Source organism: Apium graveolens, chromosome 4 (assembly GCF_009905375.1).
Source record: "Apium graveolens cultivar Ventura chromosome 4, ASM990537v1, whole genome shotgun sequence".
Taxonomy (NCBI): domain Eukaryota; kingdom Viridiplantae; phylum Streptophyta; class Magnoliopsida; order Apiales; family Apiaceae; genus Apium; species Apium graveolens.
The window spans coordinates 247,804,427-247,876,515 of record NC_133650.1 but is presented as its reverse complement, the minus strand read 5'-3'; the positions used below and the strand labels follow the sequence as shown (position 1 = coordinate 247,876,515).

General features: G+C 35.1%; 2 protein-coding genes and 1 non-coding gene across 3 annotated transcripts; 2 read left to right on the top strand and 1 right to left on the bottom strand.

The window, feature by feature from the left end:
* The first annotated feature begins 19,383 nt into the window (after positions 1 to 19,383).
* LOC141720792 (protein PSK SIMULATOR 3-like) lies at positions 19,384 to 21,506 on the top strand. The gene has a single exon (XM_074523408.1). The coding sequence runs from the start codon at positions 19,708 to 19,710 to the stop codon at positions 21,130 to 21,132; it is 1,425 nt and encodes a 474-aa protein (XP_074379509.1). The 5' UTR covers positions 19,384 to 19,707; the 3' UTR covers positions 21,133 to 21,506.
* Positions 21,507 to 23,119: 1,613 nt separating this feature from the next.
* On the bottom strand, positions 23,120 to 24,027 carry LOC141717093 (zinc finger A20 and AN1 domain-containing stress-associated protein 10-like). Its single transcript, XM_074519204.1, has one exon. It carries the CDS (start codon positions 23,721 to 23,723, stop codon positions 23,304 to 23,306), a length of 420 nt encoding a protein of 139 aa, XP_074375305.1. The 5' UTR covers positions 23,724 to 24,027; the 3' UTR covers positions 23,120 to 23,303.
* A 16,952-nt stretch (positions 24,028 to 40,979) lies between these two features.
* On the top strand, positions 40,980 to 41,086 carry LOC141722608 (small nucleolar RNA R71). The gene has a single exon (XR_012575619.1). It is a non-coding gene; the product is annotated as a small nucleolar RNA R71 (small nucleolar RNA).
* The last annotated feature ends 31,003 nt before the right edge of the window (positions 41,087 to 72,089 follow it).

Below are 72,089 nucleotides of genomic sequence, written 5' to 3'. Positions count from 1 at the left end.
GCCATGTTAGAATCACCCACCATTTACTGTGAGGTTGTTGAAAAAATATGGACGACTGTAACATACAACTCAACTGATAAGACTATCACTTTCACTATTAAAGGTAAGGAATTCTGTGTTAATAGTGATATTGTCAAAGCATGTTTCAAAATTCCTGATAATATTGTAACTTCTCCACACACAGACACTGACATTGTTAATATGCTTAATTCCATGGGCTATGCACTCTCTACTTCTAAATTAAGTGAAATTAGGAGGTTGGGTCTTAGGAAAGAATGGAGTTATCTACGTGATGTAGTTACTAAGGTATTTTCTGGTAAAATTAGCAATTTTGATTCAGTTAATATCTCTATGCTCAACATGCTTTACATGCTAGTAACTGATAAATTTTTCAACTTTAGTGATCTTGTCATATTTGAGTTGGGATTTAAGTTAGGGGAGTTAAATAAGAGGGGTAAAAATGTTTACTATGCTAGACTTTTAATGATGCTTGCTAACCACCTCTCTGAGGATATTGTGCTTGAGAACCCAACCAACAAATTAGATTTTTGGGTTCAAGAAGGAGAATTATTGTAAATCTGAACAGGGAAAACCATCACAAAGAGGTGCCACTCTTCTATTTTCCAGTTATGGAGGCACCTCAGGTAAGTGAGGTAAGTTCAACTGTCTCTACTCTTCCAGCCTCATAAACTTCTTTGCATTCTAGTGTAGCCATGGCAACTGTATCATTGACCCAACAGTTGCCTACCCAAGCTGCCAAACCCAAAATTTCAAAAATAAAGACAAAGAAAGCCCCCTCTGGTGTCTCTCAAAAGACGCCAGTTATAAAATCCATTAAACCAAAAGAGGGGAGTCTGAAGGTAGGTAAGAAAGGTGAGGGACAGGGTGAACATCAAAAAACCCTAAGGATAAGGTTGGAGAGGTGAGTGTTTCCCTGCCTAGCCACACTGCAGTTTCCCAACAAACTGCGATGCTTAATAAGGATATAAGCTCATTACTAGTTGCATCCTCCCAAAAGGATATGACTATTGAACAAAGCTCTCATCCAAGAGCATAGGCCAAAAGGGTAAGGGACACAAGCTCACCCCAAACTTACACTAGAAAGAAGAAATCAAAGACCCTTGGGGATGCACAGGGTTCACACACTATGCAAACTGGTGCTAAAGACACAGTTACTGTACATTCTCAAAGTCAAGTTGATGTGGCTCCAATAAATGTGGAGTCACAGCCAAAATCTTTAATAATAGAAGCACCTGAAATAGCAAATTCTCCCACACACTCCTTGGATGTTGACATGATAAACACATCACTTCCAAATTCTCCATCTTTAACTCTCTTGGAGAAGCCAAAAATCCAAGCAAGTGAGCATCATCTTCTAGATGATTTGTTGGCTCACTTGCCATTTCTTTCTGAAACTGTTGAGACATTTGTGCCAAAATTTTCATCAATCTGCATAAAGTCCACAATAGTTTCCACTCCAAACGCATTCATTTCTACTCACTCGATGGATATTGTTCATCCGTCGAGTAGTGATTGTATCCCGACGGATAAGCTTAACAGCAGTTATCCATCGGATAATCAAACTGCTAGCCCGACGGATATTTTTTATATGTCGAGTGTCTCTGCACAGCTTCAAATTTCTTCAATTATTACAAGTGCAGAAGACTTAGTAGTAGTGCAATCACTCCTAGGATTGAGGGAAGGGAGTGAAATGAATGAGAGTCTGGGTTACTCCCAGGAAAAAGGAGAGGAAAAGAGTGAACAAATGCAATCCATTTCTTTAGGATTGGCAAAAGTGAGTGTGAGGAGTCCCACCTTAGATGGTGAAGGTGAGGGTGTGAGGGTGGGGAGCTAAGGTGAGACCTTGATGCAATAAAAGAGAGATCAAGAGAGAAATGTAGGTACATGAGTGATAAGGATGGAAACCATTACAAGTGAGTCAATGAATGTCAATGATACAGAAAGGAAAAGGCTATTTCAGCAAGAATATCAAGTTGTTATAGATTCCATTTCCCTGAATGCTGAGACATTTACTCACCCTGTGACAGCTTACCAAACTCTAGTTGTACAGGGCAATGAGGAGGCTGAAAGATTGCTAAACTTGGTGCATACTACACAATCTTTACAAAGAGCAAAGGATGCAGTCACTGCTATGCCTTCCAACATTGGCAGTGATTTTAAACTGGATGAAACTTCTTTTGGGGATGCTGATGGGGATGATGAGGAAGACAGCATGGACATAGGGGGAGATGCGGCTGTTCCTGCCTGGATGCTTACAAAAGAATGTTCCTACTCACGTCTCCAATCAACTCTATTTAAGCTAATTCATGACACCCAAGCAACCATTCAGGCATCTTCCAATGCTAGCACAAAGAAGCTACTCACAGCACATCTTGAATCACTCCAGCTCCATAAAATTAAAGCCCTCCAACATAGTCAGAGTGTGGATGCCATAAAGCAGGAAATTTCTGAAGTCAAGCAAGATGTTATAGAAAGGATGGATGTTAGACTCCCTACAACCACCATGACTGAAATTTCTCAAAAGCTAAGGAAGGAGGCTGATCTCAATAGGAAAGTTGAGGCCATGGACTCAAGACTATCTGCTATAGAGAAGCCAATGGCCAAGATACTTAACAATCAAGAAGCTCAGACTACACTACTCCAACAGTTGGTGGCTGCTCAACTCCCTCCCACATAACTTGATGATAACAAAAAGGGGGAGAAAGGATCAAGTGAGGGGGAGAAACAACTCAATATTCAAGTTAGCAAAGTAATTGTTCCTACAATTGCTTTCACCAAGCCACCAACTACAGACAACCTGATCTGATTAATGAAGCAGCAGCCATATTGAGAGTAGCTGAAAAGAAGTAGTTGAGCCCAATCAACTGGGAGAAAATTGATGAGGACATTCAAAAGAGGTTTGGGCTAGCAAAGAAGCCAGAAAAATCAGCCATTCATCACTCTCAAGTCATGAAAATCTATGTGAATGATATGAGCATTTATTATCTAGAAAGAGGACAGCCATCATGCATCAAATCTCCAAAGGCTGAACTAATTCTGAAACCAAAGGTGAACTATCCTAAATCTTCTCTAAAGAATCCTTTGGACACAGTGTATGAGACACCAAAGCCTGATGAGAAGAAACTGATGTCAAGATCTATTATATTCTATAAGGATCCAGCTGATTCAGCATTGAAAAGAAGAATTGCTAAGATTTTCAGGAATGGTAAGGAAATTTGTGTGGTGGCTGGACACCCTCAATTTGCTGAAGCAAAGAGAGAAGAAAAGGCAAGATTGAAGCAAGAAAAGAAACAAGCTGCTCTAGATGCTAAAAAGGTCAAACAAAAGAAGGAGCAAGCTGCTATCTTGGCCAAGCTGCAAGCTGTAAAACCTACACAACAAATTTCTAAACAATCATCTGAAACCACTGAATCTAAGGAACTGAAAATGCAAGAAGAATCACAGCAGAGAAAAAGTTTTAGATACAAACTTCATGCAAAGAGAAAAATGGATTTTGATAAAAAGGAATTGGAAGATCAGTTTCCCAAAAAGTCTACATCTGTAACAACTCAAACATCCATGCCCTCTGTGGCACATGAAGAATTCAAGATAGATCCATCCAAGAATTTTCATGGTGAACCTATCATTCTAAAGGATGAGCCAATACACTGGGATAGTCTACCAATACCTAAACTCAATCTACCTCACTTCATGAAGCCAAAGAATACAAAGACCAGAGCAGTCAAGAAAGTGAAGCCCTCAACTCCCAGATCCAAGTCCTTAACCAAAGCTCAAACCAAAGTCAAAAAGGGAGACATCATGTACATCTGTGACATCAAGGAATTCTCAGATTTAAATCTCTATCTAGATGAACTCGAAGAAGTTCAGGGGTTGATGCTTACAAGAATCTACCTGAAAGGTTAGTATTCAAGTACAAGGGATGAAAAGAGATACAGTGGCCACTTCACAGGATCCTTCAAGAGAGCCAATCTGTGCTGATAAAGGTTTATTCATCCTTCAAGAAGAACTTTGGATTCAATGTGACAGCTAGAAGACTTGTTCTAAAGAAGATTGAAGAACTAAGGAGTATTAGAGTCAAAGATGCACTCCCAAAGACACTAACTATTCCTTACACAGGGAGTAGAGTGCATCTAAAGCCCTACTGGCTGATGGAATTTATGGAAGATAAAGGAGTTAGAAGATTCTTCAAATTAGAAGACCAATTGAGCATCTCTATAAATGAGACTCTTTTGGAAATGCAAGAAATGCTAAATCTCTCAGAATCTGATGAACTGGAATTCCACAGACAACTTCAAAATCAGATAGAAGAAAACAACAGAAAGCTTGGAAAGAGATCCAGATCTTCAAGGAAATAGATTAATCTTTGTAAATTTTGTTAATTGCAACACTTTACAGTTTTATCTACTTCCATTTTAATTTGTATTTTTAGGGTGTTTTGTTATCATCAAGTTTCTCTTAATTTATGGCTACAATTCTAGTAGACATAAATTGGGGGAGTTTGTTGTGAATATGTTGTAAACTTGATGATTTCATTAACAAAACACCTTAGTAGATTTAACTTAGTGAAAAATGTAGCACTCGACAGATAAGCAAATATAGTCCCGACGGATGACTCAATATATTCCCGACGGATGATGATTTGACATCCATCGAGTTAGTAGCTTATGTAACAATAAGTCATGTAGCACATTTCTGCAAACACCTTTGTTTAGATTCTGTAGTAGCATATAAGTCATGTTGACTTTAATTAGATATACAGAATAGGTTAATTAATTATACATAGATGATGTCTTATAATTATGCATAAATGAAATGAATTCAAGTGCCAAATAGCTACCCGACGGATGATTAACAAAGCTACTCGACGGATGATCAACAAGGCAACCCGACGGATGATCATGTACCCGACGGATAATCAATTCAAACATCTGCTGACAGTGACAACACAGTCACATGCGTCGAGTGTATGCAAAAGGAATGTGAAAGCCTATTCAACTGGGTTTTTGAGAACAAAGAAGCATTTCCATTTCCATGCTATTATGAAGATATTCAAAGATGCTGGAATAGAGTAGTGAAGCAGCATAGTATTAGACTTGATAGGTTTTGCTTTATTATCTTGTCTTATTACTGTGTAATCTTGGTGATATATAAATCAAGAGTAGCAAATAGAACAACAAGAAGACTAAGCAAGTAAATTCTCAGAGAAATAATTGTAAGCTATATCCTTAGCATTTCTCTGTAAGTTTAGTTGTTCTTATTTTGTAAGCAGCTGTGAGCTATTTAAGCTTCACAGAGTTCTCTTGATATATATATATATATATATATATATCTGGTGGATACATTCAAATCCACCAGAAAGTTTTAAAGACTTATGTTTTTATTACTTTGTATTTTGATTCATATTTAACTTGTCATTCCGCACTTTCCAAATCAAAACACTGACATATATATTTTAAGTTAGAACATTTTATAATTGAGAAAAAGTTTCAAGAATTCCATTCAACCCCCCTTCTGTAATTCTTGTTGCATTGTTAGGGACTAACACTTCTTTTTGAGGTCCTTTGTTCTTTTGCTCCATAACCTGAATGACTGGAGTTTGTGCATCTTGTTCATCTTCAATTGATTCACTGTCATTGACAACTAAGGCACTGGATCCATCAACTACATGTCCTTGGTTTGACCTTAATGACTTTTTTTTGGAACATTTCAAGTTCATATGTCTTCAAGATTCAATACACCACCTCCAGTGTCATTCTTCTCAAGTCTCTTCCTTCTCTTATGGATGATATCTTTTGTTCAAGGTGATCAGGAAGAGCTAGCAAGAACTTTAGGTTAACCGCCTCAGCTTCATAATATTTATCATGAAGTTGCAAGTCATTTATTAGTTTGTTGAATCTCTCAAAAACTTCAGTGATTCTTTCCTTAGGCTTGGCCATAAAACTCTCATACTGAGACACAAGTATCCTCCTTTGATTTGATCTAACTTTCTATGTTCCCTCACATAAAATCTCTATCTTCTCCCAGATATGTTTGGCTGTGTCATAGTTGACAATATTATTGTACATCACATTGTCAAGTGACTCTATCATAATTAATTACAAGCCACTATCCATAGAGACTTTCTCCTTTTCAGTTTCAGTGTATTTTGAGGGGTCTTTAGGGGCATAATGAGCTGGCATGACCATGTCTCCATCTGTAGATTCCTCAACCCTTTCCATGGGATTGAAAGGGCCATCCTTGAGAATATGGATATACAAAGGATTGGTAATCCTTACAAATAGCATCATCTTCTTTTTCTATAGTGTGTAGTTGGCTCTATCAAAGGCTGGTATCTTGATGCTACTTAACTTTCGTGCACTCATACTTCCAAGATCTTTATTACTTTCAGATTTTGCTCAGATACCACTTGTTATCTATTGAGTGCAATACAAAGGGGGGGTGAATGTGTTTTCTTAATTTTTATCCTTTTAAACAATTTGGATATTGGTGAACAAAGCAGTTTTTAATTTGTAGAGATATTGTGTTAAACAGGAACAAAATAAACTTAATTTGTATTAATTAAGTTTATCTTTCTACAAATTTTGTGTTCATAAAAATATAAGAACTCGGCTTCTTCCTTGAGAGAATACTAGAAAATTTAGATCTTTTTGTTACTTTAAAAACAAAGGACCATTGATTATTTTATAGATTAGTAAATACGGGGTTACACAGCATGCAATAAGATGTACTAAACCCTTTTCTAAGTAATCTCTAATTCTTTCTATTTTTGGCTTAGTAAATCTTTACACAATCTTGTAGGTCTGTGACCTCCTTTGTCAGTTAATCTTGGCTCTTGATCTTGTATTCTTCCATCAACTTTGTATACTTTTCAATCTAGTGAATAGATCATTTATTGATTGATAATCTTGAATATTTAGCTTGTCTGCATTCTGATTTGAGAGGAATGTCGAGATCTCCAGTTTGCTCTATAAAGAACTGACATCTCGATAAGTATAATGACTTATCGAGATCTCTGAGTTCTCTATAGGTATAATTGACTAGTCGAGGTCTCTTGATCTTTGCATGTTAAATGACTTGTCAATATGTCTGAGATCTCTACATGTAGAATTGACTTGTCGATATCTCTGAGATCTCTATAAACATTTTGACTTGTCGATATCTCTGAGATCTCTAATGAGAAATTGACTTGTCGATATCTCCAATGCTTCACATCTTCATTTTAACTTGTCGATATCTCTGAGTTCTCTACATGCAGAAATGACTTGTTGATATCTCCAATCTTCACATCTTCATTTGACTTGTCGATATCTCTAAGACTTCTCTATAAGCCATTTTGGACTTCTCGATAAGTCATTCTGGACTTCTCGATTGACTTCTCAATATGACTTGATCTGTGACTTGTTAATATATTGACTTAGAATATTTTTCATAAAACAATTTTATTCAACTCCAAGCTTCTACAGTTTTCTCTGAGGCATGATCATGGCTTGATCTTCTTCCAGAGTTTATTCCTTAGCTTGAATATAATTACATAAAAATACTCCAGTATAATCTTCTAACATATTTACACACTCAAGTAATACAATATAAAATACAGAATTGATATCAAACAATTAAATCTCAGGGTTGTCAATGTGACTTGGTCTTGTTATGGTATAGGCGTGTCTAGCACAACATAATTTATTTCTAAATCCTAATTTTTGGGGTTTTTAATTTGTTAATTTTGGGGTTTTCAAACCCTAATTATATTTAGAGGTTTTACATGTGTGCCATGTTTATATGTGTTTATGCAATTTTAGGGGTTTTTTTTATATAATTTATCTATTTTTATGTATGTAGTGTTGTAATTTTCCCCTTCTCTTTTCTACATCAGTTGTAGATTGTATGTGTAGGTCAGGTGCTATTGATCTCATTTATGTTGATTCCATCAATGCACTTACTCCTCGAGCTTAGATTGAAGTGTACAAATAGCTTTTTTCTTCATATACTATTTTATTAATAGTAAAGTTCACAAAGGTTGACTAGTTTAGTTTCTTTATTAATGAATAGGAGAGATAGGAATGCAATAAATGGATTTATAGGCGCATCTTATAATCTAGGCACCTCGCAAAATTTCAGGAAATGCTTCCAAAGTTGGATGCACACTTATCTTTTGAATAAAATAAGGCATAAGGTATGCATTTAGATAGATATATAAAGTTCATGTAAGAGGAGTGGATCTTGTGTTTGATTTTCTTGTTTGTATTAGTGTTATGTTATTTAAGTATTATAATTCCGATGTTTTACATTATAAATGTAATAAGTTTCCTATATATGTTAGATCCAATAACAGGATAACTGGGGAATGGGTCCATCGTGTGTTGAGATATGAGGTAATGAGATATAATATGTAGCCATAAATACAACGTAATATCGTTCAGGCTGGTCCTTGGACTAAACATAATTGTTTAGATTTAGGGGTACATGTGTACCTAAGATGTAGCCTTGGACCCTTATATTCATTTAGGAGAATATGAGAAGTCTTCAGCATCAGCATGAGGGTTGAAAGTGGTATCTAACATTTTCTAATCAAGATAAAATACTGTTATTTGATTTTTGTTATACAAGCCATGCCTTTACATAACAAGACCAGGTCACTTTGACAATCACAAGATTTAGTTGACTTGTAATTTTATGTATTCTGTAATGATATTTCTTGAGTCTATAAAAATGTTAAGTAGACTAGACTTGAGTATTTTTCAGTAAACATCCAACAAGCTAGGAATAAATTTCTGAAAGAAGATCAAGCATGATCATGCCTCAAAATGAAGATAAACTACTTGGTGAAGAATAATGTTGTTGATTAAAAAATATTACAAGTCAAATGTTAAGAAGTCACAGATCAAGTTATATCGAGAAGTCAGATAAGCTTGTGGAGAAGTCATTACACTTGTAGAGATGTCACTCTACTTGTAGAGAAGTCATTACACTTGTAGAGATGTCACTCTACTTGTAGAGAAGTCATTATACTTGTAGAGATGTCACTCTACTTGTAGAGAAGTCATTACACTTGTAGAGATGTCACTTTACTTGTAGAGAAGTCATTTTACTTGTAGAGATGTCACTCTACTTGTAAGGAAGTCAAAAGTATATGTAGAGAAGTGGAGATATTGACAAGTCAAAACTGCATGTAGAGAAGTGGAGATATCGACAAGTCAAAATTGCATGTAGAGAATTGAAGATATTGATTAGTCAAAACTGCATGTAGAGAACTGGAAATATCGAAAAGTCAAACTGCATATAGAGAACTGGAAATGTCGATAAGTCAAACTGCATAAAGAGAACTGGAGATGTCGACAAGTCATAACTCTTGTAGATAAGTGGAGCTTTCGAAAAGTCATTCTACATGTCGATATGAGACATCTCTATACAGTAATGGAGATCTCGATAACAGCTCAAATTACAGAATGTAACCCATTTAAAGATTCAAATATTATCAATCAGCAAACTATTTTATCACTAAAATGGGAAGTCTACAAATACAGTTTGAGGAGTGCAATATCAAGGGCCAAGATTAAATGGACAAACGAGGGTCACAGACCTAGAAGATTATATGCAGATTTGTTGCACTTAAAATGGATATAGATAAAAGGACTTAAGAAAATTTCTTAGTCCAATTTAGTGCAAGTTCTGTAAACTGTGCATGTTGATCTATAAAGCATGTCACGGGTCCTTAGTTCAAAAGTAACAAAACAGATCTAGAAATCTTTTATTCTCTCAAGAGAAGCAGATGAGTTCTTAATATTTAAGAACACGGATTTGTAGCATAACTAATTTGATTTTAATATAAATCAAGTGAGTTTTGATAATTGTGTTTCTGTCTTTATAGTTATTTGATTATCACTACAATTATTTAGTCTGTCGAGTTCAAGCAGCCAAACACTTAACTTGATTAAGTTGAAAACATTCAGACATATTTTTTAAATAAGTAAAATCAAGAACACGCAACAGATTAGATCTTGGAAGTATGAATGCATAAAAACTTAGCAGTGTCAAGATCCCTGTCTTTGACAAAGTGAACTACACTCTATGGAAGAAGAAAATGGTGTTATTCATCGGGATGGCTCATCCACTGTATCTTGAAATCGCAAGCATGGACCCTTCATTCATATGGTAAGGGCACCTGAAGCGACTGAAGGTGATATAGTCATTCCTTGTCATTATGCTCCTAAAGATCCATCTACATACACTGAACCAGAAAAGGAGAAAGTTTCACTTGACAATAGCTTGCAACTCATTCTAATTGAATCTCTTGATAATGTCATGTATAACAACATTATCAGTTGTGATTCAGCCAAGCAGATCTGGGAGAAGATAAAGATTATATGTGAAGGTACTGAGGAAGTGAGGTCAAGCCAGAAAATAATTTTGATCTCACAATATGAGGGTTTCATGACTAAACTTAAAGAAGGAATTACTGAGGTTTTTGAAAGGTTTAACAAATTGATAAATGACTTGCAGCTGCATGACAAGTTCTATGAAGCAGAGGAGGTCAACCTAAAATTCTTGCTCACTCTTCCTGACCATTTGGAACAAAAGATCTCTGCAATAAGAGAAAGGAGAGATCTAGGGAGAATAACTTTGGAGGTTTTATATGGCATTCTTAAAACTTATGAGCTGGATATGATGTAGAGAAAATCATTAAAGCTAAGTCAAGGACATATTGTGGATGTGTCAAGTGTCTTGAAAGCTAATGATCAGAATATAACTGAAGATAAAACTGAATCTCAAACTCAAGTTAAATAACCTATTGAGCAGAAGATCAAGGAACCTCAAAATCAAGTCATTCTGGATGTAGAAGAAGAAGAGTTCTACACTCTTGAGGAATTGGATGAAATGGACCAATCCATGGCATACTTGGCAAGAAAGTTTTTAAATATAAGATTCAAGAAGCCAAGATCTTTCAAAGGTAAAGGTAAAACATCCTACAACAAAACTGGAAGGGAAAAACTAAGACAAGTGCAACTGGAAAATGTGGCTATAAATCAGGATCTGTGGACAGATCTAAGATTATGTGCTATAACTGTGATGAGCTTGGCCATTTTACCACAGAATGTAGAAAGACAAAAAGGATGAAGAAAGAATAAGGCATACTTGGAGCTTGAGGCTAAGTATGAAGCAGTTATGAAGAAGCAACAAGAAAAAGCTTATAAGAAACAAAGCAAGATTAGTTGTTAAAGGATACTCATAAGAAGAAGGAATTGACTATGATGAAAATTTTTCTCCAATTGCAAGACTTGAAGCAATAAGAATTTTTCTTGCATTTGCTGCACACTCCAATTTTAAAGTGTACCAAATGGATGTGAGAAGTGCATTCCTCAATGGTGAACCAGAAGAAGAAGTCTATGTGCAACATCCTCCTGGATTTGAAGATCCGGAATTGCCATATTTTATTTACGGACTATTAAAGGCTCTCTATGGTTTGAAGAAAGCACCAAGAGCATGGTATGATACTTTCTCAGAATTCTTAATCAAAAATGGATTCACTAGAGGCACAATTGACAAAACTCTATTCTACAAGCAACATGGTGATGACATTATCCTAGTTCAAATCTACGTAATTGATATCATTTTTGGATCTACTAATGAGAATTTATGTCGAAGATTCTCAAAACTCATGCAAAGTGAATATGAGATGAGCATGATGGGAGAATTAAGTTACTTCCTTGGCCTTCAAGTTAGTCAAAGAAGTGATGGAATTTTTATCAGTCAAACTAAGTATGTCAAAGATCTTTTGAATAAATTTGGAATGATGGATTTCTCACCTGCATCTACTCCTATGTCTGCAGCTACCAAATTGGATGAATATAAGAAAGGAAAGAGTGTAGATATTTCAAGTTATAGGGGAATGATTGGATCTTTACTTTATTTAACTGCAAGTAGACCAGACATCGTGTTTGCTACATATTTGTATGTAAGATTTTAAGCAAATCCTAAAGAATCACATCTAATGGATGTCAAGAGGATTTTTATATATTTGAAGGGAAATCCAAACTTGGGATTCTGGTATCCTAATAGAACTGGTTTTAAAGTTGTTGGATACACATATGCAGATTTTGCTGGATGCCGGGTTGACAGAAAGAGCACAAGTGAAAGTTATCAATTTCTTGGTCAAAGACTTGTATCATGGTATAGTAAGAAATAATATTTTGTGTCAACTTCCACAACTGAGGTTGAATATATAGTTGTTGAAAGTTGTTGTGCTCAAGTGCTTTGGATTAGAAACCAGATAATGGATTATGGACTAGTGTTACAGAAAATTGCTATCATGTGTGATAACATTGCTAATCCTGTCAATCATTCTAGAACAAAGCACATTGTTATAAAGTACCATTTTATTATAGAACATGCTATAAATGGTACAATTGAGCTTATTTATGTTCCAACAGAAAAACAGTTAGTTGATATATTCACTAAACCTTTGGTTGAAGCAACTTTCACAAGACTTTTAAATAAAATTTGTATGCTTAATTCTTCATCCTAAGACAAGAACTCAGCTAGCATGTTGCAGGAGTATAATTCTTAATGAATCAAAATTTAAATGATTCAATTAAGAATTAACTGGAATATGATTTATAAATATTTCAGAATTCTCTGTATATTTATTTTTCAAAAATATATCTAACTTGGAATTTTTCTAATTCTGAGAAAAGTTGTCCAAATGTCAATTCATTTTGTTTATATGTGAAATTGATATAAGGCGGAATCATATTAAGCAAAGATATGTAGAGAACTGAGTTCTCGATAAGTATAAAATGACTCTCGGTAGGTCTTTAAGGACTTCTCTATAGTGTTCTCGATAAGTCGTTTTATGACTTCTCGATAAGTCATGTAGATATCTCGATATACTTATCGATATAGGGTTCTCTATAATACAAATATGGACTTCTCGAGAACTCAGACTGGGATAATTTAATAAATTATTACAATAAAATACTTTTGATATAAATTATGTTCTAATTCTGTGATGTAATTCTCATAATAGAAATTAGAATAATTTAGGCCTAATGTACAAACTGGGTATTTGTACAACATATTGGTATGTCACTATCTAGTTCTCGATAAGAGTCAAGAAAATGATATCTCGATATGAGTTCTCTACACGCTCTATGTGACTTCTCGATATACTTTTTCACTATTTCTAATTCTCTTATCGTGAAGTCACATCTCTATATTCTAAATAACCAGACATCACGACATAATTTCTCTTTACACATTCAAGATCTCTATTGACCTAATTACAGTGATTTTTCACCATTCTCGGTTTTTTAAGCTTTCTCTCTCTAAAAAACACTTACCCACTCAAATTCATAACATTATCTAATGACATCAAACACCAACATTGTCAAAGAAGCAATCCCCAAGGATGGAACCAATTATCTATCTTTTATTGACCCAACACAGGCACCTGATAATTTCAAGTGCTTTACGAAGTTTATGGCTGATTCATAACTTGCAAGAGCCCTAACAGCACACCATGTGTTGTACTTGGTTTTTCTCAACGAATTCTGGAACAGTGCAGTTCTTCACATCAATATAGATGATAATCAAGCAGTTTACATGATAGTCACTTGCACAATCAAAGGTGTGGCTGTAGAGTTCAATGAAAACGATATCAACAAAGCACTAGGCATCTCCACAGAGAACATGGTTGAAGCTTCTAGCTCTCAGAAACTGGCTGAATTCATGGACTTTATCAACTATAGTGAGAAGATTGACTTGGCTAGGTTGAACAAGAAGAACCTGCAAAGTGAGTGGTCCTTTGTGTTTGACACGATTATCAGGGCCTTCACATGCAAGAAGACAGGCTATGACAACATATCAAGCATGGTCCAGAAGCTGGTGTACTCAATGGCCTATGATAAATGCCTTGATGTTGGAAGCCTAATTCTTGGAGAGCTGAGCATAAGGCTAACAATGTTGTTGGTAAGTAGAGGTAAAGAAATCTTCTTTCCTAGATTCATTATGTCTGCTTTAAATTATAAAGTGAATGGCATACATTTAACAGAAGGGATAAATGTTAGTTAAATAGGTATTTATAAGTCAGTGTCCAAAATTTTATTTGGATCACTAAATACAAAGAATCAGGTAAAGTTGAGCCTGAATGTCACTAAGTTAATGTTGGAGAAGTTTAGGATTTACCCTTACCATATTCCTAACATGAGGAGTAGTGTAATTTCTAGTACAGTTATGCCTCTTGGTCCTGTAGCAGTACAAATGCAGGAACACCCGCATGAGCCTACCACAGCTGAAACCACTTCTTCACAACCTCTAGATATAAGCAAACCAACTGCTTCATCCTCTCAAAAGGATGGAGTTAGTAAAAAGAAAAGAAAACATATTAAACTAGATGTGATCAATGAGAGTGAGGAAACACAAAGTGAGAAAGTGTCTCACCTAGTCAAAAATCCAAGGAAAAAAAAATTGACTTGACCACTCATATGAACACCTCTGCATCTTCTCAAAAAGATGCATTGGTAAACAAGGGATCCAAACAGACTCTATTGACATCTTCTCAACAAGATGTCGGTATTGAATCAAGCACTCTCTCTAGTACAATCTGTATAGAGACTGCACCCCTTCTTGAGCATGATCTGTGGATAAATATAAGGCCAGACTAGTCATGTTGGGATGTCATGAATGACCTGGTGAAGACTATTTTGAAACATTCGCTCCTATGGCAAAGCTCACCACAGTTCGAACTTTACTCGCAGTTGCTGCAATGCAGAATTGGCGCACACACCAAATGGTCGTCTCTAACGCATTTCTCCATGATGAATTTTAGAAATTGTACATGTAAAGTTGCCTAAAGGTTATACTAATCTGGTTAGTCAAATAACTATCAATATGGAAGTGTTACCTGCCTCTACTCATATGGTTTTTTATTTAAAAAAAATCTCTTTACGGACTCCGTCAAGCTCCAAGAACATGGTTTTCTAAACAATCTACGACCTTATTCAAAATGGAGTTCAAGCAATCCTCAAGAAGGTGAAAGAATAAATTTGGTTGGCACGCACGATACTGAGAGCATATCTCTTGAAACTCGCTCATCTATTCAGGGGGAGTTTCCAACACTTAACAGTGAGCTCACAAATCTTATATCTCAAATTTCTTCCTCATATAATGAAGAGCTTGAATCTACTTCTCAAGCTCTTCCAACTTTAAGTGACACAGCTCATGAGATTGTGCTCACCACTCAGAAACAATATTTAGATGGCGAGAGGCCAAGTGCTGAGTTACACCTTGATGACACCATAAAAAACACAGGGGTTTTATTAGTTTTTACTGAAGACCCTATGCAAACCAATGCACCTTCACGTGAACAACAGTCTTTATAGGCTTAAAGGTTTGAGGGTACGACTCTTGAGGGGGAGCTACTCAAATCCTCTCCAATCCAATTGGAGGTTCCTCTTGAAGGAACAACTCCCCTCAAAATCGTAGCTGAAATTGCACTCACAATTAAAGCTAGAAGTCCAATTGCCAATAATCCATTCACCGGGGAGGCAAGTACACTAGCACATTCAAGTGCCAGTTCTTTGCAAGAAGAACAAGGGTGTGAGGTCATAGTACATGACGGTAACCTGGTCAAATCCCCTCCAATTCAAATGGAGGATGACTCTCAAGGTGATCAACATACTGTCATAACCATAATTCCCACTATTTGTCAAACTGTGACCACTGTCACAGGTGTACCATCCACCTCAACCGCTATACAACCAAACACAAACCAACCATCTACCTCTACACAAAAACCCTCACACCTCATATCTCAATGGCTTCAGGACACTCAAGCTCAACCTATTACTATGAATGATCTACTTGTAGATCAAATTGAAGGATTTTCCGGCATTACTCAACAACGGGTTACAACAGATATGTCTAACCAAGACTATCAAGTCATTCTATTGTCTTACAAAGAATATGTTAAAGATCAACAGACAAAGATTATAGATGAAGCTGAACAAGATGGCAATGTTGATGCCTGGTTGTCCAAGGACTTCAGCATTGAAATGGAGGAAGCAAAATTGTTAAGTAGAGCTAACAAGTTAAGAATAAATTTCTGGAAGAAGGTCAAGCCTGATCATGCCTCAAAATGAAGATAAACTACTTGGTGAAGAATATTGTCGTGGATTGAAAAATGTTCGAAGTCAAATGTCAAGAAGTCGCAGATCAAGTTATATCGAGAAGTCTATCAAGAAACAATCATATGGTCGTTGGTCATCCTCACACACCACGAACTCTCGTAGTGTTAAATATACTGGCACCTACCCATTTTAGCAGGTTTAATTTTCACGTACTCGCAAACTTTTACGAGGATAACCTCAGTTTTTGATACCATGATAAAATGTTTTGAATGTTATATCTTCTTATTCTTCTCATTAATAATAATTTAGTATATATAGAATATAGATTACAAGACTTAGTCAACAAATTTGATATCTCCTAACAAGAAAAATAAATTATATCATTATAATATTCTAATAATTACCATCACACCATATTTTGTTTATTTCTAATATATTTATTATATCTCTTAACAGATAAAGATAATCAAAACAGAGACTATTCAAGTCATAATTACCAAAACAAAACTATAAAAAAGTCAAAATAAATAGTAAATGTTTCGGAGGAAACATTATTCCGATAAGAAAAATGATGGATGCCCCAAAAACTACTGTTACAAATTTTTTTTCCCAAATACTTTATAGATGATAATTTTTCTCCTAATAACGTGGGATCCTGCATGCTATCATGTCTGTGTCATTTTGTAACAATTTTGGTACAAGTCTTGGTTAACTAGCGTTACTCTTATGATAATTCTTAAACTAAAAATGTCTAAAATTCCATTATCATTTCCCTCCGTTAAATAACAAAAATTAAAATGAAAAAAAAAATGTCATCAGTTCTAAATACCGTCAGTAAGTCACCTTCATAGCATACCCAAGTGGCCCAGTTTGTATACATATTGATCATATAAAACTTCTCATTTCCTCTGACAATATTACTAGAACTAGTATTCTAATGCTACCTGTAAAAAAAGGGGGGTTCATACATTCGAAAAAGTAACTTGGAAACATACTTGCATCCAACACATACAATGCACTATCCTTGCCGATACATTTACCGACATCATGTTTTCAAATCGGTGGCCAAAGGTAATTTATAAATTCAACTGCCACCCCCCTCTTTACACCGTGCGTGCTTCATACCGTTAACTTTGCCTCAACCTTCTACATATACACTCGATACTACATCATGCTTATTAGGATCAAAAACTATAATGAACAAGGATAAAGATTTTGCAGATGTTTATTTCTTTTTTTGCGTGATGGGGTTTGTTAGTATCAATTACAGTATATTTCAAATCTATATTACTCCCACTCTTCATTTTATCTTGAAATATCCATATAAGAGGGTGATATTTGAAATTAAACACTTATTTTGAACAAAAAATATGTACTTTTTTTTGAAAAACTTGTTTTCAAATATGACACATGGACATATATTCATGTTGAACACTAAGATGGAGTTCGAGTAATATAGTATTAAATTGCGTTTATCTTACAAAAATATTATGATAACGAAACTTTGGAATGGAGAATTAAGAAAAGAAGATAAAATTCAGTTAAAAATGTAATATCTGAGATATTTGTGTAATTGTTGTCGTAATGTGCATAAGAAACCGACTGTCATGGATTAGATTAGTCTGTTTGTGTAGACAGAGTAAGCTTTATTTAGTGATGTATGATCCCAAGTGTTGCGGATCTGAGGTTCAAGTGAGTGGCCTTTTGCTTTTGTTATGCTAGCAGCTAGCCCCTTTTTTCTTAAATTCACACCCTCCCTCATATGCATGTCCTCTTTTAACTCCATGGCTTTTCACCAATTCATAATGCATTTCATTTCCAGCTACTTGTTTGGTCCTCACTCTGTGTCCATTTGCATGCTACACAAATCTAGCATTTAGTTTCATTATTAAATTCAAAGGGTGTTTAGTCCCTAACAACAAATATCTTTACAAACATATGTGATTCTTAGTGGTCTGTAACTGTTAGTTTGGTGTTGCATTGTATCGACTAAGACAATTGCGGTTTTGACAATTTTTTTAAAAAAATAATTACACTTTCAACAATTTTTATCAACACAGTTTTATGTCATTTGCCTTTATTTTTATTTTTAATTTCTGATGCGGTTGAACTTATATGGGACTACAAAAGTGCATGAATGACAATAGGCGTATACAAAATAAATGTGTTTACTTATTAGTTTATATTTATAAAATATATTTTATTATATAAACTATTTTATAGTTGCTGTTGCGATTTTTAAAAATTTAAAACCGCAAATAAGCGATTATTAAAATTTTATCCGCATCCAACCCTTATTTAGCGATTATCCGTAAAATGCGATTCGGTTACGAACGGTGCGGGCGTTTAACGCGGTTGAACATATCGTATGTACACCCCTAATAAACAAGAAGGTAATGACAACAGACTCGTATCGATCAGGTTTTGCAATTAAACGAGGTCTCGCGACAATTTATTTCCCATTTATCTCGTGCGTTTATAATTTGAATGTTTTGGAAGTGGTAAATATAATTACAATTTTATAATACAGTTAGAAAGATGGTAGTTGAAACAATGAAAAAACTGCAATTTCGTAAATTTTTCATATGATCTTGATGGTGTTGGATTTTTGTTCATTCCTACACAACGACACATGAAAAGCAGGTAGGAGAAAGTTTGGATGATGGAAAACAAGAAATGAGAATAGCAGAATGACAATGAACATGGTTTTTTTTTTCTATTGTGTATGAAAAAAATAGGAGCAGGTAAAAGGTGCGTTTGTGCTATCATATCCTCACAAATCCGAAAAGAACCTTTACCAACTAAGAAAGTTAAAGTTCAGAAAGTAGTAAAAAAAAAATTAAAAAATGAACCCGTTATTGTTCCCTTACCTTTTCACCTCTTGCACCACACTAGTTTTTAAGCTCCCAACACTAATGATGAAATTGACCCATTTAGCATTCTTGGGCACATTTCCAGTTTTGAAATCTAACTATTCAAATTATTACATTGTTACAAACCCAAGATTTGACCGGACCAGCATCGTCTAGCGAAAACTCTTAAAAACAAACTTTCATGCAACATGTATATCTTCACCGTTTAAACTTTCAAACTTTTGATATCTTGTTAACAAGGACGCGCAGTCGGGACTCCTTGATTAAAATTATTTTACTAATTTATGAAAGTTTCGTGCTAGTGACAAATAATTTAATAAAATATAATATTAAATTTTATGTCATTGAAGAATTGATAACTTAACATGATGTCAGAAATTAAGTAATTTTTCAGATGCCATGGATTTTGCTATAGTATGTAACTAAGCTACGCATAATGTAATGTCACAAACAGCCCACGAGCCTAACATCTGCTACTACCTTCATAACTCCAACTTCATCTATCTTCTGCAATTCTCATTTCAATAATTCTCATCCATTTGTTTCCCCCTTCACTTACTATCAGTACTAGAACCCATCCCTTTCCCAACCCCACTCCAATTCCATTAACTTCAAGATAGTCATTCTTATATACCTATACAACTTCAGTTTTTTTCTTTCTACATTGTGGAATCAACTTATTCAAACTCATGGCGCTCGATACTTGGCTAGTTAAAGTGAAGAAAACTATATCAAACAGTTTCGTACCAGTTCGCGCAACCCCTCCTCATGCAAAGCCTGTCAACAAGAAATCTAGTCTAGGAGTTATGGCATTTGAGATTGCAGGACTCATGTCCAAGTTACTCCACTTATGGCACTCTCTGTCTGACAAGAACATAATGCGTTTACGTAATGAATGCATTTGCCTTGAAGGGGTCCGAAAAATCGTCTCCAATGATGAAGATTTCCTGCTCAGCCTCGCCTGCGCGGAGATAGTGGAAAATTTAAGAATGATATCAAGAGCCTTGTCCAGAATAAGTGACAAATGTGAAGACTCAACTTTACGCAGTTTTGATCAGATTTTCGACCAGTTTTGTAATACCGGGCGTGATCCTCATAATTGGTGCATGAGCTGGAAGGATATGGAAGCAAAAATCAAGAAAATGGATGGTTATGTGACTATTACTGCAACTTTGTATCGCGAAATAGAGGAGCTTACATCACTCGAAAGCAGTTTAAAGAAATCATCACAGAGTAAAGATCACGATGTAACAACAATAAGTAGGCAACAGAAAATCATTGACCAGCAACAAAAAGTACTCTGGCAACGACAAGAAATCAAGTACTTAAAGGAAAGATCATTGTGGTGTAGAAGCTTTGACACGGTTACTATTTTACTTGCAAGATCAGTTTTCACCCTTCTTGCGAGGATTAAGCTTGTTTTCGGTATGGGTCAAGGCTATCCACATTCTTTACATCGTAGTTTATCCGCGACAGTTTACCCTTCCGATCAAAACCATCCTAGTTCCCTTGACTTGGCATTAGGCCCTTGTGCCAAAAGCACTAAACACCAAGAATCAAAGGGTTGTTTGTCTCATGGGTTCTTCGAGTTGAACTCCAAGTTACTGAAACCGCCTGCAAGTACACTTGGAGCAGCTGCTTTATCTCTACATTATTCAAATTTGATCATTGTTCTTGAGAAAATGACTAGGTCACCTCAATTGATTGGTTTTGATGCAAGGGATGATCTTTACGCGATGTTACCGCAAAGTGTTCGATGGTCATTAAGGGCTAGACTAAAAGGTGTGGGATTTTCGGCTAGTGATCCGGTTCTTGCTGGAGAATGGAGAGATGCATTGGGAAAGATTTTGGGGTGGTTGTCGCCACTAGCTCATAACATGATTAAATGGCAAAGTGAGAGGAGCTTTGAGCAACAAAACATGATGCCAAAGACAAATGTTCTGTTGTTACAAACTCTGTACTTTGCAAACCAAGAAAAGACTGAGGCTGCCATAACTGAGCTGTTAGTGGGGTTGAATTACATTTGGAGATTCGAAAGAGAGATGCATGCAAAGGCCTTGTTCGAATCTGCAGATTTTAATTCCGGGTTCATAAATCTGCAGAATTCCAGTTAAGTAAATTAAAGATTGCTGTTTCATTCCCTTATTTCTCTAGATTCTGAACTCGGTCTGTATAATCTAATTCATGATATAGCTTCTTCTCCCTTTTTCATTCATAGATTAATCTGAGTTTCACAACTTTGAAGTGTTGTTTTGCTTCCAACTGTGATCTATCTACTGTAATATAAGTCATGTTTGTGAATGATAACATTTCAAGTTTGGTAACAGTTACTCTTCAGACATGTAAACATATTCTTGTAGTTGGTTGACACACTGTTGTTGCTGATTATCTACATGATGTGATAGCTAGCCATCATATTTGATTGTTCAGTAACATGTTTTTAACTGTCTGATGTATATTCCCCTATGGGCTATGGTACAGTGCTGATGTTTCAATCAAAAGTTCTTGTCCTCTCCAGAGCGAGAGATCAAGAATTCGATTTTGGGTATGTGCGTGTCTAATTAATTAGTACTCCATCCTAAATTAGTTGTCATGATTGACTTTTACCTATAATTTAAGGTATATTGATCGTATATTTTATTTGATTATTTTTTAGATCTTCTTTTCGTGAATAAAAAATTAAATCCTAAACTTTTATTTACAAATATATATATATAAAAACGGAGATATATGGTCAAGAAATCTTAAATAACGTACAAAAGTCAAGCTACACAACTAATTTGGGACAGATGTAAGATGGTGTAAAAAATATGACATGAATTGAATGGCGAGTAAGACTAAAATATCAAAACCAAAGCACCTACCTACCTATATTTGTTAAATTTTCATAAATTCAAAACTTCCGCAAAATTGACACATTTACAAACACAATTTGAAACTCAAAAAATGTCATCCCGGCCCTCCCTTCTGTTGGTATATACATTAATACACATATATCTCTGTGTAGCTAGCTGGGAATAGTAGTTTTGGGGAAGATTCATTGAATGGTGTAGGCCAAACCAGTCTGGGGTTAAGCAGGCTGCCTCATAAACGTATATATGGACATGATGCAATCATTATTTAGTATTACCAGAACATTATGCATATTGAACATTAGAAAGCAGGTTTTTAGATTATAAAGATATGGGAACCACACCTGTGTATCTGTACGATTGTACAATGAGCCTTGTATTCTAGGCATACATCTAAATCTATATACTCCATATATTAAATATATATATATATATATATAAAAAGAATCTAAATATAAAAAATTATGTGATTAGATATCAATACTTTTATGAGTTGGTGAATTATTAGAGGGGCAGAAAAAGAGAGGGGGAGGGTCACTTATCAAGAACAAAGCATTTAAAGATTGGCCCCAAAGTGCTATTGATCAATACCCTCTCCTTTTAATTAGATTCCAAATACTTTTCTTAATCATTCATTTCTTTTGATGTTTAATCTAAAATCCTCTGGGGTCAAGGTCATTGATTCTTTCTTCCTATTGTTTCAATTATAAAAGAGATAATGTTGGATAAAAGAACATTCTGGAATTAATAAAAATGTCAGCTGGTTTAAGCTTGTTGCACTACATGGAAATAAGTAAGTAATTTGATAATGGTTGTGCAGTTGTGCTACATTATATTATAGTTTGAATTAGTTTCAGTAAAATGATAATTGTAAATTGTAATGCTCCTCATAGGTTTAGTTAGTCAGATTTACATCTGAGTTGTTGTGTCCAACTCCAGACCTTATCTTGACAACAAAGCTTACAGAAATCTGCAGGTAGCTGCTCCAGAGATACAGTACTTTAACTAAATATATTTCTTTATCATTCTGGAATCTGGATCATAAGGTTTTGTCCGAGTCCTGTAGCATCATTTTCTATTATAATTGTCGATAAACAGTTTAGATTGGGTCGGATTTCAGATTGCAGCAGATATTTTTTCCCTCAACATATACCAGCAACTGGGGGAGGACCTGTCTTTGGCTCTATTGTGTGGATCAAGTGATGACTAATGAGCACATGCACACAAGATACAAGCCTTGATAATTTAAAGTTAAAATTAACGACCTTGGTAATCATGTAATCATCCTTTAAGCAAAACTAAAATCTCATACAAAAACGAAAAAAATATATACCAATTTCAGAATATTCAAAAGACAATAAAATTATAAACAAAAGATAAACCAACTACAATAAAGGTTCTGTTTCTGATATTACTAACTGAAGGCTGGATCTTTATACTCTCTCGCCTAACCTATCACGAACAACCAAAGGATTATCCCTGGCCAAAGCAACACGTCCAGTGGTTTTATAATCAAAAGGGCATGAATGTTCCTCCGGATATCGATGCATGCTGCAAAACTTGCCTCCACAACGACATGCAAACCCCAACAATCCAATCTTTTTCTTGCAACACAAGCAACGGCTAGATTTGTTTTTCCCCAGGGAACTATCATCAACAACTTTGTCATTCGAGACTTGATCCACAGAGGAAGTAATGGAATCATCAATTACTTTGATATCATGATCAGGTTGGGGCAATGATATATGTTGTTTGACAAAGTGTAGGTAGCACTTTGAGCAGAGATTGCTATTTTCCGGAGATCCATAGAAACCACAATTGTTGGCACATAGACTGCTTTCGGATGAAGACATGTTTAAACTGACGATGTATTAAATATTAATCGCGAGTAAGGAAGAATAAAATTTTCGGTGTAGATGCATGAGAAATTTATCAACAAGTGTTTGTATTTATATAGCTAGTTTAGCCTACTAGCATTGGCAGACTATGATTCGAAAACTAATTTCCATTCATATTCTAAGAAAATCATCTACAAAGACCAGCTAGGATTCTGAAACTGATCAAGTTCGAAACAAAAACAATTTAGGAACCTGCTTATATTTCTCAGATGTTTCTAGAACAGCCCCCCCAAATAATTGGAGCATTTGGTAATCAAAAATATTATTTTATTATTCTCTCTTTCACATTAATTTTGGCTATTTTTTTCACAAAACAATAGGAACTGGCACCCCTAAATGCCAACTTCACAAACTTAACGAAATAAATTTAAAATATATATATTTTAAATGGGCCTCCTTTTTTCTCGAAAATCCGGCTAGGCCCGAAATCTGAAAATCCCGGATAAAAGTCCAGATCTAAAAAGTCCAGATAAAAGTCCGGTTCGGCCCAGATAAAAGCCCGTGCTTTTTGAAAAGCCCGATTAAAAACCGATTTTTTTATATATAAAATTTGAAAATATAAAATACTTTTATAATTTTTAAAATATTTTATTATAATATTAGAAGCAATTAAGGTATATATATATGATTATTTATATATTATATTAAAAATAATTATTTATTTTGGTATCTAAACTACTCTATATAATATATCAAGATATTATATTTTTCGGTATTTAAACAACTCATAATTCGAGTTATAATTTTTTAAATTATTTTTTAATATATAACTAAAAAGCCCAGATAAAGCCTGGTTCGGCCCGGTCCGCGGGCCATAAACGGGCCTTATATTTCATAGGAAAACCGGCTCGGCCCGACCCGACCCGATTTAAAAATACCGACCCAATCCGTTTTCAAAAAAACCGGGTTTTTTAAAATCCGGATAAAATCCGGCCCGATGGATTTTTTATGCATATTTAGCGTTTGCACCCCTCGACACCCATCATTGGAGTTGATCTTAATCTAAATATGATCACTCTTATTATGTTTATACTTTTAGATCAATACTATAGATCAAATATTATACGATCTCTGTGTTTTAATTTTTTAAAATACCATCAAAATTTTAAGTTTTGAATTATCTCAACAATATATTATAAAATGTTAATTTAATTTATACTATATTATTATAATTAAAACATGATTTCATATAGTTGGTTGATAACATCTTCCAAAAAAAATTCTAATACCTTTCAAAATATTAAAAACATAAATATTAAAAAGAATAAAAAAATATGAGACATGCACAAGTACGTAAACCCCACACACATGAATGGCATGACTATTTCCAAATACACACATCTTTATTGAACGAGTCTTTATTCAACGAGTTCAAAAAAACAAAGCAAACTCCATCTTCATGAACATGAATGGCATGACTATTTTCAAATACACACGTCTTTATTGAACGAGTCTTTATTCAACGAGTTCAAAAAAACAAAGCAAACTCCATCTTCATGACCCTTCTCACCCAATTTTAAACTTATATATTACGAAATAATTTTCTAAGAATTGTTATTATATTGTAGTTTAAAACATAATATAAATTCAAACTAACCGAAAAATCAATATTTTGTATTCAATCAATATGTGCAATAGTCGGGGTTTATTATTTAATTTTTATTATATATGTAACAAATATATTTTTTAAAAAGTCAACCCATAAAATAAATACATATAATTTTATGTATGTATACTTAGTGGATAAATACATTTTAATTTTATATTAAAAACGAAATATTAAAAATTTTGTTGATAATTGTTTGATCTTCTGTATTAAGGTTATCATCTAAGTTTATAATTTTAACATAAAACAATCTGATTAATATATTAATATTCACAATATATTTACATAAGTACAAATAAAATTAAATCAGTATAATGGCCTCAGCTTAAAATAAAAAAATATATATTATTCACCTATGCAAAATAATTATATTATTGATCATGTCGAAAACAAAAATAAATTCAAAAGATAATTCGTAAGTAGGTATAATAATCTCGGAACAAATAAAAATTAAAATTATATACACTGTCCATCAGGTTTGAACAAAACTATACTATTGATACAGGTTTAAAAAAACTAAATAAATATTTAGTTGGATTTTCTAAATCGGGATAAAATAAAATAATAAATTTTGCTGATGCGGTTTAAAAATTATAATATTAAACTGGACTAAAAATTAAATAGAACAATGAGTTAATTCTTTGATCGATATACTGATATCTTGGTCGATATAATGACAACGGAAAAAAAACAAAATAATATGCTTTGAAGCTAAAATAAAACAAAATTCAACATGAACTCCAAAAATATTAAAAAACTGAAACAATTACTTGGTCAATATAATGGCATTAAATTTGTATGAAAAGAGGGGGAGTATATGAGCTCAATTTCAGACCCATTTTTTTTTAAAATCTATACTATTTATACTATTATATTAAAAATGAAATATTAAAATTTTGGTTTTTGGTTGTTGATCGTTCTATTACATTTAAAATAGGACACTTAATATTATATTTTAAACAAAACACCTAAAATTACTCGACTATCAATTCTATTATATTTAAAATAGGACACTTAATGTTATATTTAAAACAAGACACCTAAAATTAATCGCCTATCAATTCTATTATATTTAAAATAGGACACTTATATTATATTCCTATATTATATTTAAAACAAGACATCTAAAATTACTCGCCTATCAATTCTATTATATTTAAAATAGGACACTTATATTATATTCTTATATTATATTTAAAATAAAGGCACCTAAAATTAAAATATAACTTTATATTTTGAACAGAAAAACAAACACACACAACTGCATTTGGGGATTCTATCTCGCCTATCAATTGTCTTAGACGCCTTTGATTTAGCTGTAATATCCGGGATATCGCGTGTAATTATTTTTATCAAAAAATAATTATTATTTGATTATTATGTGATTTTTGGTGAATTATCTGATGATTGGCGCTGATATGTGGATTTTTATATGTAATAAGATATGGGTATGTTAATTTTAATATGTCCAGAATAAAATACAGATAATTAAGGTATTTTCTCGGTAATTTTTGGAGTGTTATATGATTTTATATTGATTTATGAATTTATTAATTATTTTCCGAATACTTGCAAAATTATTTTATAAAGCCAGGAATCGTCCGACTTCAACCGTTTTTACGTTTTTACCACCGAAACTCTTCTGAAAACTCCTTCCTGGCCTAATCTGGTAATTCCGGACATTTTCTGTATTTTGACTTTTTCGATCCGGATTACGGTTTGACCCGTGTGCGGCTCGGCGCAAGATTTTCGATCCGATAATCATTTCGGTGAATCATCAAAACCCGTATTCTCGAAAGACGGGATATTATTACATTATTTTCGTATAAAGTATTTTATAAAAAGCCCGGTTTGGATAAATATCCAATACAGGAATTAAATCATATCGTTTTTGCAGTTAATTAGCGGCTAAGTAACTAATTTATCGATCAAATACTCGTTTTGTAGTTACTTAGTGGCGAAGTAACTAATTTAACGATACAACACGAACCAATATTCCATAAATATATATAGCCCTTTTATTATTTCATTTTATTTATATTATCATAATCAGTCAGTAGAAATTCCGTAAAATACAGAGAAAATGTCGAATTCATGTCGCGTTTTTGATAATCAAACTTGCGATCGAGGGTGTTATCGAACTCCGATTCGGGCGTGCCATATATCAAATCGAAGCTCTCAAAAAATACTTTCATAATCAATCATCCGTTTTTATGCAGGAATCAAGGTATTTTCCTTATTTAATTAATTTATTTTGAATTAATTATAGATTAAATTATGAAAATTTGTTCTTGTTGTTGATATGATTTGATGATTCCATCGTGTAGATAATATTTTTCTGGTCAATTTGGTATATTATATCTCAAAAACCGAGTTCAATAACATGTAGAAAAGGTGGTTTGATTCTTGAAAATAAAAATTAGGGTTCTTGATATGAAAGGTTCTTAATTGAAATTTGGGTAATTCTTTCTTTGGGGTTATTAGATGTAATTGATTGTATCAAAAGTAGATCGTGAAAAGACGAATCTACAGATATATATATGAAGAACAAATGATTACTGTAAAGGGATGATCGGAGTTTGGAACGTTTCGCCGGCGACGGATTTTCCCGTTGATATTCCGGCCAAACAATAAGGTTTTTGATAGTTTGGTTTGCAGCATCGTGATTATCTCGTCCTGTAGAAGAAATCTGCACATTTTCTTCGAGTTCAGGGCACGTCGTCTCGCCGGCGGTGGCCGGAGACGGCGACGGCAACGTCACCAAAATGCAATTAGGCCACTAGGTTTTCAGTATATTTTTATTCTAGTCCCTGGGATTTTAAAAACTGAAGGAAATTGGATTTTTGATTAATTTTACATTAAAAATGACATTTTTATTATTTTTAAAAATCAGAATAATATTTATTTAATTATTTTAAATTCATAAAATTGTTTTAATTAATTATTTATTCAAAAATAAATCGAAATTTATCATTAATTAATTTTAATTAGTTATTAATTATTTTAATTAATTGATTAATTTATAGTTAATTGATTAATTAATTTAATTAATTATTAATTAAATTTAATTGATTTAATAATTAGATTTAATTATTTAATAGTTGATTTAAAAAACCTGAAAAATAGTTTCAAACTTTAAAATATTATTTAAAATTATTTTCAAGGCTCGATAATCATTAGAAATTATTTTAAAAACAAATTCAAGTGTTCAAACCCTATTATTTAATTATAAATTGATTCAGATTCCCGTTTTAATTCCGAAAAATGTTCAAAAATTCGTAATAAATACCTGGAAAATTATTTTAACCCCGAATCTTCTTTGAATAATTATTTTAATTGAATATCTTATGTGCTACGTGTTAAATATGATCTGATTGATGCATAATGTGACTGTACGTGCATTGTTTGACTGTTTTTGCTATAACTTTCAATCCGTGCATCGGATTTGGGTAAAACGAATGGTAGATACAAGCTTATGACGTTTACGTGACGATTAGAATGATATGAGATTGAGTATTGATAGATACTTGCGATGCCTAGCAGAGTAAATGAGGCATAGAAAAGAAAGTCAGTGATCAGTAAATAGAACTGAAGCGTAGAAAGAGAAGGCGAGTGATTGATAAATAGAAGCAAGGCATAGAAAGAGAAGGAAAGTGATAGAAAAGTAAAACTGTTAGATGAGTACAAGTAAAGTTGGAAATCATCAGTGATAAGGCAAGTACTTCTAAACTTTCTTCCAGATATATTGCAAATATTTTCAAACTTTCTTATAATATGTTGCTATTATTCAAAATAACTCTTGTTTTATATTGCAAGCGCTTTAAACTATTCAACTTTGAACCCTGATTCTTATTGATCTTGAGTTATAAGCCTTATTCTTCATAAACCATTAATTGTTGAATCCTCAGATACGAGCCAAACACATACGATACTACTCCACAAATACATATCTACCACATTCTGATTTCTGATATTGAGTTTCTCTACATACCAACCCTTATTCCTTGTTTAACAGAAGACCAATCCTTGTAACCCTTGAACCCTTGGTCTTCTACTTTCTGATTCTTTCCTTGATTGAAAGCCAGTCTTTTGAATTCCTAGTTATACCTTCATGATATTATGAATCACCCTATGCTTCAAGATAAATTTTGTTTATAATTCGGCTTATTGAATTACATTGTTTATCATATTGTTATTCCGGAATTGGATTATTTTTAAATATGGACCAGATTCGTGGTCGGACCAGATTCGTGGTCATAATAGGCCAATGTGTACCTTGGATCCAGTATATAGAGCAAAGTTGGGAGCCTTGTTCAGGGTTAGTGCGTGACTGATCAGGAGCCTAACCTTGGTTTTTTTTAAATAAGAAGTAAATATCCAATTCCAATTATTGCTTATTCAGAAACTTGATTCTTCTGAATCATTTCAATTAGTAATTGTTTAACCTCAGTTATTGTTATTATGACTTGCTGAGCTAGTTAGCTCACTCTTGCAAACCTTTTTATGTTTTTAACAGTTGAAAAGGAATTTGTTGGTAACGTGGATTCCCACTCTAGTGTGCGAGCTAGGATTTCAGGTTAAGTTGGATCGAGTTAGCAGGAGCTTTATATTGTAGATGAGTTATGCAACATTGTAAGCATAATATCATTAGCAATTGTAAGTTGAACTAGTTGGGATTTGGTGTTATGTAATAAAAGTTAAGGTGGTGGCTTGTTTTCATACTTAAACCTGTTGCGATCCGTGGTTGTGTAAAGAAGGGTCAATGTATATAAAACTTTATATACAGGTTTATATATTGTGGTGTGTGTGTTGTGAGCCCCAAACTTCTGACCTAGGTTTGGAGGGCGTCACAGGTTGGTATCAGAGCTACAGGTTATAAGTCACTGAAACAAGCCTAGATTATCGGGAATGGATAGAGGGTTAGGATTAGAAATAGGAAATAGAAAGATAGAACATCGAGAGGTTGAGTACGACTGTATAATAGGTTTTGGTATGATTCGTGATGAGATTCGAGATCCTTATCTAGCGACGCGATTTCTAGATGGCGGCGATGGAAGATTCTCTTATCCCTGGATCGTCTGATCATTTAGAGCCTTCAGTCATAGGACCATCATTTGATTCACGTCCTGCTCTTCCATCGGTGTTAGCCATATCACCCCATGTTGCGATGGTTGCACATTTTCAAGCTAGTATCTCGTCCCCTGATGCGAGACTACCTATTCGAGAATTTCCCAGATGCTGCGTCTGATTCTATCGGATATTCAGCTGTGGGCGCATCTTTTCTGTCTATCCTACACCCTGTTCTATAACATCGATTTAAAACTCGTCTTATGAAGTAATCACACCTATGAGGATGGATTCGAGAGCTACAACATATGGTGAGTACACGAGGTATTAAGAAATGTGAGAAAGAACCTAGAGTGAGGATACGTGTGTTCCGGAAGATAGCTGCTACCAGGCTATATGGAGCTACTAATGAGTATGCCACCCACGATTATCTTATGGAGTTAGCTAGATGGACCTTTAAAGAAATTTGGGAGGATTGGAGTTCGAGAGTTTTCTTGGAATTAGATGATAATATTATGACCAAACATGATACGTATAAAAGTAATGTGATATAAATAGACCTTGTGTTATAAAATGGATTTAATGATTACTAGATAGACTTGTTATACTTAGTAATCATAAGAGATGATGATGGGAGTGCTACCAGGATGGAAAACTTGAAGAGAGGCTATAAATAAGATAATATGCAATGGTAACCGGAATTTTTGTCGATTAATAAAAGTAAAATGGACCCAACGAGGGATAGAGGATATACAGAAATGAATGAGCTTTTATCTGATTGTGTTCCCAATTTGATACTTTGTAGTGGTGGAAAAGAACGACAACCAACTCATATAGTAATGACGACCAGGTGCATGATTTTTAATATTTTAAACAGTCTTTAAAAGAGATTTTCTTTACAAACTTTTTCTAAAATTCCTTGGAACAAAACAAGTTTTAAAAACATGGTTGTCAAACTACTACTTGAGTTTCTTGTTTGTTATAAGATTCAGATTATCCAGAAGAATACTTGTTCTAGAAGTTATTTTGGTTCATTTAGAAGGCCAAGTGGACCCGCTATTACGGAGAAGATTTGTTTGTTCCTAACAGAAGAGTGCAAATCTTGTCTGATAAATTTAACGAGAGAACCAATGTACGGAGAAACTGGTCATCCAATTTCTGAGACGATTAGAGTTCGAAGAATAAGTCGATTCACAAGAAACTGAGTACGAGCAAGGAAGATTAAGGAAATCTCCAGACTTTCTAAAGGAAGAACGTTATTAGCAAAAGAGACGATATGTTGAACGATCGGCAACATAAGTGGAATTTGAAGTAATGAGTATAAATCTCATAATACTGCAAATAAAGTCGAATTATAAACATGGAAGCGCAACGCGAAAGATACAAGACTCAGTACATGAGAATTTATTTTAATGATTGATTTAAGAAGGCAATTCAGAAAACTTTCTAAAGTTAATATATGGATCGGAATGGGATCTATTGATCGGACAAGCGTTGAAGCTATAAACAGATGAAATATGGATGACAACCAATGATATCATTCTTATAAATCTCGAGTAAAGTATAAACTTCTTTCATGATCGGCTCTATAAGGTGACAAGAAAATTGTTGAATCCCTTTCAAATAATTCCTTCTTCAAAAATTGTTTTCTGATTGGGACAAGCATTGTTATGGTGTGACGCTTTGCCGAAATGGAAAAGAGTCTGGTGGGACGCCACATAATCACGTGTTGTTCTTAGGGCGAAAACACGTGCTAATAACACACGCAAGTATACGCGTTCGCAAGTAATATAGAATACTTTCTAGTTCGTTCCCACAGAGACTCAGACTAATTATGTTCAATTAAACTCACTCACCAATGTATGTTTACTTCTCAATGTTAAGACAATAACACTTAGAATTGTTAACTATTTTTTAACTACAATTAACTACTAAAATTAACCACTTAACTAACACTTCGAATTAACAATATTAAAACACTCATGAGATCATAACTTCATTACTAATTCCTTCAATAGTCATTGTTATTACTCTTAGCATGTAACAGTGATGATATTAATCGAATAACATGAAACTGATAAAAGCCAACTTTCATTGTACTAATATCATTCTACCAAACATCCACAATTAAGATAGAAGTTGAATAGACATCAATTATGTTGAGTCCCTATATGTCTACAGAAATTGACAACATAATAATTTAAGTACAAGTTATTCCTTTTGATTACACAAGGCGAATAAAACGGTTAGAGTTACCCACTAATCATGCATCATCATACATGAACCTATGCTAGCATGGCAAGTTCTAAATCTCGAGATCCACTATCGCTTCACAAAAGATTAGCACTCTATCTTATATGTTCGCGGCGCACATAAGACGAATACGCACAACCAATACTAGATATCATACAATCATCACACACTAAGGTATTAAACAATTAACTAAAAAATTCCATAGTAAATCCGTTACGACCCCATGATCACGATTAGCCCATGGTAGCACTTATCGTCATCATGGGTTCATATGAAAACATGATAAATAGACACAAGAGAATAATAACTAAACTAATTATATTAAACCAGAGTACGTCACAAGAGTAAATAGGTTCAAAAGCAAGAAAACTAGCATCCAACGTTACAACGAAATAAAGAATCACAAGAAAATATGCTTCCTCTTCGTTGCGGTATGCTAAAACGGTCGTCTTCCTTATCTCCTTCTCTCCTTGCTTAATACAACGATCCAACCTTAGCGAAAACGTCTCTGAATCTACTTATATAGAAGTCCCATAAAACTCAGATTACACAAAAGTTGGAAGCCAAACAGAAATAGAAGTCTAAAATAAATATTCTTTTTTTCCGACCCTGCGCGGCCGCTCAGCATAGCTGAGCGGGCGCTCAGCTTCCTGCGCGGCCGCTCAGCATAGCTAAGCGGGCGCTCCAGGCTGAGCGGGTGCTCAGACCCCTACTGGATTTTTTCTGAGTTTGCTCCGTTTCTTCGCTGTAATCTGCTCCTTCCTTCCCTCTCGCAATGCTAAACACGTGCCAAGGCTTATTCTTGATGATTACTCCCCCGAAATGCAACTATTACCCTGAAATGCATAAACACTAGAAAAACGCATCAAATACACAAAATACTTGATTTCAAGACACCAATTTAAGCTATTTTAAGACGTTCTAAGTGGTATAAAATGCCACTTATCACACCCCAAAACTTAAATCGATGCTTGTCCTCAAGCGTCACAGACTAAAAAACAAATAAAAAAACATGCATGAATTCAATCTATATGAAATGCAGCGATCCCCCTTACTTCGACCAAACCAACCAACTTACAACATCTCAACAAATGCAATTAGGCGACTAAAGAGATCTCAAATCATGCAAACGAACATATAGTCAGAAATGTGGTGTGTGCAGATGCTTAACAGATATGCTTCGGAACTAAATCAATTATTATGACTCAACTATCATTAAGGCAATCACATGATTATACAAAGAATAAAAATTCTAGGCACAAAGTGACTTATAACACTACAAGAATTCTGGAGCTTATCACGGAATCATGCTTTTTATTCATAATAATAATGCTTATTTGACCGTGCAATGAGTGAGGTCCACAAAAGACTTATACAATGGTATCCATGTAGCGAGCGTTAGGTTAGCGGTTCCCAGACTCTAAAAGCCTTAGGTCACTAAGCACAAAGTCCCCTAAGAACTTAATAACTCGAATACCAAAGAGCCCACTCGTGATCAATTATGCATAAACACATACTCTTTTTTTCTTTTTTTTTTCTTTTTTTGCTTTTTTCTTTTCAAAATTTCTGAGCAAGTGCGTTTCGCTCCATCTTGCTCAACCCTAGACTACTCGCATAACATGCGAGCCGGCTACTAGCCATTTGACGCCTAGCCACACTTAGCAACGAATTCCATTTTTTACTCCATTTTTCCTTTTTCACGCCTTTATCACTAAGAACCTATTATAAAATTCTAAGCATAATAAGTAGATTAACCTCGAAAACAATCAGATCATAACAACAATCTAGTCCTTAAGCATTCTCTAAGACTTAGTGAAAATATAAGTGTTTCTAAAATGCATATCAACCTACGTGACTCAACATCACTTTAATGTTATCTCTACACTCGTATCAACATCACAAATCAATCGGTAAATCATCGCAAAAGGAATCATGGCATATGCATGAGCTACATGTCATGATAAACAAATAAACATGTAAAATAAAATAAAACTATATGGTAAAAAAATTAAGCAACTATATGAACTAAACTATCGTGAATATGCAGCTATATGATACACACACAAAATATTCCTTAACTACCACCCCCAAACTTAAAATCTTCACTGTCCCCGGTGAAGGTAGTAGAAAGGAACACAGGGTATACCTACTCGGAGTCATCATCATCATCACCCTCAGTGGGTGGAGTATCAGGCGGCGAATATGCAGAGTCCTCACCAAAAACTGGCCACTGGATGTCAGCTCCAAGGCCTCGAAAAGCAGTCCCTAGCACAAGGGTGAGCTCCTGAGCAAACCTGCTCTGCATCTCATACATAGTATTCATCCGCCGTGACAGCCTCCTATACTGGGCATCAGCCATCCCAGCACCCTCCTGAGCTCTCGAAGAACCAGCCTCATCACGCATCGGCCTCGCCATAGTAGAACCTCGTGCTGTACGCCCTCCTGGAAGACGATAACCCAGCCCATACTCCTCGGGCTCACCACCGGTCTATTCCTGCATCCCATTCAGAGTCCCAGAATCAATAGGAGCGGCCGGTAACTACAACTGCTCATGAGACGGCCAGTTCACTCCCACCACTCGGCAAAGCTTCATAACCGTGGATGCATAAGGGATGTTCATGTGCTTAGCTCCCCTCAAAAACTTCAGAATTCCTTGGTAGATGAACTCACCAAGGTCCACATAGTACTCCTCATTCAAAATTCCCCACAACAATTGTGCTCTCTCTACTGTGACTTCATGTGCATGCGAAGAAGGCAGAATATTAGCACAAATAAACGCATTCCATGCACGGGCATACATGTTCATTGCGATCGTCGGAAAGTGACGATACTCATTAGTTCCAGTCTTGAAGGTCCAAACTGTGCCCGACCTACAGAGAGTAGCACAAATCAAATCCAAGTCAAAATCCTCAGCAGTTTTCTCATTCCAGTTCTCCTCCGTGGGCTTCCTCTCTCGCTGCCCAATCACACGGCGAATCACCGCTGGGTGATAATCAACCGTCATCCCCCGGACCACAGAGAACCCATTCTTCTTGACCTTCGCGTTCGCATAGAACTCGCGAACCACGCTCATCGGCACTGCTTCAGGTGACTCACAAAAAGCTATCCATCCCTTCTCAGCGATCATCGGTAGCAACTCACCATCCCTCCCCGATGGTAAAAATCTCCTCTCCTTCAGAATCGGCTTCCCCAAAAGCCTAGTGTACTCCTCCTCCGCAGCTTTGTCATTCAACCGAGGCCTCGCAGCAGTACCCCTCGAAGAATCAGCCGTAGGCACTGTGCTGCTGCTATCGATAGTTCTTGCTCTCTTGGGTGCCATTGAATCTGAATAAAAGTGCTTGAGAACTGTGTTTTTGTGTTTGGGAGAGAGTTTGAGTGTAGAAGTTGTGTGGGAGATATGTGGGATAGGAGTATGTATATATAGGGATTGGATTAGGGTAGAATTTGAATAGGAGTGGGTTTATGGGTAAAAATCATGGGGAAATGGGGAATAGGTCGTGGGTTTTATGGCTGAATTTTGTGTTTTATTTTTCTGAATTTTTTTTTGTATTTTTATTGACTAAAAAAAAATTCTGGCAGCCGACCCCTGAGCGGGCGCTCAGGGGGTCACTGGATTTTTTTTTAAATCCCGGTTTTTCTGATTTTTTTTTGGTTTTGGATAGGTTATTAACTTCTAAGGGTTCCTGTAACAACAAATCATGGGTTGCCTCCCACGCAGCGCTTCTTTTTCGTCAGTAGCTTGACGTTGCATACCTTCCTCAAGTTGACAACAAAACGGCACTAACCAATTCTCGTGTTGCCGTGTCCCCATAGTAGTGCTTCAAACGCTGACCATTAACCTTAAATGCTTGGTCCGGATCATTCTCAAAAATCTCCACCGCTCCATGTGGAAACACAATTTTGACAATAAAAGGCCCAGACCACCTTGATTTCAACTTCCCAGGAAAAAGTCGGAGACGAGAGTTGAATAAGAGAACTTGTTGCCCCGGCACGAATAACTTAGGATGTAGCTTCCTATCGTGCCACCTCTTCACCTTTTCCTTGTACATTTTGTTGTTCTCGTACGCTTGGAGTCAAAATTCATCAAGTTCATTAAGCTGAAACATTCTCTTCTTACCAGCTGCATCTAGATCCAGGTTCAACTTTTTCAACGCCCAATAGGCCTTATGCTGAAGCTCCGCAGGTAAATGACATCCCTTACCATACACCAGTTGAAACGGGGACATACCAAGTGGAGTTTTGTATGCTGTTCTGTAAGCCCAAACAGCTTCATCGAGCTTTAAAGACCAATCCTTCATTGACGGACAAACAACCTTCTCTAGAATGCGCTTGATCTCTCTGTTAGACACTTCCGCTTGACCATTTGTTTGCGGATGATAGGCAGTAGCAACTCGATGATTCACATTATAATGCTGCATCATAGAAGTGAACTTACGGTTGCAGAAATGCTACCCTTCATCACTTATGATTACCCGAGGCATTCCAAACCTTGTGAAGATCTGCTTATGAAGAAAATTCAACACTGCCTTTGCATCATTTATCGGTAGAGCTTTGACTTCTACCCATTTTGAGACATAATCGACTGCCAGCAAGATGTACTGATTGTTGAAGGATGAGACAAAAGGCCCCACGAAATCGATTCCCCAAACATCAAAGACCTCGACTTCAAGCATCAAATTTAACGGCATTTCATCCTTTCTCGTCAAATTTCCCACTCGTTGGCAACGATCACACCTTAAAAGAAACTGATGAGCATCCTTAAACAAAGTAGGCCAGAAAAAACCTGCTTACAGAATACGAGCTGCCATCTTCTCACCACCATAGTGTCCACCATAAACTGTGGAGTGGCAGTCTCGTAATATCCCCTCCGTCTCACAGAACGGGATACATCTCTAGATGATCTGGTCAGCTCCCTGTCTAAACAAATATGGTTCATCCCACATATACCACTTCACCTCATGCAGAAACTTCTTCTTTTGAGCTGAGGTCAAATTAGGAGGCAAAATATTGCTGACAAGATAGTTTACAATATCTGTAAACCATGGCTCTTCCTCTTGAACTGCGAACAACTACTCATCCGGAAAAGACTCGTTGATCAATGTCTTATCTTGTGAAGTAAATTCGGGATTCTCCAATCTAGAGAGATGGTCAGCTACTTGATTCTCTGTACCTTTACGATCCTTGATCTCTAACTTAAATTCCTGAAGTAAGAGCACCCAACGAATGAGTCTCGGCTTCGAATCCTTCTTGGAAACCAAATAGCGAATGGCCGCATGATCAGTGAATACTGTCACTTTTGTCCCAAGAAGATAAGATCGAAATTTCTCGAAACCAAAGACTATAGCCAAGAGCTCCTTCTCAGTAATGGTGTAGTTCATTTGGGCCCCGTTTAAAGTCTTGCTAGCATAGTAGACCACATGAAAGAGATTATTCTTGCGCTGCCCAAGAACTGCGCCTACCGCATAATCACTCGCATCACACATCATCTCAAAAGGCTCTGTCCAATCCGGTGCTATAATAACTGGCGCAGTGATTAAACTCTTCTTGAGAGTCTCGAATGCCGTCAAACATTCATCATCAAATTTGAAAGGCACATCTTTCTCCAGCAAGTTGCACAACGGCTTAGATATCTTCGAAAAGTCCTTGATGAACCGCCGATAAAAACCCGCATGACCAAGAAAACTATGGATTCCTTTCACAGAAATTGGTGGTGGAAGATTTTCAATGACTCCCACCTTGGCTTTATCCACCTCAAGACCCTTGCTAGAGACCTTATGCCCCAGAATAATGCCTTCACGCACCATAAAATGACATTTTTCCCAATTGAGCACCAAATTAGTTTCCACACACCTTTTGAGCACGGCACGAAGATTATTCAAACATTGATCATACGAATGTCCAAAGACGGAGAAGTCGTCCATGAACACCTCAACATTATTTCCAATCATATCAGAGAATATAGCCATCATACATCTCTGAAAAGTGGCCGATGCGCCACATAACCCAAACGAAACTCTGCGAAAAGCAAACGTGCCAAATGGACAAGTGAAGGTAGTCTTTTCTTGATCCTCTAGTGCAATACAAATCTGATTATACCCTGAGTAACCATCCAGAAGACAATAATACTCATGACCAGCCAATCTGTCAAGCATCTGATCAATAAATGGAAGAGGGAAGTGATCCTTCCTCGTGGCCTTATTCAACTTTCGGTAGTCCATGCATACTCTCCATCATGTAACTGTTCGAGTAGGGATGAGCTCATTCTTCTCATTTGCTACCACAGTGATACCTCCTTTCTTAGGCACACATTGCACAGGGCTCACCCAAGAACTGTCAAAAATAGGATAAATGATGCCTGCATCCAGCCATTTCAGAATTTCTTTCTTCACCACCTCCTTCATGATAGGATTAAGTCTGCGCTGTTGCTTAACAGTTGGCTTACTACCCTCCTCTAGCAGAATCTTATGCATGCAGTATGAAGGGCTGATCCCTTTGATGTCTGCTATGGTCCATCCAATAGCCGATTTGAATTCTCTCAAAATCCTTAAGAGCTTGTCCTCCTCACTACCTGAAAGGTCAGATGCAATAATAACAGGTAAAGTAGATGCATCACCTAAAAAAGCATACCTCAAATGTTCAAGTAATGGCTTAAGCTCCAAGGTAGGTGCTTCCTCAATTGATGGTTTGAGCTTTCCTCCAGCATTCTTGAGGTCAGAAGTACTAAGAGATTCAAACGGCATATCCAGCTTTCGCCTCCAGGGAGAAGCATTAAGATATTGTAATTGCTCGTTGCCATCTTCATCATCACTGTCGAAATTCCCCACTAAGGCCTTTTCTAATGCATCAGATATTAGCATATGATCGAGTTCTGAAGTAACCGCAGAATCAATCACATCCACTTTTAAGCACTCCTCATCTTCTGTGGGAAATTTCATTGCTTTGAATACATTGAAGGTCACATCCTGATCCTGCACCCGCATAGTAAGTTCACCTTTCTGCACATCTATCAAGGTACGGCCAGTAGCCAAGAAAGGTCTTCCCAAGATTATGGGAATCTTCTTATCTTCCTCGAAATCCAGAATAACAAAGTCTACAGGAAAGAAGAGCTTATCCACCTTGACTAGCACATCCTCCACTATGCCCCTTGGGTAAGTAATAGAACGATCAGCCAATTGTAGAGACATGTAGGTGGGTTTTGGATTAGGCAAATCCAACTTTTTAAAGATCGACAATGGCATCAGATTGATGCTTGCTCCTAAATCACAAAGGCACTTGTCAAACGACAACTTGCCAATGGTGCAAGGAATGGTGAAGCTACCTGGATCTTTAAGCTTTGGAGGTAACTTTTGCTGCAACACAGCGCTGCATTCTTCCGTTAGAGCAACGGTCTCAAGGTCATCCAGTTTCACCTTCCTTGAAAGAATACTCTTCATAAACTTCGCATAACTAGGCATTTGCTCCAGAGCCTCAGCGAAAGGTATATTGATATGAAGTTTCTTGAACACCTCCAGAAACTTACCGAACTGCTTATCCAGCTTTTGTTGTTGCAATCTCTTAGGGAAAGGTGGTGGAGGATAGAGCTGGGAAGTGTTCTAGGTTGACGATTGAGCACTGCATTAGCTATTTGACCGATTTGATTTTCCAAGGTATTGATAGAAACCGCCTGACTCTTGCACAACAGCTTAAGTTCCTCAAAATCGGCACTAGTAGGTGCAGCTGCACTTCCCTGTTGAGGATATGATTACCTTTGAGCATACTGCTGTGGTTGCTGGAATCCAGGTGGATTGAACTGTTTACTCACACCTTGCTGATATGGTGGCTGAATAGCATTCTGATTATTACCCCAGCTGAAATTTGGATGATTTCTGTTGTTAGGATGATAAGTAGCTGGCACAGGCTGTTGTTGTCGCTGATAATTGTTCACATACTGAACAGATTCACTGACAAGAGAACACTAATCCGTAGCATGAGAACCTGCACAAAGCTCGCAAACCATGGCTATTTGATTGACTCCATAGGTAGCTAGAGAATCGACCTTCATAGACAGCGCTTGGAGCTGCGCTGCAATAGCGGTGGCTGCATCGACTTCCAGAATACCTGCTACCTTCCCAGGCATCATCCTCTGAGTTGGGTTTTGATGCTCATTTGCAGCCATAGTCTCGATAAGATTATAAGCCTTAGTATAGCTTTTGGCCCACAAGGCGCCTCCAGCTGCTACATCGAGCATGGGCCGAGATTGGGCCCCCAAACCATTATAGAAACCAGTGATCACCATCCAATCAGGCATTCCATGATGTGGACACTTTCTCAACATTTCCTTATAGCATTCCCAAGCTTCGCACATAGATTCTGTAGGTTGCTGCGCAAACTGAGTAAGAGCACTCCTCATAGCAGCAGTCTTTGCCATTGGGTAAAACTTCACCAGAAACTTTTGCGCAAGATCTTTCCAAGTAGTGATGGACCCAGCTGGTTCAGAATGTAACCAGTCCTTAGCTTTATCCCTCAGTGAGAATGGGAAAAGCCTCAGTTTGATAGCCTCATCAGTCACGCCATTATATTTGAAAGTACTGCAGATCTCGACAAAATTCCTTATGTGCATGTTGGGGTCTTCAGTCGTAGCTCCTCCAAAAGAAACAGAATTCTGCACCATTTGAATAGTGCCTGGCTTGATTTCAGAGGTGTTAGCTTGAATAGCCGGATGAAGAATGCTTGACGGAATGTCATCAATTTTAGGCCGAGAAAAGTCCATAAGAGCTGGATCGGCCGGAATAATACGATCACCCATGATTACTAGTTCTTTCTGCTCACTTCCTGAATCCGAATCTTCAAAATCTATCTTTTCCGGAATATCAAGAACTTCGTCTGTCTCCTCAGTTGTATCTAAAGTCCTCTTGCGAGTACGAGAACGAGTTTGCATAAACGCTCGCTAAAGTACCTGAAACAAAACCGTAAACAATAAGTAACAAAAACGTCTTAATCACTGAGTCCTAACGACCAATGATGGTAAGTACATAAACTAAACAAATACGCCGAGTCCCCGGCAGCGGCGCCAAAAACTTGTTAGGGCGAAAACACGCGCTAATAATACACGCAAGTATACGCGTTCGCAAGTAATATAGAATACTTTCTAGTTCATTCCCACAGAGACTCAGACTAATTATGTTCAATTAAACTCACTCACCAATGTATGTTTACTTCTCAATGTTAAGACAATAACACTTAGAATTGTTAACTATTTATTAACTACAATTAACTACTAAAATTAACCACTTAACTAACACTTCAAATTAACAATATTAAAACACTCATGAGATCATAACTTCATTACTACTTCCTTCAATAGTCATTGTTATTACCCTTAGCATGCAACAGTGATGATATTAATCGAATAACACGAAACTGATAAAAGCCAACTTTCATTGTACTAATACCATTCTACCAAACATCCACAATTAAGATAGAAGTTGAATAGGCATCAATTATGTTGAGTCCCTATATGTCTACAGAAATTGATAACATAATGATTTAAGCATAAGTTATTCCTTTTGATTACACAGGGTGAATAAAACGGTTAGAGTTACCCACTAATCATGCATCATCATACATGAACCTATGCTAGCATGGCAAGTTCTAAATCTCGAGATCCACTGTCGCTTCACAAGAGATTAACACTCTATCTTATATGTTCGCGACGCACATAAGACGAATATGCACAACCAATACTAGATATAATACAATCATCACACACTAAGGTAATAAATAATTAACTAAAGAATTCCATAGTAAATCCGTTACGATCCCATGATCACGATTAGCCTATGGTAGCACTTATCGTCATCATGGGTTCATATGAAAACATGATAAATAAACACAAGAGAATAATAACTAAACTAATTATATTAAACCAGAGTACGTCACAAGAGTAAATAGGTTCAAAAGCAAGAAAACTAGCATCCAATGTTACAACGAAATAAAGAATCACAAGAAAATATGCATCCTCTTCGTTGCGGTGTGCTAAAACGGTCTTCTTCCTTATCTCCTTCTCTCCTTGCTTAATACAACGATCCAACCTTAGTGAAAACGTCTCTGAATCTACTTATATAGAAGTCCCATAAAACTCAGATTACACAGAAGTTGGAAGCCAAACAGAAATAGAAGTCTAAAATAAATATTCCTTTTTTCCGACCTTGCGCGGCCGCTCAGCATAGCTGAGCGGGCGCTCAGCTTCCTGGGCGGCCGCTCAGGATAGTTGAGCGGGCGCTCTAGGCTGAGCGGACGCTCAGACCCCTACTGGATTTTTTTTGAGTTTGCTCCGTTTCTTCGCTGTAATCCACTCCTTCCTTCCCTCTCGCAATGCTAAACACGTGCCAAGGCTTATTCTTGATGATTACTCCCCCAAAATACAACTATTACCCTGAAATGCACAAACACTAGAAAAACGCATCAAATACATAAAATACTTGATTTCAAGACACCAATTTAAGCTATTTTAAGATGTTCTAAGTGGTATAAAATGCCACTTATCTGTTGTATGTCATATAGTATGAAAGACTGGCCATCTTGAATACAAATATGGTTGTCTCATTCACATCTAAATCATATTCATTCTTTCTTCTTCAATCATGATTCGTTGATTCATGAATCCTTCCGATTGTTTCCTTGTACTTTTATCCTTTACAAAAAGTTTCCAATTAGAATCATATACACAAATTCCTTCTTTTGTAAGATCTATCTTTTGAATATCTTAAAAGAAAGTGAATTGAACCCGTATAGCAGAGGGAGTTATGTGGACAATTGCAAGCCAATAAATGATGGACATATACGTGCAGAGAAAACCATTATGTCAATAACGTGGTTGTTACGAGGACATCAAATCTGAGGCAGAAATCTGTATAACTGATACGTTTCAAGTATGCTATTTTGGCATGAATTGGAGTAGTTAGCGAACCGTATGAAGTAAATTAACTAGAGGAATAAGAAAGTAAAGCTACGTATATCGGATAAGGCAAATGATTGATTGGACAATGGAAGCGAATAAATAAATCATTAATAATACCAAGATACTCGATTAATACGTTGTGAAGATGAAGCATACCTCAATCAGGTGGGAGATATTTGTCATGAAAATTCAAGATCAAAGAAATGAAAGTTACGAAGAAACTTTAAGTGTGTTCATCAAGGGATGGTTGGGCTTTCCCACTCCAGTAAGTGAGTTGTGGTAAAATTGATGCTTATAGCCGGGTCAGCAAAGAAGGTTCAATATGGAAAGACATAAGGGGAGATGAAGGTATGGTGGTTTGACTGCAATAATTTTTAAGATGTGAAGCTTTAAAACCAAATGAACTCATTCGCAAGATTATAATAGTGTTGGTTAAAACCAGGTGTTGATTCTCAGAAGTTGAACAAGTTGACTAATAAGATTAATTGTATGTTTTCAAGGATGGATAAATTGTTAAATTAGATGGCTTGAGTTGAAACACGAACTAAAAGAATTTTATAATAATTTGTAATTGTACTCAGCAGTGATATTATGTTGTAATCAGGAAATATGAAAAAAAAGGTATGATATAATAAGAATTGTTCGCTATAAACTTAAGTTGAACTAGAGACATGGGTTGTACTGATTAATATTATATGAGGTGGTGAAATGGTGAGTTTAGAAAGTGGAAGTGGACTGGTATATTTGAAGGTTGATTGTTGGTTATTTGATTGATTGTTGGTGTTGGCTTGAGCCCGACTGGTAGTCAATAATATAAAGGAGATTCTGCCCAAATTTTTCGGAAAATACCCTACTCTTAAAAATGGAAAGTATACTCCCGTCTGTTATTGGTATTCATGTTGATACTCCAACAGTTGTGATCTCGGTTCTTTAAAGAGATTGCTACAGCCAATCCGACTATATATAATTGGTCTTTGACTTCATTTAGCTAGTCATCACTTGGTGCAATTGATCAATTAAATGAGTTAATTGGTTAATTTTACCAATTAATGGTCAGTTAGATGGAAATCGATTCCAATTAGATTAAGTCAAATTTTGATGTGACTTTCAAATATGGAATCAAAGTAATGAGGAATTTAGAAAGTAAGGTCAATAGTAGAATTCAGAAATTGATGCCAGTGAATGAGGCTTTACTTGGATGAATATGTCCTTCATAATGGACAAGAAAAATAAAAAGTTATTTGTATGGATAAGTGAGAAGAATGTTTTCAAGAGCTAAAGAGTTAAGATAAAGCAACGAGAAGGAAGGAAGAAAAGGAATAAGGGAGATGGAATAAAGCAAAGATTAATAACTACACCAATATGGATTTTACAGTCAAAGAGATTTTATCATCTGCAACAAAGTTGTATCAAAGGATGTCTTGTTTCTAAATTATTTTGATAATCATACAATAAATGATTACCAAGTTTTTCTATTTTGGATGAAGTGTGAGACACAGTTTTAATTCAGTTTCCAATTGATATGGATACTTAGGTTGTTGTTAAATATCGAAAGTGGTATTAATATAGATGATTGATGTTTACTTCAGAATGGGATGTTGTGAGCATCAAAGTTCGTATTAATATCTAATTTGATATGACAGCAAAATGAGTAATATTGTCAAGAGTTCGGTTTTGAATGAGCTATGAGAATGAAGAACGGAAGAACGGAGAAGAGGAATCAAAAGGGTGATAAAGAAACTTTATAAGATGCTAGGATATAGGTAAGATATGGGTAATATGAAAGACAAAGTAAGGTGAAAATTTTTTTTTGGAAATATTTGTAAATTGAGATATGGAATGCATCCCAGTGTACAATCAAGTACCGAGGGCTAAAGGAAAATATCTAGTGACCAGACGTGAAGAGAAAATGGGGGAAATGTAAATAAATGTTATACCTACCCAAGAATTTAGGGCGGAACATCAAAGGCTAGATGGATACTTTTCGCCAGGAGACGTCGTAGTGAAATCACCCGAGGACTAAAGGTGAGGAAAGCGTTAATTGCTTCATTATCGATAGGTTATCCAAACCTAATCATTCTCTTTTATTAATAAACAATTCATCCAATAAGTGGGTTAGTTGTTGCTTGAAGAAATGGGGGTACGTCATCAGATCCAGAAATTTATTATAAACAATCAATATTGTTTGATGTGAGATTTGACAGGAGTAATCAGAATACGATGAATTATGTCGAACCAGAATAATATATATCACTCCAAGATGAACGGACATTAAGTAAGGCGGAGCTAAAAGATAGGAATTTGGCTACGATAGCTCAAGAGATTCAAGCTACTCCAAAAATATGATACAAGACCGAGATGGCAAAGAAGACTTTCTGATAATATGGCACCAAGAAAGAATAAACGTTTATATGTGACTAGATGTCAAGGAAAGCATTGCATTCAGTTTCATATGAGAACTTCTTAGAACCAAAACAAATGATAATATGGGATAAAATATGTTGGTAGTGCCTCCAAGTTAGTGCATTTTCTTCAAAACAGTATGAAAGTTTCGCTCAACAAATATACTCGATTGTGATTCAAGGAAAATAAGATATGGTGATAAGTTTGTGCGTCAACCATATTCAGTCGAGATTTTCTCGTTAGTTTTTAATTTTGAAGTAATTTCGAGAACGTTAGAAATCGAATATGACATGGTTTCAGCATATCATTCGTAGATGGACGAGAAGACTAAGAGAACGATTAAGGAGCCTCGAATGCGATTGGAAGCGATTATAAACTAGGTTAATTGAACAAAGAAACATGTGGGAATGAAGTTCAACAACTAGTACGTATTGTAAACATTCATGAGCACAAATTACTAGAATTAGTAAGAAAAGATAATTAGTATGCATTACGTTGGTCCTTTTGGAACAGTATAATAGACAGGATAAGTGTAAGTAAGTTGGCTTCACCGCCACACGTTTAGCAGATTCATAAGGCATTTATATATGTATATTCAGGAAGAGTAATTTAGCTCCATTATATATAAAATGGAGACTTGAGTTAAGTTAAATGAGCAACAGATAGAACATGATGTCAACAAAAGGCTGTTAAGTAATGAGTGATGCTGCGAGTAAAAGTTTATGAAAAGTTGTAAGGTTGAGGGATCAACCTGAGAAAATGAAAGTGAGATACTTGAATGTATCAATATCTGGTCCTTAGTGGGATTCTGAGGACAGAATCCTTTTAAGGGGGGAAGGATGTAATATCAGGGATATCGCGTGTAATTATTTTTATCAATAAATAATTATTATGTGATTATTATGTGATTTTTGGTAAATTATCTGATGATTGGCGCTGATATGTGGGTGTTTATATGTAATAAGATATGGGTATGTTAATTTTAATATGTCCAGAATAAAATATAGATAATTAAGATATATATGAAGAACAAACGATTATTGTAAATAGATGATCGGAGTTTGGAACGTTTCGCCGGCGATGGATTTTCCCGTCGATATTCCGGCCAACCGATAAGGTTTTTGATAGTTTGGTTTGCAGCATCGTGATTATCTCGTCCTGTAGAAGAAATCTGCACATTTTTGTCAAGTTCTGGGCACGTTGTCTCGCCAGCGGTGGCCGGAGACGGCGACGGCAACATCGCCAAAATGCAATTAGGCCACTGAGTTTTCAGTATATTTTCATTTTAGCCCCTAGGATTTTAAAAACTGACTCTGTTTAATTTTATTTTAAAAATTATATTTTGATTACTTTTAAAAATTAGAAAAATATTTATTTAATTATTTTAAATTCAGAAAATTGTTTTAAATATTTATTTATTCAAAAATAAATCAAAATTATTTTATTAATTAATTTTAATTATTTTTTAATTATTTTAATTAGTTGATTAATTTATAGTTAATTAATTAATTTAATTAATTCTTAATTTTATTTAATTTAATAATTAGATTTAATTATTTGATATTGATTTGAAAAATAGTTTCGAGCTTTAAAATATTATTTAAAATTATTTTCAAGGCTCGATAATCATTATAAATTATTTTAAAGACAGATTCAAGTGTTCAAACTCTATTATTTAATTATAAATTGATTCGGAGTCCCGTTTTAATTTTGAAAAGAGTTCAAAAATTCATAATAAATACCTGAAAAATCATTTTAACCCCAAATCTTATTTGAATAATTATTTTAATTGAATATCTTACGTGCTACGTGTTAAATGTGATCTGATTGATGCATAATGTGACTATACGTGCATTGTTTGACTGTTTTTGCTATAACTTTCAATCCGTGCGTCGGATTTGGGTAAAACGAAGGGTAGATACAAGCTTATGACGTCTACGTGACGATTATAATGATATGAGATTGAGTATTGATAGATACTTGTGATGCCTAGCAGAGTAAACAAGGCATAGAAAAGAAAGCCAGTGATTAGTAAATAGAACTGAAGCGTAGAAAGAGAAGGCGATTGATTGATAAATAGAAGCAAGACATAGAAAGAGAAGGAAAGTGATGGAAAAGTAAAACTGTTAGATGAGGACAAGTAAAGTTTGAAATCATCGGTGATAAGGCAAGTACTTCTGAACTTTCTTCCAGATATATTGCAAATATTTTCAAACTTTCTTATAACATTTTGCTATTATTCAAAATAACTCTTGTTTTATATTACAAGTGCTTTAAACTATTCATCCTTGAACCCTGATTCTTATTGATCTTAAGCCATAAACCTTATTCTTCATAAACCACTGATTGTTAAATTCTCAGATACGAGCCAAACACAAACGATACTACTCCACAAATACATATCTACCACATACTAATTTCTGATATTGAATTGCTTGACATACCAACCCTTATTCCTTGTTTAACAGAAGACCAATCCTTGTAACCCTTGAACCCTTGGTCTTATATTTTATGATTCTTTTCTTGATTGGAAGCCAATCATTTGAATTCCTTGTTATACCTTCTTGATATTGTGAATCACCTTATGCTTTAAGATAAATGTTGTTTATAATTCGGCTTATTGAATTACATTGTTTATCATATTGTTATTCTAGAATTGGATTATTTTTAAATGTAGACCAGATTCGTGGTCGGGCCAGATTCGTGGTCGGGCCAGATTCGTGGTCGGGCCAGATTCGTGGTCATAATAGGCCAATGTGTGCCTTGGATCCAGTATATAGAGCAAAGTTGGGAGCCTTGCTCAGTGTTAGTGCGTGACTGATCAGGAGTCTAACCTTGGTTTTTTAAAATAAAAAGTGAATATCCAATTCGAATCATTGCTTATTCAGAAACTTGATTCTTCTGAATCATTTCAATTGGTAATTATTTAACCTAGATTATTGCTGTTATGACTTACTGAGCTAGTTAGCTCACTCTTGCAAACCTTTTTATGGTTTCAACAGTTAAAAATGAAATTGTTGGTAACGTGGATTCCCACTCCAGTGTGCGAGCTAGGATTCCTGGTTAAGTTGGATTGAGTTAGCAGGAGCTTTATATTGTAGATGAGTTATGCAAGATTGTAAGCATGATATCATTAGCAATTGTAAGTTGAACTATTTGGGATTTGGTGTGATGTAATAAAAGTTAAGGTGATGGCTTGTTTTCATACTTAAACCTGTTGTGATCCGTGGTTGTGTAAAGAAGGGTCAAAGCATATAATACTTTATATACAGGTTTATATATTGTGGTGTTTGTGTTGTGATCCCCAAACTTCTGACCCGGGTTTGGAGGGCGTTACATTAGCTATAGCAGCTAGGAAGTCCATCAATTGTATCAATTGCGTGTGATGAGAACCGTTAGATATAATTTTAAAAATTATTATATAAAAAGTATAATGTTCGAATCCTATCAGCAATATATTAAAATTATGATTACAATATATAATGATAAAAATTATCGTGGTGCATTGTAAAATTATTATACTAAGGGTATAAGGTTCGAATCACAACTGTAATATATTAAAAAAATATATTTTACAATATATAAGATAAAAATAATTGTGCATCGTATGGGATATATACTAGTAATATAATAACATGAATGAGTTATATTCTGGTTCAATGATTATCCCCTTATTTTGGTTATTAAAAATAAATAAAAATAGTGTTGCACACATGCTAAAACTACTAAATTGCTAAATTACTAGATATAATTTCTTTATCTCGCTAAACTATGACAAAAACTTCTCTTACTAAACTACGATCACAACTCATTCATTATTTTTTTATTATTATTACTAGCTTTACAATTTGTGCGATACACGGGTCTTCATTAATATTTTTATATTATTTAAAATTATAATAAATTTTTTATCATTACTTTATTAGTATATTTATAAATAATAATATAAATATTTGTTGTTAGCGGGATTCAAACCTGAATCTTGGGTAGTATATAAATAATTATATAAATATTTATTGTTGGTGTGATTTGAACCTGAGAGTTTTAGTATTGTATAAATAATAATATAAATATTTTTTAAATAATTATATAAATATTTGATGTTGGTTGGATTCGAACATGAGAGTTTTAGTATTGTATAAATAATAATATAAATATTTATTGTTAGCGGGTTTCGAACCTGGGAGTTTGAGTAGTGTATCTTCTTTTAGTATTTGAATCTTACGGTTTAAATCACTTCACTAAAAAGATCCGACGATCATAAATGGGGATAACCAAACCAACCAAAAAAAGATATACCAAATTATACTGTGCGATGCACGGGTCTTCATTAATATTTTTATATTATTTAAAATTATAATAAATATTTTTTGGATCATTACCTTATTAGTATATTTATAAATAATGATATAAATATTTGTTGTTGGCGGGATTCGAACCTGAATCTTTGGGTAGTGTATAAATAATAATATAAATATTTCCTGTTGGTAGGGTTCGAACCTGGGAGTTTTAGTATTGTATAAATAATAATATAAATATTTGTTGTTGGCAGGATTCGAACCTGGAAGCTTGAGTAGTGTATATTCTTTTAATATTTGAATTTAACGGTCCTGGTCACTTGATTAAAAAAATTATATAAATAATAATATAAATATTTGTTGTTGGTAGGATTCGAACCTGGGAGCTTGAGTAGTGTATATACTTTTAGTATTTAAATTTAACGATCCTAATCATTTGATTAAAAAGATCTGACGGTCATAAAAGGAGATAACTAAACCAACCAAAAAAACTCATACCAAATTATACCATATTCTGTTTATTATAGTATATTAGCCGAAAACTCGTGCGATGAACGGATCACACATTTTTTTATTTTATATATATATATTTTTTAAAAAATTTAGTTAAATTCTTAAATTTGTTCATTTTAAATTTTAAATTATACGACTCCATGATAATTATATTAATACATATATATATATATGTTCATAATTTTTTTGAACATTTAAACCTATTGAAAGTAATAGTTTCGGTACCCGGAAAATATGTTATTTTTATTATTTTATTCAAAATAAAAATACAATGTCTCCTAGGACCTTAAAAAGAAATTATTTTAGCGAGTTATTACTTAATCGTTTGATTATAAGAGCTATTTTAAAAAGACAATATTACTAAATGAATGATACAGTTTTATTAATAATTTTATGTGACTATGCGTGTTTTAAAAAAATAGTAATTATATTTTAATTAAAAGTTAATCTTTAATTCAGATCTATGTGATACGAAATATGCATAGTTTGACATTAATTTGATTTACTGTGAATCAGTGGTTTATATTAATTTTATTTTAACCCGAGGCCCATTATACCGACAAAATCCAAATTATAATTTTTAATTTAATTTATTTTTTTTAAGTCAAGATCCATAAGATAATTTTGTTTTAGTCTGCATAATTATTATATATTATTTTATTTTATAGTTAGTTGAGTAATATTTTTATTTTAATTTTGTGTGTGTTTTGATCAATTGTATAATATATTTTTCGTGGAAGAATAATATATATATAATTTTGTTTATCATATTTCAATAGTATAATTTTATAGTCTAATCATTAATAATTATTATTTCGTCTTAGCCTGAGACCCATTATATAAAGCAAATCCAATTCATTATATTTAGTTTGCTTAAATTTATTTTAGCTAGAAATATCAATTAGAATAATATAGAACTCGATATAATAGAATTTAAATTGGCAGAAGAAGTTAACTTTAATATCAATTATAGTGATGTAGAGTTCAATATAAAATGAGATTTAAATTGATGGAGGAAGCTAACTTTAATATCAATTAAAATTAGAATTGACTGGACAACACCAATTACAATTAAAATAAATAGGTAAGGGTAATTAAGTATTTTCAGCAAGTACCGGCCGACCGACTACCAAACTTTTAATGTTTCGTCTATTATAATATAGTATAGATTATAGATTATAAATCTATAATTGTTATAAATTTATATAAATATATTAAAATTAATATATGATTGGATAGACATATCAAAATTTATTTAAATATTAACGGAACTCGTGTATCGCACGGGATTTAAACTAGTTATTTCTAAAAAAAGGATACACGTGTACTGTTTCCGGTCTATCAACCACCTATTTTTTTAATATCTTATTTTTATTAATAATTAAATTATCTTAAAATACATTTTTTTTCAAGCCGGAGATAAGATTATAACTTAAATGAGTATTAATTTTAATAATTAGCTTCTAGCTAAAATTACAATAAATAATTTAAATTATTATTTACTAATTATATAATAATATTATTGATACCCTTATAATTTTAATGATCACATTGTTAACAAGCTTATAGCTTGTTCAGTTATCCTATTAGCAAGCTGATTATAATGCTAGCAAGCTAACAATGTTTCAGGTAACTTTTAGATACCGCTGGGAACTCATTCAGGATAAATATAACTTGCGGATTTCAAGAAAATTTAATATGAATGAGTTGTGTAAGGCCTCTATCATATATTGTATGTGTTTAAATATATTAGATATCCTCATATATTCAAACTCTTTTGTACAAACCATTTCCTATTTTCTAGTAAGTTGTTTTCAAACGCTTTTATCCAAACAACTTACTTAAAGATTGATATTAGATTTAAACTATAGATAGGCGTTTTCTAAACGATTTTATATCTATCTTATATTTAGTTTAAAAGTATTTTGGATTATCTTAACATTTGATTTTAAACAAACTAATCGTCATACTTGGTCAAGATCGGAAGTTGTGTTAATTATTTGAATGTTAACTTAATCTATAAATACACTTGGGTATACTTTCTTTTGAGGCTGATCCACGAAATATACACAATATCATATAAGAAAATACAACTTTGCATACATTGAATATTCATATTTTGAGCTCTAATTTATTCATATATATTTATATACATAGGGTTCATAGTTTCGGTTATAATTTCTATTTAAAACTTATATTATTTAAGGTGTAAACATTTGTTACTGAGTAGTTGAGCTTGGACAACAAGGGTTCAGGGAGTTAAATTTCTAGAGAAGGCTTTACAGGTTTGGTATAGGGTTTATTGGGCAATTCACTTAAGAAAACAGGTGTTATCGGCAAGCTGCTACTAGGAATAAGAGATAAAGGGAGATATATTATTGAATCTTGTAATCGTATTATTTTAGTGTGTTGTGTATATGTTGTGTACTTGATGATTTCATGAACAAAACACCTTGGTAGATTTTACTTAGTGATATTATGTAGCACTTGACGGATAAGATTTATAGTCCCGACGGATGACTCATTATAGTCCCGACGGATGATGACTTATTATCCATCGAGTGAGTAGCTTATGTAACAATAAGTCTGTAGCACATTTCTGCATACACCATTGTATAGATTCTGTAAGTAGTATTCAAGTCATGTTGACTTTAACTAGATATGCAGAAAAGGTTGATTAATTGTACATAGATGATGTCTTGTAATTCTGCATAAATGAAATGAAGTCAAGTGCCAGGTTGCTACCCGACGGATAAACTACAATGAAGTCGACGGATGATCAACTAGACAACCCGACGAATGATCAATAACTCGACGGATGATCATGAACCTGACGGATAAAGAATTCAAATATCTGTTGACAGTGACAACACAGTCACATGCCTCGAGTGGATGCAAATGGAATGTGGTAGCCTATTCAACTAGGTTTTCGAGAACAAAGAAGCATTGTCATTTCCATGCTATTATGAAGATATTTAAAGATGTTGGAATAGAGCAATGAAGTAGCATTATAATAGACTAGATAGTTTTGTTTTATTATCCTGTCTCATTACTTTGTAATCTTGGTGATATATAAACCAAGAAGTAGCAACTAAGAAACTATCGAATCTAAGATACAAGCAGAGAAACATTTGTAAGCAGAATTCTTAGCATTTCTCTGTATCCTTAGTTGTTCAATTGTTGTAAGCAGCTGTGAGTATTTTGCATACAGGGTTCTCTCGATATATAATATATATCTCTGGTGGAATCATTCAAATCCACCGGAAAGTTTTTAAAGACTCTTGTCCTTAATTACATGTGTTTTGATTCATTTAAATAACTATTCCGCATTGTGCTAATCAATACACACTTATACATATATTCGAGCTAAAACATTTTTATCTCAAGAAAAAGTTTCAAGAATTCCATTCAACCCCCCTTCTGTAATTCTTGTCAATTTGTTAAGGGACTAACAATTGGTATCAGAGCAAGCTCTTAACTTACAAAGAGTTTAAAGATCAAAACAATACAACAAGATGAACAAGAAGGATGTTGGAGTCAAGATCCCTTTTCTGGATAAAGATAATTACCATCATTGGAAGGTAAAGATGCATCTTTATTTGTTTTCTCAAGATGAGGCCTATGTTGACTGCATAGAAAGAGGCCCTCATGTTCCAATGAGAGCTGCAACAGGAAACGTGCCATCAGTCCCCAAGCCAAGGCATGAATGGTCTGATCCTGACATTGAACAAGTCAGGAAGGATAAAAAGGCCATGAACATCCTGTTTAATGGAGTTGATGGAGATATGTTTGACAACATTATCAACTGCAAAACTGCCAAGGATGTTTGGGATACAATACAGATCATCTGTGATGGCACTGAGCAAGTTAGAGAAAACAAGATGCAGCTTTTGATTCAGCAATATGAGCATTTTCATAATGAAGAAAGTGAGTCTCTCACTGACATTTTTAGTAGGTTTCAAAAACTACTAAATGCTCTAAAGTTGCATGGAAGGGTCTATCAGACAAAAGACTCCAATCTGAAATTCCTTAGATCTTTTCCAAAGGAATGGAAACCAATGACAGTCTCATTAAGAAACTCACAAGAATATAAGGAGTTTACTTTGGAGAGACTGTATGGCATCCTGAAAACTTATGAGCTTGAAATAGAGCAAGATGAGAGGATGGAAAGAGGAAAGAAGAAAGGAGGATCCATTACACTAGTTGCTGAGTTGGAAAAAGAGAAGGAAGTGAAGATGGAAGCTGTTGAATCAACTTCAAGGGTCTGTGAGAACAAGGGCAAAGGGCTTGCAGTAGAAAGTGAAGATTCTTTGAGCCAAGATGACATGGAGGACATTGATGAACACCTAACATTTCTTTCCAGGAGATTTTCCAAGCTCAAGTTGAAGAAGAACTTTGGAGCAGCCAAGCGAAATAGAAACATGGTGGATAAATCAAAATTCAAGTGTTTCAAATGTGGCTTGGCAGGGCATTTTTCCAATGAATGTAGGAAGTCAGATTCCCGTAAGAAAAAGTTTGAATCTGTGGATTATAAGCAAAAATACTTTGAACTGATCAAATAAAAGGAAAGGGCTTTCATAACACAAGAAAATGACTGGGCAGCAAATGGTCTGGATGAAGATGAAGATGTCAGCTATGTCAATCTAGCCCTAATGGCCAAGTCTGATGAAACAGAAACAAGTTCTTCAAGTAATCAGGTAATTACTACAAACATTGCACATCTATCTAAAGCTGAGTGTAATGATGTCATAAATGACATGTCTACAGAGTTATATCATTTGCGTGTTATACTTAAGTCTCTTACTAAAGAAAATGCTAAAATCAAAGAAAATAATTTGTTTTTGAGTGAGAGAAATAATGTGCTTGAGTCTCAGTTCATTGATTTTGAAAAGTTAAGAATTGATTGTAAAATTGCCAAGGAAGAATTAACTGAGTCCTTGAAGAAAGAAGAAATTTTAAAGAAGAACCTCGAGTGTGAACAAGAGGTGATTAAGGCATGGAAAACATCCAGGGATGTCCATGCTCAAATCACCAAAGTTCAAGGAATTGAGTCTTTCTGTGATGCAGCCTGGAAAAAGAACAAAGAGAAACTAGAACCAAATTTGGTAGATGGAGTGCTAACAGATGTAGACTCGACGGATGATGAGGATCATCCGTCGGATAACAAAAAGGGTTATCCGTCGAATGATGAAAATCCTCATCCGTCGGTTGTGAGTAAGCCTATTAGTAAAACCAAACTTGTTAAGCTGAATGAGAAGTATGGGACTATTTCCAAGAACTTTGTTTCAGGAGAATCGAGTCAAGTTAAGAAAGGGAAAAAGGCTAATGTTGGTCACATGACTGCCAAACAGTTAAGTGACAGACTTGAAAAGATTGAGGTAAAAACAGAGACTAAAAAGAAAAACAATAGAAATGGTAAAGTAGGGATTAACAAACACAATAACTACACCTGATAAATATGCTCCTAGAAAAATCAGTGTCAAGTATGGTAGTGTAAATCATTTGTCTGTTAATTGCAAATCTGCCATGCCTACTTCCATGTCTGTGCCACCTCAATTTCCTAACATGAATGCCATGCCTCCCATGCATATGAATGCTATGTATACAAAGAATATGAATGTACAGTTTGCTAACATGCCATTTGCACCTAATCCTTATTATGCTGCATTTAGTATGCTACAGATGCCATTTAGCATGCCTTACTGGAATAACATGTTTACTAACAGCATGCCATTCCCTGTTGATTATAATATGCATGATAATTCTGTTGCAATGAATGGTTTCAAAGGCCCGACTCAAATGACTGAGGATGAATCTGATATCCCTAAGTCAAATGAGATAAAGCCTAAGAAACAGAAAAAGAAAGCTAACAAGGCAGGACCCAAGGAAACTTGGGTACCAAAATCAACTTGATTTGATTTTGATGTGTGCAGGGAAACAGAAAGAATCTTTGGTACTTGGATAGTGGTTGTTCAAGACACATGACTGGTGATTCTACCCAGCTCACAGAGTTCAAGGAGAGAGTTGGCCCAAGTATTACTTTTGGAGATGACAGCAAGGGTTATACTGTGGGATATGGCTTGATTTCAAAGGATAATGTCATCATTGAGGAGGTTGCCTTAGTGGATGGTCTCAAACACAATTTCTTGAGTATCATCCAGCTTTGTGATAGAGGTAACTCGGTAACCTTCAATTCAGAAGCCTGTGTTATGACTAAAAAAGAAGCAACAAAGTGTTTCTCATGTGTACCTAGCTGATTTCAACTCATCTAATATAGAATCTGTTACTTGTCTTCTCAGTAAAGCAAGTCAGGATAAAAGTTGGCTATGGCACAAGAAGCTATCCCATTTAAACTTCAAGACCATGAATGAGCTAGTAAAGAAAGAACTGGTTAGAGGCATTCCTCTAGTGGAGTTTTCTAAGGATGGACTGTGTGATGCCTGCCAAAAAGGGAAGCAGATTAAAGCATCATTCAGGAAGAAACTTGATTCAACAATTGAAGAACCTTTGCAATTGCTACACATGGATTTGTTTGGACCAGTCAATGTGTTGTCCATTTCAAGGAAAAGATTTTGCCTAGTAATTGTAGATGATTTCTCAAAGTTCTCTTGGACATATTTCCTAAAGTCTAAAGATGAGGCTAGTGAAATCATCATCAATCACATAAGTCAAATCAATAATCATCCTGATTTCAAGGTTAGAAGAATCAGGAGTGACAATGGAACTGAGTTCAAGAATTTTGTCATGAGAGCATTTTGTGGGGAAAATTGCATGAATTTTCAGCAGCAAGGACTCCACAACAGAATGGAGTAGTGGAAAGGAAGAACAGATCACTTATTGAAGTTGCAAGGACAATGCTTGAAGAATCTAAACTGCCAACCTATTTCTGGGTTGAAGCTGTAAATACTGCATGCTACACTCAGAATATTTCTCGGGTTAATCAAGCAAGATGCATGACTCCCTATCAATTGTTCAAGAACAAGAAGCCAACTCTAAATTTTCTTCATGTCTTTGGCTGCAAGTGCTATATTCTGAGAAATCAAACTGATCAAAATGGGAAGTTTGATGCTAAAGCAGATGAGGGGATTTTTGTTGGATATGTTGTTGGTAAAGCATATAAAGTCTACAATCTAAGAACCAATATTATTGTGGAATCAATACATGTTATGTTTGATGATAAAAAGATTGAAAGACTACAAGATGGAGATTATCATGAGAGCCTCAAATTTGACAATGTGGAGATGGTTAGTGATGATAGTGATGATGAAAGTGATCAAGAAACTGTATCTAAGGATAATGCAGAAAAATCCACTACCAATGAAGCACAAAACTCAACATCTGTCGAGTTGCATAATGCTTCATCCGTCGGGAGGCAATCTGCGTTATCCGTCGGGAGACAACCAGCCTCATCCGTCGGTACTCAAAACTCACCATCCGTCGTGTGACGCCCTCAATCTCGGGGTTAGGAAATGAGGACTCGCACAACTCTAATCTAATAATTAAATATGCATAAACCCTGATTAACTACTAACAGGATCAACAGGATAAAGTATGAGACAAGATTACAACTACCAATCACAAAATATAACTTACAAACCCAAAAATATTATTAAATAACCAACGTCGATCCCGGCTGAGAACCGACAGATAACCCATTGTATCTTTATACACTTCTTTCTAGGTGCGAGCTCACTCATAAATACCACTACCTGCTCTGGCAACCGGAAGCCCTCAACACGGTAGGGACCACCAGGTACGCTATTACGAGCAGTGCGCCTAAGCCTGGCCATCTTCTTGCTTAACTACCATGGTTAGATTAAAACAAAACAAATGAGTATAAAACTCAGCAAGTAACTATACAGTAGTTCTACAATATCAAATCACAATATGCTTTACCAAACTCAGGGCCTTTATTTGATCTAGGTGGCAGATTTCCATCTTTTGGGTTAAGGAAAGGTTTCTGAAGAAAAGTGTGGGGCTTTCAAGGAACAAGGCTCAAAGCAGGATGAAAGCCGACATTCATCACAAATCATTAAAGGATCAAAATAGATCTTTCGATAGAGGAAAGCAACATTATTTCAAGATATAGAATCAGTTATATGATCAGCAATTTCAAAAATCAGGGTTCTCGAGCTTTAAGCTCCACAATAACATAATCAACTCTTTTCAAAGCAATATAAACCATTTTCATTTTCAAAATCAATTTACTAGAACAAAAGTTTCAGTTCCCCTTTTTAAATAATCACTTAGAACCCTTGATTAGATCACTTTATCTTTCCATTTCATTATATACGGGTGATCAGCCTGTATCGACCTCCATTCCGGTCTTTAAGGTACCAATCGGCATAATTTCAGCCTTAAGTTGGACTAGCCCCGCTAGCCTCTTACCTTGACTGGACTAGTCCCACTAGCCTCTTACGTCCCAATCCAATCCATCAGGAATTCATTTGGAAAACCTTGAGTTGGAAAAATAAATAGGTTTTCTAAAATCCATTTTTATCATTACCAAGCATTTGAAATCATTCGACTCTTTCAAGTCGAAACTCATTCTTAAATCAGATTTTAAGGAAATAAAGTTCAGGGAATTCAAGGATACGCAAGGAACAATTCATAAGAATTCTGTATCAGGGATAACAAGGTACTAAATTAGAAGGATCAACATTTGTTTAGGGATCAATAGGGTGATCAAGAGAAACAGGGTATCATTAAACAGGGTTAACAAGGATAATCAAAAAGGTTCAATATAATTCATGGCTTAATAGGTAACTTGAACAGAAAGGACAGATTATCAAAGGGTGAAATCAATAGGCTCGTCAATAACAGATTTTCAAGAACAAGGGTACTTTAAATCAATATCAGCGTTTCATAAAGCAAGGGTTTCATACTTAAACAGTTCAATACTCTACATGGTATGAACAACATTCTCTTTATAACCATTTACACAAGTAATCAGCGTTACTTGCCTGAATTTGCTTTCCTGAAGGTTGAACTACTGCCACCTAGTAAATCCTTTCCTTTCCTAGCCTGAATGCCCTCACACTCTGAATCTACAATAAAACCAAAATCTTAATCAGATTTTCAACTCTCGTTCCCGGAACGATCACTCTAAACGATCACTCTAAACGATAACTCGACTATATCTTTGACTCGAGCATACGAATATAGCTTATACATGTAAGCACATAGCACATAGCATATCTCTTTTTCATAACTTTTATATCCTTATACACTTAACAACCAAAGCGTATTCGCTCAACCTTGGCTATTTTTCAATTACACTAATATAGCTCTTTTTACGACCATAGCTATCACTTATAACTCTTAATAATAAACGATTTAATTTCCTTTTTCCTTCATTCCTTAATTCGAACCATACATACAAAACACAACCAAGTATACTCAATTTCAACCTCATATAATCAAACACAACTAATACAATTCACAAGGGTCATTTAGCACTTAAACTTATCCCTTTTTAATCAAAAATCCGAATCCTAATTACATTAAGATTCGAAATTAACACTTTCTTTTGATTATTAAAATTCGATCATAAAAACCATCCAATCTTTATCATGCAATCAATTTCTCACTAGTCATTAAGATAATTGGCAAGAACCTACTTAGTTCCTCCTTTTTACTACTAAGACCCATTCGGGTTTTTCCATAAATCAAACATGCAAGAATCAATTTGACATGCAAAGTTATATACCACATTTCCACTTATTTTAATCCCTTATTAAATCATTCTATCCATTACATCACCCAACCATGCATTACTTAGCAACTTCATCTTAATCATCAACATGCATCCTCTTATTCATCAAACTAATCCTTTTTTTAAACCAATTTCCATTCGGCAAGACTCAAATTTACAACTCAAGGACAAATCAATGACATGCACATCTTGATCTTCTTTAAAACTAGTATACAATCACTTTTAGGCCTTATAAACTTAGTTTTTACCAAGATTAACTCACAAAAATCAAATACCTTTTCTTATCAACAACCATTCGAACCAAAACATACATACATGCTCACATACAATCCAAATTCAACTCTTCACTATATCAAATACTCATTTTCATAGATTAAACCAACTAAATCTCTTAACACAAATCCAAGAATTCGATTTCTCCTAAATCACAACATGCATGCATCATCTCAAGTTTATAAATCATAAATCAATTGTAATTATTCTATACTTTCTATTAACAACTATCCATCATCGATTTCATTGTCAAAAATCAACTTGATCTCTTTAAAAACAAAAACCCATTCGGCTATATAGAAAAACACCACATGCAACCACTAAAATTAGAGTGTATTTAGTCTAGAGTTCAGTTTACACATCATAACTCACCACCGGTTCACCGGAGTTCATCACCGGTGGCGGTGGCTTCACGGTGGTGCCCTCATTCGAGGGTGTCCAACCACGAAACCCCCGATTTCCGTCAATTACGCAAAATAACTAACATGCACATCTTTTCTATCATTTGTTTGCAAAGAATCAAGCTTAAACAAGATGACATTAATCAACAACAAGAAGAACCATGTGGTTTTCAGGTGAACACACACACCGAGCACACACAACACACACACATCGACATGCAAGCTTAATCACACACATGCACACAAATTAAAGCTCTTGTATGGAATAAGGATGAAGATTCATGGAGTGTTTCAAAGAATTAGATAGGGAGAGATAATATACCGAGAGGAATAAGAGAGAGAGAGAGAGAGAGAGAGAGAGAGAGAGAGAGAGAGAGAGGAGAGAAGAGAAAGTGAGTGCACAAAAGAAAGAAAAGAAAGGAAAGTGGGTTATATATACCACTTAGAAACAAGGGCAATTTGGTAATTTACTAACTCTCTTTTTAACTCACTCATTCCTTTTCTTTTTACTCAAATGCAACAAAATTCAAATATAAAATATATATCTCTCGGGAAGTCGAGGATTATTGAAAATGACAATTTTAACACGTAGGCCTCGAAATTAGCTTTTTAACCATTACTCATAATGAATTTTTGAGCAAACGGTTGATTTTATATGAATTTCGTAAACTTGCTTTAATAAATACATTTTTCTAATAAAATCAATTTAGAAATGCAAAGACCAACAATTAAATTCACTCATCATTTTTAAAAAGTCTCTAGGACAATTATGAAGATCACATAACAAATCCCATGTTTTTATCTTATTCGGATGATTTTATAAAAATGCATGAAAGTTAATTAAACCTTTATTTAAATCACGTAATTCCTTTTAAAATTCACAAAATTGACACAAAACACATAGTCATGCACATAGTCAAGCAATCATACATATACAGTCACATAACGACTTAGGTCTGATCATAGAATTTATCCTTCTTTATTCTTTATCCTCTTTTACGCGTACCGGGTCACGTTCAGCCTGACGGCCCGACGCTCAGCGTTTCGATTACACTTCCCATTATCTTTACCAATCAATACGTCACTTAGGACGAAATACTTTATTTACTCATTCATTTCATTCAATCGCACATAATTCACATTTTATATTCTTTAATTCCATATTAGGACGGGTTCCGTTCTACCTGACGGCCCGACACCACAGCTTATCTTTTAAGCTGACCCTTTAAATTGGAACGTTTTTATCCACGCTCCTAAACTCTAGTATACAGATAAGACAATTAATCATCACTTAGTCTCATAATTATAATCATATCACATATCACATTCTTTATTGACTTAATTACGTCGCAAAATTCTCAGTCGTCACACGTCGGGTCATCAAGAGAAGCTGGAAATCAAGATAGATCACCTGTAGAAAGTTCCCATTTCTCAAATCAAAGATTCATAAACTCAGGGGGAGTTTCTAACAATCAAAACTCAATCACACATCAAGACAACAATGAGGCCTCTTCATCTAGATCTAATCTACCTCAACAAAGAAAATGGACAAAAGATCACCCCTTTGAGCTTATTATTGGTGATGTTTCTTCTAGAGTTCAAACAAGGAGAGCAACTCAAGAAGGATGTCTATACAGTAGCTTTCTTTCCAAGGAAGAGCCAAAGAAGGTAGAAGAAGCTTTGTTGGATCATGATTGGATTTTAGCTATGCAGGAGGAACTAAACCAATTTGAAAGGAATAATGCATGAAAGCTGATGCCCAAGCCTAAAGAAAAGAATCCAATAGACACCAAATGGGTATTCAGAAACAAGATGGATGAAAATGGAAAAGTAGTCATGAACAAAGCTAGATTGGTTGCTAAGGGCTATTGTCAACAAGAAGGAATAAATTTTGATAAAATATTTGCTCCTGTTGCAAGACTTGAAGCCATCAGAATCTTCTTAGCCTATGCAGCCCATGCCAATTTCAGGGTCTATCAAATGGATGTCAAAAGTGCCTTTCTGAATGGAGATTTGGAGGAGGAAGTCTATGTTAGTCAACCTCCTGGTTTTGAAGATCCAAATTTTCCAGATCATGTCTATTATCTTTTGAAAACACTTTATGGACTGAAGCAAGCACCTAGAGCCTGGTATGACACTTTATCAAAGTTCCTTTTGGAAAATCACTTCACAAGAGGTACTGTAGATAAACCTTTATTTTTCAGAAATGTTAATGGCTCTAGTATACTTGTTCAAATTTATGTAGATGATATTATTTTTGGCTCTACAGATGAGAAACTTTGCAAAAAGTTTGCCAAACTGATGCAAAGTAAGTATGAAATGAGTATGATGGGAGAACTGACTTACTTTCTTGGTTTACAAGTTAAGCAAGTTAGTGATGGAATATTCATTAGTCAAACTAAATACATTCTTGACCTTTTAAAGAAGTTTGATCTAGTGGATTGCACATCTGCAAAAACTCACATGGCCACTGCAACTAAGCTTGAATTAAACATTACTGAAAAGTGTGTGGATATTTCAAGTTATAGAGGCATGGTTGACTCACTTCTGTACTTAACAGCTAGTAGGCCAGATATAATGTTTGCTACATGTTTATGTGCTAGATTTCAGGCTGATCCTAGAGAATCTCACTTAATAGCTATTAAGAGAATTTTCAGATATCTCATGGGAACACCAAAAACTTGGCATTTGGTACCCTAGAGATTCTGGTTTTGATCTAACTGGTTATTCAGATGCAGATTATGCAGGTTGTAGAATTGATAGAAAAAGTACAACAGGAACCTGTCAATTTCTAGGAAACAAGCTTGTGTCCTGGTTCAGTAAAAAGCAAAATTCAGTTTCTACTTCTACAGCTGAAGCTGAATATATTGCTGCTGGTAGTTGCTGTGCACAGATATTATGGATGAAAAATCAATTGCTAGACTATGGTTTGCAAGTTGAGAGGAATCCTATTTTATGTGATAACACAAGTGCAATTGCCATCACTGAAAATGCAGTACAACATTCAAGGACAAAGCACATAGATATTAAGTACCACTTCATAAGGGAACATGTAATGAATGGTACTGTGGAACTACATTTTCTTCCAAGTGAGAAGCAGCTTTCAGATATCTTTACCAAGCCACTGGATGAATCCACCTTTTCAAGGTTGGTAAGTGAGTTAGGAATGCTTAATTACTCTTAAATCTATATGAGTTAATTTGCAAGTTGAAATGCAGCCAGAAATTTAATTGATTTTTCAGTCTTGGATGAAATTTTAGCTAAGTCAAAATTTACATCTCGACGGATGATCTTTATCCATTGAGTTTGATCATCCGCCGGTATACTATTTGCTAATAAAAATCAATTATTTTTCTGGAATATTTTATGTCTCGACGGATAACAGTTTATCCTCATCCATCGAATTGTCTTAATCTCAGCCGTTAATTCCCTATACATTATCCATCGAGTATACTTACAGTTTGTAAGCATAACACGACGGATAATGGGTGGAATTTTTATAGTTTATTTTTAAACGGCTATTTTAGGCCATTTCTATTGGTTACTTTATTTTACTTTATTATTTTTATCAGTTATTTTTGAGATAGTATAAAAGTTTATTTCATTTCAATCGCTTTTCTTTATCATTCTCAATTCAACTGCTCTAATTTCATTCTCTCTCAAAGCACTTACTCTCTTTCTCTTCAAGCTCTTATTCTCTAACAATGGCACCTGTTGTAAAGATTATGTCTCAAACTGGGTTCATTTATGAGAAGAACAATTTCACTGCACTAGTGAACACGGGTATTCAGCAATCTGGTGACTATCACAAGATGATGGACTTTGTGAAGAATTGCAAGCTCAATTATGCCATGCTGGAATCACCCACAATCTTCTGTGAAGTTGTTGAAGAGATGTAGACCATTGCTACCTACAACTCTACAGATAAGACCATCACACTCACCATTAAAGGTAAAGATTTCTGTATCAGTAGTGATGTTATAAAAGCATGTTTCAAAATTCCTGATGACAATGTGACCTCACCACACACTGACACTGATATAATCAATATGATTAATTCCATGAACTATGCACTTCCTACTTCTAAACTGAGTGACATTAGGAGAATGGGTCTTAGGAAAGAATGAAGTTTCATGTGTGATGTAGTTACAAAGGTTTTTTCAGAAAAGATCAGTAATTTTGATTCAGTGAATATTTCCATGCTTAACATGCTCTACATGCTAGTTACAGATAAGTATTTTAATTTTAGTGACCTTGTTTTATTTGAGTCAGGTTCTAAACTGGGAGAGTTAAATAAAAGAGGTAAGAATGTGTATTATGCTAGATTCCTTATGATGTTAGCTAACCACCTTTGTGAAGAGATTGTGCTTGAGAACCCTAACAACAAATTAGATTGGTGGGTTCAAGAGAGAAGGCTCATTACAAATTTGAACAGGGCCAATCATCACAAGGATGTGCCATTGTTCTATTTTCCTGTAATGCAAGCACCTCAGGTAAGTGAGGTAAGTTCATCTATCCCTACAACTATTCCAACCTCAGCAATTTCTTTGAATTCTAGTGTGGCTATGGCGACTGTGTCAATGACCAAACAGTTGCCTACCCAAGCTACCAAACCTACAATTATTTCAAAATCCAAATCAAAGAAAGCCCCCTCTGGTATCTCTCAAAAGATGCCAGTTGCAAAATCCACTAAAGCCAAAGAGGGGAGTGTGAAGGAGGGTAAGTTAGGTGAGGGAAGGGGTGAACATAAAACAAACCCCAAGAATAAGGTTGGAGAGTTGAGTGAATCCCAGCCTAGCCACACTACAGTTTCCCAACAAACTACAGTGCTTAAAAAGGATAAAAGCTCATTTCTAGCTGCATACTCCCAAAAGAATGTAGTTATTGAACAAAGCTCTCAACGAAGAACACAGGCCAAGAGGGTTAGGGACACAAGCTCACCCCAAATTTATGCCAGAAAGAAGAAATAAAAAACCCTTGAGATGCACAGGGTACACATACAGTGCAAACTGGTGCAAGAGACACAGTCACTGCACCTTCACAAATTCAGTTTGATGTGGCTCCAATAAATGTGGAGTCACGGCCAAAATCTCTAGTTATAGAAGCACCTCAAACACCAAACTCACCAACAAATTCTCCGGATGTGGATATGATACACACATCAATTCCTGATTCCCCTTTTTTAACTCTGTTGGGGAAGCCAAAATCTAGTGCAAGTGAGCATCATCTTTTAGATGATTTGTTGGCTCACTTGCCAATTCTTTCAGGAACAGTTGTATCATCTATGCCCAAAATATCTTCAATCAGCACAGTGTCAACAATAGTTTTTATTCCCATCTCATTCATTTCTACTCTCTCGATGGATATTGCTCATCCGTCGAGTAGTGATTGTATCCCGACGGATAAGCTTGACAGCAGTTATCCGTCAGATAGCAAATCCACTCACTCGATGGATATCACTGATCCGTCGAGTATCTCTGCACAACTTCAAACTTCATTTATTTCAAGTGCAAAAGATTTAGTGGTTGTACAATCACTCTTAGGATTGAGAGAGAAGAGTGTTTTGAGTGAGAGTCTGGGTTGTTCCCAGGAAAAAGGAGAGGAAATGAGTGAAACTATGCAATCCATTTCTTCAGGATTGGCAAAAGAGAGTGAGAGGAGTCCCACCTTAGTAGGTGAAGGTGAGGGTGTGAGGGTGGGGAGCCAGGGTGAGACCCTGATGCAACAAAAGAGAGAAAATGATAGAAATGCAGGTACTGGAGCTATAAGGATGGATGTCATTGCTAGTGAGTCAATAAATGTCCAGGATGCAGACAGGGAAAGACTATCTCAGCATCCTAAAGCTATTATAGATTCCACTTCCCTTGATGCTGAGGCATTTACTCACCCTATTCCAGCTTAACAACTTCTAGCTGAACAGGGCAATGACAATGCAGAAAGGATGCTGAATTTGGTGCATCCCACGCAGTCTATGATGAGAGCTAAGGATGCCATCACAGCTTTGCCTTCTACAACTGGTGATGTGGACTATGAGACTGGTGGTTCAGCTGATTTCTTTGGAGATGGGAGTGGGGATAGTGAGGATAAAGCAATGAAAATAGGGGGAAAAGTAGGCTCAAGTTCAAGATCAGGTATGCCATCATGGGCATTTTCAAAGCATTGTGATGAGCATTACTTCAAGACAACCCTGATACAGCTAATCAATCAGACAAATACTGCTCTTCAAACCACTACTAATGTCAGCACCAAGAAGCTCCTTCAGGCACATCTAGCCTCCCTGCAACTTCAACAAATCCAGGGCTTCCAGCATGCTAGGGATTTAAACACCATGAAGGGTGATATTGAGGAGATGAAGAGGGCCATTTCAGACAAGATAGATTCTAAGCTTCCAGAAGCTACAATGCTTGACATCAAGAGGCAATTAAGGAAAAATTCTGATCTTGCAACCAAGATAGATGCCTTGGATACAAGAATGTCAGCCATGGAAGCATCTTTAACAACTATTCATCTTCATCAAGCCCAACATACAAATTTACTACAAAAACTGGTGGCTGCTCAAACTCCCTCCTCACCTCAACTTGATGATAACAAAAATGGGGAGAAAGGACCAAGTGAGGGGGGGAGACCAAGTGAGGGGGAGAGGCTTCAAATTCAAATCAGTAAAGTAATTGTGCCTTCAATTACTATCTCAAAGCCATCAGTTACAGATAGTATAGATCTGATCAATGCTGCAGCAGCCAATATAAGAGCAGCTGATGAGGAGAAGTTAAGTTTAGTCAACTGGGAGAAGATTGATGAGGAAATACAGAAGAAGTTTGAACTTGTCAAGGTGCCAGTTAAGTCAACCATCCATCACTCTCAAGTCAAGCAAATTAGTGTAAATGAGATGAGCATGAACTATCTGGAAAGAGGACAGCCTTCCTGCATCAAATCTCCAAAGGCTGAAACAATTCTGAAACCAAGGGTAAACTACTCAAAATCATCATTGAAGAACCCTTTAGATACTGTGTATGAGACACCTAAGCCTGATGAGAAGAAGCTTCTGTCAAGATCAATTGTTTTCTACAAAGATCCCGCTGATTCAGCTTCAAAAAGAAGAATTGCTAAGATTTTCAGGAATGGGAAAGAAATTTGTGTGGTGGCTGGACATCCTCAATTTGCTCAAGCAAAGAGAGAAGAAAAGGCTAGATTGAAGCAGGGAAAGAAGCAAGCTACTCTAGATGCTAAAAAGGCTAAACAGAAGAAAGAGCAAATTGCTATCTTAGCCAAGCTACATGCTGTAAATTCATCACAACAAATTCCTGTTCAGCCATCTGAAATTACTGAATCAAAGAAGCAAGTTGAACAACAGAAGAAATCTCCAAGAATTAAGGAATTGGCTAAAAGAACTAAAAGGAAACTAGATATTGTTGACAAGAAATTGGAAGATCAATTTCCTAAGGAATCCACACCATCTACAACTCAAGCATCAAAGCCCTCTGTGGTGTTTGAAGATATCAGGGTGGTGGATCCCTACAGGAATATTCATGGTGAACCTATTATTGCCCAAGGATGAGCCAATAGAATGGGAGAACATACTAATTCCTAACTTCAATCTACAAATCCTTAGCAAGCCAAGAAGAACAAAGTCAAGAGCAGTCAAGAAAGTGAAGCTATCACCTCTCAAATCCAAATATGTAGTCAAAGTTTAGTCTAAAGTCAATAGGGGAGATTACATGTACTTGTGTGACATCAAAGAATTTTCTGATCTAAACCTCTATCTAGATGAACTAGATGAAGTGAGAGGAATTGATGCATACAGAAACCTACCTGAAAGGTTAGTGTTCAAGTACAAAGGAGCAAAGGAGATTCAGTGGCCACTTCAGAGGATCCTTCAAGAAAACCAAGTTGTACTGATTAAAGTTTATTCATCCTTCAAGAAGAACTTTGGGTTCAACATTACTGCAAGAAGATTGGTACTGAAGAAGATTGAGGAGCTAAGGAGTGTTAGAGCTAAAGATGCACTTCCAAAGACTCTAATTATCCTTTACACAGGGAGAAGAGTGCATCTAAGGCCCTACTGGCTGATGGAGTTCATGGATGACAAAGGTGTGAAAAGATTTTTCAGATTAGAAGACCAATTGAGCATATCTAGCAATGAGACTTTTTTGGAAATACAAGGAAAGTTAAATCTCTCAGAATCTGATGAACTGGAATTCCACAGGAAGCTCCAAAATCAGATTGAGGAAAACAACAGAAAGCTTGGAAAGAGATCCAAACCTTCATGGAACTAGATAAATCTGCTCAGGCTAGAGGAGCACCTTGAATATGACTGTGAGCAAAACTTTGTACAATTTTTGTTATTTGAAGCACTTTTCAGTAATATCTACTATCTTTTAAAGTTGTATTTTTAGGGTGTTTTGTTATCAACAAGTATCTCTTAATTTATGGCTACAATTCCAGTAGACATAAGTTGGGGGAGATTGTTGTGTATATGTTGTGTACTTGATGATTTCATGAACTAAACACCTTGGTAGATTTTACTTAGTGAAATTATGTAGCACTCGACGGATAAGATTTATAGTCCCGATGGATGACTCATTATAGTCCCGACGGATGATGACTTATTATCCATCGAGTGAGTAGCTTATGTAACAATAAGTCTGTAGCACATTTCTGCATACACCATTGTATAGATTCTGTAAGTAGTATTCAAGTCATGTTGACTTTAACTAGATATTCAGAATAGGTTGATTAATTGTACATAGATGATGTCTTGTAATTCTTCATAAATGAAATGAAGTAAAGTACCAGATTGCTACCCGACGGATAAACTACAATGAAGTCGGCGGATGATCAACTAGACAATCCGACGGATGATCAATAACTCAACGGATGATCATGAACCCGACGGATAAAGAATAAAAATATCTGTTGACAGTGACAACACAGTCACATGCGTCGAGTGGATGCAAATGGAATGTGGTAGCCTATTCAACTGGGTTTTCGAGAACAAAGAAGCATTGCCATTTCCATGCTATTATGAAGATATTCAAAGATGCGGGAATAGAGTAATGAAGTAGCATTGTAATAGACTAGATAGATTTTTTTATTATCATGTCTCATTACTTTGTAATCTAGGTGATATATAAACCAAGAAGTAGCAACTAAGAAACTATCGAATCTATGATACAAGCAGAGAAACATTTGTAAGCAGAATTCTTAGCATTTCTCTGTATCCTTAGTTGTTCAATTGTTGTAAGCAGCTGTGAGCATTTTGCACACAGGGTTCTCTCGATATATAATATATATCTCTGGTGGAATCATTCAAATCCACCAGAAAGTTTTTAAAGACTCTTGTCCTTAATTACTTGTGTTTTGATTCATTTAAATAACTATTCCGCATTATGCTAATCAATACACACTTATACATATATTCGAGTTAGAACATTTTTATCTCAAGAAAAAGTTTCAAGAATTCCATTCAACCCCCCTTCTGTAATTCTTGTCAAATTGTTAAGGGACTAACACAGTGTTTAATAATATATTCTCTTACCAAGTTGGTAAGGGACCGGGACGTACACCATAGCAAAACGAAGTTATATAGCGTAAGAATAGGTCATTGCAAGAAACATCAAGGGCATTGCTTCAGGAAAGCAAGATGCCAAGAAGTTTATAGGCAAAAGTTGTCAACACATCAGGCTATGTTCTTAACAGAGTGTTAATCAGGCCATTACTCAACAACACTGTAATAACCCCAAATAAATTTTGAACTTTTTGTAACCCTTATGAATAGTGATTTTGCTGATTATGCTGAATAAGAAAACTTTTCATGCCACACTATGTAGGGGTTCTTCTATTGTTATTCTGAGATCTTATTAGTACTCTATATGGTATATAAGTGTATGTAAAGATCGTCAGAATCCAAATTCGAACATTTTGATTTTTCCCGAAAATCCACCAGATACCGAAAGAATTGAGTATAAGGTAACAGGATAAGAAGGATTTAAATTCAAGGATTATAAGAGAGGATCAAAAAAGGAATATAATGTATTAAGAAAGGTTAAGGAAACCTAAGTAATAAGATCCCGGGTATGATCCCTCAAACGATAAACGAGAACGAAAGTTAAGCGAACCGTATAGCAGATCAGCGGTCATTAGCCAAGTAATTAGGAGCTAATCAAAGAGGTTAGTGATGATGATGTCATCAAACCAATAAGAAGAGGACAAGCATGGGAAGATGACATAAGAATGATGACCTAAGCATGACCAAAAGGGAAGGAATTGTTGGATGATTGTGAGCCACACAAAAATCACCATGGTTAAAAGGTAAATAATTAAAAAAAAACAAAAACAACCAACCAAAAAATCATTTCACCAAAAAACACAAGTTGACTTCCCATTTCAAGCTAAAAGCTCTCGGCCTCTTTTCCATTTCAAGAAGAAAAAAACCAAAATCCAAGTTCCAAGCTTCATTAATTAGTGAGTTAATTATCTAAGATTCCTTATGCATAGATATAGCTATCCTATAAGTTTAGGCTTCAAATTCCTTCACAATCTCTTCCTAAAATTCATGGAAGAAGAAGGTGAATAGTGTTTTTCAAGAACTTTAAATTTTGTTCTTGAGTTTTTGTTTAAATTAAGCTTTGGTAAGGACTTTCAAGGGTGATTCCAAGCTCCTTAGTTACTTTTACTCACCAAGGAAGGTATAATCTCTTAACCTCCCATTGTTATTGAATATTAAGAGCTTATTATGAGTAGTATAGTTCATGAGAAGCATGGTGTTTGAATATGTAGAGATTAGTTGGTTTTGTGATGTTTTTGGAGTTGTAAATCTTGGTTATTAGTTAATGAACTTAAGAATAGTTTTAGTT

Coding starts and splice junctions, on each gene's coding strand:
- LOC141720792 (XM_074523408.1), top strand. CDS start 19,708: ATGGCGCTCGATACTTGGCTAGTTAAAGTGAAGAAAACTATATCAAAC.
- LOC141717093 (XM_074519204.1), bottom strand. CDS start 23,723: ATGTCTTCATCCGAAAGCAGTCTATGTGCCAACAATTGTGGTTTCTAT.